The following is a 72,089-nucleotide window of genomic DNA, read 5'->3' as shown; positions in this document are numbered from 1 at the left end:
AACCAGTTTATGCCTTATTAATGCTTGAAGGGAAAAGTAATCAAGAGGAGAATGAACCAAGCCTATTAGTGTAACCTTTACTTGCTGAATTTGAGGATGTATTTCCAAATGAGCTTCCACTCGGTCTTCCTCCACTAAAGGGTATTGAGCACCAAATTGATCTGATTTTGGGAGCACCACTTCCAAACAAGCCTACTTATAGATGCAACCTTATAAAGACTAAAGAGCTATAAAGACAAATTGATGAATTAATTGAGAAGAGCTATGTGAGACCTAACATAAGTCCTTGCTTGGTACTGGCACAACTTGTTCCAAAGAAGGATGACACCTGTAGGATGTGTGTTGATAGTAGGGTCATAAATAACATCACCATCAAGTATAGGTGCCCTGTTCTTAGACTTGATGATATGTTTGATGAATTGCATGGTGCTTGTGTGTTCTCAAAGATTGATTTAAGGAATGGCTACCATTAAATTAGAATGAAACAAGAAGATGAGTGGAAGACAACCTTCAAGACCAAAGGAGGCCCATATGAATGGATGGTCGTGCCCTTTGGCCTCTCTAATACTCTAAGCACTTTCATGAGGCTTATAAATCAGGTACTCAAACCTTTTCTTGGCAAATTTATGGTTGTTTATTTTGACGATTTACTTGCATATAGTAGAAATCATGATGATCATGTTGTGCATTTAAGGAGTATTTTTGATGTCTTAAGAAAGAACAAGTTATATGCAAAAGGGGAGAAGTGTGAATTCTTTGTGGGCAATGTTGTGTTCTTTTGATATGTGGTATCTAAAAAAGGAGTGCAAGTGGAAAAATCCAAGGTTGAAGCTATCAAGTCTTAGCTTGAACCTAAGACCATCACCGAGGCAAGAAGCTTTCATGGGTTGGCATCTTTTTATAAGAGATTTGTACCTAATTTTAACACCATAATGGCTCCTATTACCCAAAGTATGAAGAAGAACAACTTTGGATGGTCTATGGTGACAACTAAGGCTTTTAAAGAGATCAAGAAGAGGTTACATGAAGCTCTCATACTTGTTTTACCTTATTTTGACAAGTTTTGTGAGGTAAAGTGTGATGCAAGTGAAGTTGATGCGTACATGGATCCTTCTCCATTTTTGAGCTCCATATCTTCCTCAAGTCACCATGCCACCCAAGAAGTTAAGATGAATGAATTTCCAGCAACATACAAGCCCAAGGATGCAATACCTCCTCAATTTTGGTCTAAATCCACTTTTGGGTATAGCCTCCTTAAGTGGACTTAAGACCCACTTATATTATTGCTTCAATTGGTCCAAAAATGTAACTTTTGAAGTAAGTTAGAATTGGGTTTTAGTTACATTGGAACTAAGTTAGAATTTAGTTGTTTTAGTTAGGAAACATAATTCCTAAAGTTAAGGAAAAAGCAAATCACTTTTGTCTTTAGTTAATTACTATGTATGGGCTTGGTTTAGAATGCATGACTTAGCTTAATTCAAGGGATTTTTGTATAAAAAAATTAATAGATTTTGTATTGGAAAGTCCATTTTACCACCACTTCTTCCCTATATAAAAGGTGGTCATACTTTGTAAAAGGGTTGGTTAGCATTTTGAATAAAAATTTAAAGAAAAGCTTTGTTGGCTTTTGTCTCATTTCCTTTATCCCCCCATTCTTGGTGGAAGACCCCAAGGTTGGTGGAACTTTCCTTTATGCCTTGGTTACATTTTATGTTTCCCTTGAAATCCAAAGTGTGAAGACTTGAATGTGTGTTGTATGCCTCGGATTATTGTTCACAATGTGTGTTTTTGCAATTTCCAGTTTTTGCCAGCAAAATTTGAAGTTAGTCTTGAATGCCTTTTTGATTGAGTTGTGATTGACATTATATACCGTTAGAAAGCTCTTTGAATGTTTTTTCTAACGATATATAATTTGCATGATTTGAAGTTCATTTGATTGGTTAAAATTGAGAGACAAATTGCTGCTGTGCCAAATGAATAGTAGTTCCAGAATTGAGTTTTGTGTGTTGTTGCATTGTTTTGATGGAAATGCACCACAAGTTCGCATTAGAGCCATCCTTACTCAAGCCAAGAGGCCAATTGCTTATTTTAGTGAGAAGTTAAATGAGTCCAAAAGGATGTACCCCACCTATAATAAAGTGTTCTATGCAATGTTTTGGGCTCTTGACCATTGGAGTCATTACTTAAGGCCTAAACAATTTGTGGTCCATTCCAACCATCAAGCATTGAAGTTCCTTAATGGCCAACATAGAATTAGCTTACGACATTCTAAATGGGTGGAATTTCTTCAATCCCTCTTTTTTGTTTCATCTTACGAGCAAGTATCTTCCAATGTGGTTGTCGATGCTCTCTCAAGGAGACATTACTTGCTTTCTATCTTTGATGTAAGAGTTCTTGGGTTTCAACTCATGAAAATAGTACTATCAAGATGATGAAGAGAGACTCATGGAAGAGATCTAACAGGTCATTTTGGAATTAAAAAGACATTAGACATGCTTAAAGAGCACTTTTATTGGCCTAAGATGGTGGGAGATGTCCAAGCTATCATTTCAAGATGTGGCATTTATTAAAGGTCTAAGTCACATTTCAAGTTAGGTCCTCAGATGCCTCTACCTATTCTAGATCAATCTTGGGAGGATTTGAGTATGGATTTTGTTGTTACTCTATCTAAGACTCAAAGGGGAAAAGATTCCATCATGGTGGTGGTGGATAAGTTCTGAAAGATGGCTCATTTTATTCCATGCACCAAGACCGAAGATGCAAGAAAAGTGGCTGAGTTATTCTTCAAGGACTTATTAAGACTCCATGGAATTCTAGTAATCATTATTTTAGATAGAGATACTAAGTTCTTGAGTCACTTTTTGGAGAATTTTATGAAGCAAATTGGGGACTAAACTAATGTTTAGCACTTCTCATCATCCCCAAATCGTGGCCAAACTGAGGTGACTAATAGAACTTTGGGAGCACTCTTGAGATCTTTGGTTAGCAAACATTTGAAGGATTGGGACTTGAAGCTTGCTCAAGCTGAATTCTCCTACAATAGACTCCAAGTGCTTCAACCAACCATTCTTCATTTGAGGTAGTGTATAACATCAATCTTTTAACTCCTTTAGATGTAACATCTTTGCCTCTTAATGTTCAAGTCCATAAGGAAGCTAGTGAGAAGGTAGCTGCCATGAAAAAGTTCCATAAAGCCATCAAGATGCAAATTGAAAAGGCCAATGAAGCCTACAGAAAGAAGATCAACAAGCAAGGAAGCCTTCGCTTTTCTAACCAGATGACTTGGTTTGGGTGCACATAAGGAAATAGAGGTTTCCAACCAAGAGAAAGAGTGAGCTAGCTCATAGGGCCAATGGTCTTTTTGAAGTGCTTGAGAAGATCAATGACAATTCTTACAAAGTGAACATTCGGTTACCTTTAATATGGGTAACCTTTCACCCTATTTGGAGGATGGACACATTGAAGATTTGAGGACAAATCCTTCTTAACCCAGGAAGGATGATGCTTATCCAGTTTTTTCTCTAAATTCGAGTCACAAGCAAGCCACAAGCCTAGCAAGCCAAGGATCCATGAAGGTTAGATTTCAAGCCTTAAACAAGCCTAGTCTCTCTTTTGGATATAGCCTCCTTGAATAGGTTCAAGACCTAAGTGAATAAGCTACTTCTGTGGCCCAAAGAAAGTAAAGCCTCTCCAAGAGTCCAAGCCATCCAAGAGTAACAAGGAAACCCATTGAGCCCAAAATAGTGCAATTTAGTTACTCTTGAACCAAGTAGGAATTAGTTGCCAATGTTATGGGACATAGTCCCTAGATTTAAGAGAAAAGGCAATCACTTTTATCTCCATGCAAATTAATAAGGCATGACTTAATTAGGGAGTAAATGACTTAGCTTAATTTGAGGAGTTTAGTTTATCTAAAGGAGATTCTTTTTTTGGTTAAAATTATGCAAGCATTATCGCCAAGCCCATTCTATATAAAGGCTAGGCATTCCAATATAAAAAAAAAAATTGGGAACTTTGACATTTTTAGTATAAAAGCTTGGAGTTTTTATTCTTTTCAATTCTTTTTTCCATTCTCTTATGTTGAGGGAGTGGTGGTGGAGTTCCAAGGTTCGTGGATTTATCCTTTATGTCTTGGTTATGTTTGTGTTCGAATTTGGTGCCATTTTAGTGTGTGTGTGTGTGTGTGTGAGAATTGTTTTCCTTGTCTTGGTAGAGAGTTACAAAAAAATTACAAAATTGCCACTGTTGTTTTCTTCCATTTTTGATTGTCTTGCCTTGATCAATATTTGTATAACACTTGATGATATGATAGTTTAATGTGTTATAAATACTTGTGTATGAAGCTTGGTTTCATTGGATTTGCATTTGGGGCATAGTTTGAAGAAATTGTAAAGTAGTGTAATTTGGACTCAATATTGTTTTTTCTAGCTCACCCTTTTTGGATCTCTTGCTCATGCATGGTGATATACATCAATTGTTGCCACCTTTCGGTGGGGCTCAACACTATGATAATCTCATCACCATTATATGTGCTTTTCTTCATTATAATATCAGAATTATAAACATTTCTAGAATGATTATCTAACGTGTGTATAGGATTCCCACAATCAGTCGTCCGATCCCCTCCTCATAATTTTACCATTCTAAAGGTATGTATTCGCATAATCATATAATAGGCAAACAAACATATGAACTAAATAACTATAAATCTTTTTATTAATTAATGACATAAATTACAATTACAAATGTCAAATCAATTGGCTTTAGGGCATCTACTCTAACATTGAGTTTCCTTATTTCCATCCAATACATGATTGAGCACCTTGGGTAATGTTTTTTTTTAAAAATCAAATCAAATCATTCCATAAGGCCCTTGCTTTTTGCACTTTACCTCCTCCTAAGTCAACTGAATCGAGAATTTGTTTTGTTACAAAGGCATTTAAATGGCATTGTCTTCTCCCCCATTAGGATGCAAATGCATCGATAATTTAATTTCCATTAACTCTATGGAGTTTACAGAATGCCATCAAGTCTGATGGTAAGCCTTGGGTGGTGATGGGGGACTTTAATGTGCTAAAGAGCTTGGATGAAAAAAAAAGGGTGGAGTGGATAAGGACAATGGTGATATGGAGTAGTTTAATCAATGTTGTAAAGATGCTTTCATTGAGGACATGAGATTTATGTGATCTTTGTTCACTTGGAGTAACAAGAAAGAAGGGAGGAGAGGATTGCTAGTAAGTTAAACCATGCTCTTGTGAATGAAGAATGGATGGACTCATTTCCTATCGCTATGGCTTTCTTTAAACCTAACGTGACTTCTGATCACAACCTTTGTGTGATTAATTAGGGTAATTTGCAGCCAAGGAGGAGACCTTTTTTAAGTTTTTCAATTTTTGGGCTCACCATAAGAAATTCATAGATTTAGTGAGAGAAGCTTGGAAGGAAGAAATTCAAGGTAGCCTCATATTTCAATTTGTTACCCAGCTCAAGAGGTTAAAAGACTTACTTCGATCTATAAACAAAAAGGAGTATTGGAACATCTCCAAAATAGTAAAGGAAGCAAGATGTTATCTTAAGAGCATTCAAGGAAGACTAAGTCATGACTCTATTGATGAGAACCTTATTAAGGAAGAAAAGAAATGGGATGGTAAACTTAGGGAATTAAGTTGGGCGAAGAAGTCTCTTGCTAAACAAAAGTCCCATGTTCTATGGCTTAATGAAGGTGATAAGAATATTGGTTTCTTCTTTAAAAATATGAAAGGAAGAAGGGCTAGAAATGCTACCAATGGAATCCATAAAAAAGATGGGGCCTTTACTAATGAGAAGGATGAGATTATTAAGGAGTTGGTTAACTATTTCAAGAACCTCCTTGATGGGCCGAGAAAAACCATAAATAAAAGGAGCTAAGGAAAACCATTGACTACAAGGTTCCCTTTGATCTTACAAACGACTTGGTTGAGGAAGTGAATGCCAAGGAGATTAAAGACATCCTTTTTGCAAATGAACAACAACAAAGCTCCCAGTCCAGACAGCTTTGGAGTCTACTTCTTTAAGGTAGCTTAGGAAGTCATTTGAGAGGATTTTATTAAAGCTATTTAGTACTTCTTCTCTATAGGGCATTTGCATAAGGAAGTCAATTGTATTACCCTTGCTATTGTTCCTAAATGTGCTAACCCTTTTTTTTGTAAGGATTTTACGCATATAGCTTGTTGCAATGTCATTTACAAAGACCCTTGCATTTTAGAGTGAGAAAATGCTCTCCCTTCTCTCTAAAATCTCACCCCTTTCCTTTTAACTATTTCCACCCATCGTCAATATCCCCCTTGGTTGGTGTCCCTTCTGGCACCAACCTTTAGTCCAGAGACCCCTTCGGTCACCAGCTCCTCTCTTCATGGTTGATCGTTCTTTGTTTTCACTCTTTCGATTATCCTTTCATATCTCTAGTTTTTTAGCTTTATTTTCTATTTTTGTGTTTTCTTTGCCTTAGTTCTTCTTTCTCTCCTCTCCTTTTCTGTTGTTTATCGTGTTTATCTTTGTACTTTGTTATTCTCTTTTTCCAGTTTGCATTTCTCTGGTGTCAATCTTGGTTTTCCAGGTTTTCTCTTGTTCCCTCCTTCTTTCTTGGCGGTTTGCATAAACTTCCTCTCAAATTTCAAATTTCTAGCTCTTTTCTTTATCTTTGTGTTCTTTCCTTTTTGGTGTATGTAGCAGTCCCCTTTTCTTTTTTCAAAGCTGGTTTTTTCAAATTTGGAGGTCATTGACTGCTGTGCTTTTCTTCCTGTCTGTTTTCTTTCCTTTTTTGGCTTTCCTCATAGGAGAAGTTATGTCAAACAAGGAAAGTTCTTTGTCAACTCATGTTACTTCTTGTATGAATCACCGTGATGACCTTACACTCTTGACTAGGAATGCTGTCGAAAATGCTTCTTTTATTTCCATAAAGGAGACTTGCAAAGAAGGAACTTCCCTTAATCACTCCTCCACCAAGTCTCCTGAACAGACTTTTTCGACGTCCTCTTACTTAGTTCCGGTGACTAAAGGAAAGCGCTCTTGGAATAATTTATTCAAGGAGAAACAAGTATCAAACCTAAAGCTTGAATACTTTCCTCCTTCGGAAAACCTTGCTGGAGGAAAATACTTCATTTCCCCTCCTCTTGAAGTTACGGATGAAGGTGCAAAGAGATGGGAGAAGTGTGCCATTGGTTTCTTCATGGGAAGAAGAATTCCTTTTCTTCTTGTCAAAAGGTATGCAATCCGTCATTGGTCCAACTACGGGCTTACTGATATTATATCTACTGGAATGGGAGTTTATCTTCTAAAATTCAAGCATGAAGAAGGTATGATGAAAGTCTTGGAAGAGGAGACATGGATGATTGGTGGGCAGCCCCTTTTTGTTAGGAGATGGGAAAGAATCTCTCAATGGTGGCAGAAAACATAAAGAAAATAGCAGTATGGGTAAAATTCTATGGAGTTCCATTGGAATATTGGAGCTTGAAGGGATTTAGCCATATTGCTAGTGTCCTAGGCCGGCCCCTCTATGTGGATTCTGTCACGAAGGAAGGAAGTAGATTGGAGTATGCACGTATTTGTGTGGAGATAAACGTCAACCATGATTTCTCGGAGAAATTGGAGCTTGTACTTCCATCAAAAGAAAAAGTTGAAATTCGGCTGGAGTATGCATGGAAACCTTTAAAATGCAACTTGTGTAATATGTTTGGTAATGGAAATGAAGAGTGTAAAAGGAGAATGGAAAGAGGAGAAGTTGAAAAAGGAAAATTTGGCTTGTACAAAGGTAGAAAGGTGAGTAGTAAAGAGGATACCTCAAGTGCAAATGTAGGGATGGCAACTTCTGAAACTCAAAATACGGCTGTGACTATCAATGGGAATGGTAGACTAAACTTAGTGATCCCTAGGAGGAAGCTAGAAGAGGGAAAGAAGAACTATGACAATAGTATGGGGATGATGAATAATAACAAATTTGCAGCCTTAGCCACCAATGGAAATATTGAAATTAACGCAGCTCAAAACGAAGGGGAGATTATCATGTTAGATGAAACATATGAGAAATTAGGCCCTTCTAATAGATTGGAATCAACGCTTGGTGCATCTTCCAGCACCGTGATATCTAAAGTGGTCGATCCTTCAATTGTGGAGCGGGTGGAGGAAATTCTTTCAAAAGATGAAACTTCGGATCAGGAGCTTTGTGAATCTCCAGCAATTAATCACTTTGGAGGCAAAATTAAGGTTGATGAGGTGGATTTCAAAAGGGAGAAGGGTGACACTCTTAGCAAATCACAACGGAGGAGATTGGTGAAGCAAAAGCGAAATGCTTCCCCCATCAATTCTCTCAAATGACTAATCTAGCATGTTGAAACATTAGGGGCCTAAATGCTTCTATTAAGCAAAAGGAGCTTAGTAGATTCATTTTGCAAAATAAGATTGATATTATGGCCATTCTTGAAACAAAAGTTTGAAGCACTAATGTCAATGGAGTATGCTCTAGCATTTGGGAAGGTTGGGAACATTGTAGTAATATGAGTGATGGTTCTATAGGCAGAATTTTGATTGGATGGAATAAAGCTACTATTAGACTCAATGTCATTGTGGATGATACCCAATATATACATTGTGATGTGAAGCTTGTAAAGGAGAATTCTAGCATTGGCTTGACAATAGTCTATGGCAGCAATAATCCTATGGAGAGGAAGGTTCTTTGGTGTAACCTCATAAATCAATCCCATATGATGCAAAATTCACCTTGGATCATAATGGGAGATTTCAATACTATCAAACACCCTCTAGAAAAGGTTGGTGGGGCAACTTGGGGAAACTACTACTGTGAAGACCTTAGAAATTGCATGAGGGATGCTAAATTGGATGACCTAAGGTTCATGGGTCATCTCCTAACTTGGAGTAATTGTCGTGAAGGAGAGAGAAGAATTGCATGTAAACTTGATAGGGCTCTTATTAATGATTCTTGGAAGGATTTATTCTTGAATGCCATGGCTCATTTCGTCAACCCCTCCATATCCGATCACTTTCCTTGTATGGTGAGAATTGGTACCATAGAAGATTGTAGAAAAGTTCCTTTTAAATTCTTCAATATGTGGACACACCATGAAAACTTTCTCAATATTGTTGCTGAAGTATGGAACCAAGAAGCACAAGGCAGCCCCATGTTCAATGTGACAAGCAAACTTAAAAAGCTGAAAGTTGAGTTAAAAAAGTTCAATAAGGAGTCTTTTGGCCACATTTCCGAAAGAGTGTTAGAAGCTAGAAGGCAACTTGAAAACATCCAAGAGCTACTCTGGATAAGCCCCTTGGATGAGGATCTTGCTCGAGAGGAAAAGATAAGTTTAGTAGCCTATAGATCCCTTTCATTAGCAGAGGAATCTTTGGCTAGACAAAAATCAAAAGTTCATTGGCTTAAGGAAGGTGATCAAAATACAAAATTCTTCTTCAAGAGCATCAAAGGTAGAAGAAATAAGAACTCTATCTATGGGATCCAAAGGGAGAATGGAACTTTTGTTTATAACATGGAGGAGATAAAGAAGGAATTTGTGGATCACTTCAAATCTGTCCTAAATGTAAAGGAGCATTCAAATGTGAACCTTGAGAAGCTCAAAAAGATAGTTAAATTTCGGCTTGGAAGTGAGGAAAAGGATATGCTCATAAGAGAAATTTCAGTGGAGGAAATCAAAGAAACCATTTTTGCCATGGATAATAATAAGGCCCCAGGTCCGGATGGATATGGTGCATGTTTCTTCAAGGTAGCATGGAACATAGTTGGTGATGATGTTATAAAGGCCATCAAGCACTTCTTCAAAACGGGCCACCTTTTAAAAGAGGTAAATTGTACTATACTTACACTTGTCCCTAAAGTTTCTAATCCTTCTCTTTGCAAGGATTTCAGGCCTATTGCTTGTTGCAATACTTTGTACAAATGCATCACTAAAATCATGGCAAATTGCCTCAAAGTCATTCTTCTGCAGTTCATAAACAAAGCTCAAGGTGCCTTTGTGGGAGGCCGTAGCATTGGTGAAAACATCCTATTATGCCAAGAGCTTATGCATAGCTACCAAAAGGACACTCATGAAAAGAAATGTGCCATTAAGATTGATATCATGAAAGCTTATGACACTTTAAATTGGGATTTCTTACTTGCTGTTCTTGATTCCATTGATATGCCACAAACATTCATAACTTGGATAAGGACGTGTATCACTAGTCCTATGTATTCGGTGGGCCTAAATGGTGAACTTGTTGGCTTCTTCAAAAGTACTAGAGGATTAAGGCAAGGGGATCCACTCTCTCCACACCTTTTTATCATTGCCATGGAGGTGCTCTCTTGTATGCTTGGTGATCTTAAGGAGAATGCTCAGTTTAGCCATCATTGGAAGTGTAAGAAAAATAATATCACTCACTTGTGTTTTGCGGATGACCTCATGATTTTTTGTAGGGCGGATGTGTATTCCATATCTCTAATAAAGGAGGCATTAGATTGCTTCCATTCATGGTCTAGACTTAGAACAAATCTGACCAAGAGCAATATCTATCTTTCCGGAGTCAATAATGCTGAAGCGGAACACCTTAAATCAATCCTTGGTATTGAGTTTGGCACTCTTCCTTTTAAATACCTTGGTATACCTATGATTTCCTCCAAACTAAAGGTTGATGATTGCAAACCCCTCATTGACAAGATTGTGGCTAGGATCTCCTCTTGGAAAAGTAAGTTCCTTTCTTATGCCGGAAGACTTATTCTCATCAAGGCTATTCTTTTTAGCATCCAAGTATATTGGTCTTCAACATTTATCCTTCCTGTAAAAGTACACAAGGAAATTGATGGCTACCTTAGAAATTTCCTTTAGAGTGGAGACATAACCTGTAGCAAGAAGGCAAAAGTTGCTTGGGATGAGATTTGTCTTCCAAAAGAGGAAGGAGGATTGGGCATTATGAAAAGCAAATCTTGAAACAAGGCCGCAATGATGAAGCATATATGGAAACTCCTTCAAAAAGCTGGAACCTCTTTATGGGCTGATTGGATCAATGATAATCACCTTAGAAACAAAAGCTTTTGGGAGGTTAAACCAAATGGCAATTGTTCTTGGGTTTGGAGGAAATTGCTTTTGCTTAGGAAAAGCATTAAAGGAAAAATCTAGAAAATTGTAGGAAATGGGCAGAATACTCACCTTTGGCATGACAATTGGCACCTTTAAGGACCCCTTATTGACAAATATGGTCCTAGGGTGGTTTATGACTCAAGGCTTCCGTTGCATTGCAAAGTCAAGGAGGTGATTAAGGAAGAAGCATGGAAATGGCCATTGACGAATTCTACAGCCCTTTTGGAAATAAAAAATACCTTTATTCCTCCCCTCTCACATGATGAAGATATCCTATGGTGGAAACCAAGCACCAATGGTCAATTCTCTATCAAATCGGCTTGGAATAACATAAGGGAATCCAAAACTAAAGTTCCGTGGTATAATATCATTTGGTTCAAAAGACATTTTCCTAGGCACTCATTCATTGCATGGATGGGTATCCAGGGTGGTATGAAAACTAAGGACAAGCTACATAACCTCGGCATCATTCCTAACAATGTGTGTGGACTTTGCAAGTTGGCTCCGGAAAACATGGATCATCTTTTCTTTCAATGCCCCTATTCTGCTGCCATTTGGAATTATGTTGCTAATCTTTGCCGTTTGGATAATCCCCCCCAATGATGGGGCACTATTGTTCCTTATTATGCAAAAAAATGGAAGGGTGATACTCTACTCCACATCATTTGTAAGCTTTGTTTTGGAGCCACTATATACCACATTTGGTGTGAACGAAACCATGTTCTCTTTGGTAGGAACAAATCTCCAAAAGAAAGGATCATTGCTGCCATCAAGGATTGTGTGAAGGCTAGAATTTCGTCCTTATCAAACATACCAAGCTCATGCATAAATGACTCCATTGCTTTGATATGGGACTTGCCAAGATCAATATTTCGTTAACTCTTTTTGAGTTTCGAATATTGTAAGTGTTGTGTCATTGTGCTTCTTGTATCTAGATTATAATTGTGAGATTCCTTGTATGTTTTGTAGTTTCAGGTTGTTGCTCCCTTTAGTCCTTATGTGTTTGTTTTCCTTTCTAGTGAATTTGTTTGTATTGTAGCTTTGGTGCCCTTAACACCATTTGTGATTTGGCATAACCTAGGGGCTTGTCCTAGGTATGCTTGTGTTAGGTTTAATCTAGGGGTTTGTCCTAGATAAACCAATTGTACATTTTTCTCTTTGGTATAAATTTATTACTTACCAAAAAAAACATGTCATCTACAAATGCATTGCCAATATTATGGCCAACCGCCTTAAGAGAATTCTGCCCTCTTTCATAAATCAAGCCCAAGTTGCATTTGTGAGAGGTAGAAGAATAAGAGATAAACCCCTCATTTATCAAGAGCTTTTCCATGGGTATAGCAAGGATAAGAGGAAGGAGAGAAGACGCACCATTAAAGTGGATTTGATGAAAGCCTATGATACGGTGAATCGAGAAGTGCTTATTAAAGTGCTCAAGATCATTGGCATTCATCCTACTTTCATAAGCTGGATAAAAGAGTGCATTACCATCCGTACATTCTCAATGAGTTAAAGAGCTTCTTTAAAAGCAAGAGAGGTCTTAGGCAAGGTGATCCCATCTCTCCCTACTTGTTTTTCAAGGCTATGGAAGTCTTATCAAGGATTCTTTGAAAGGTTGCCAAGTATAAAGACTTTAGTGTCCATTTGAAGTGTAAGTTGAGCAAAATTAATCAATTGTGCTTTGCAGATGATCTCTTTCTTTTTGTAAAGTGGAGGAGAAATCCATTTGTTTGCTTGTTAATGCCTTGGAAAAGTTTTATGGTTAGTTGAGGCTTAGGCACAATAACTCCAAGAGTAATGTTTATTTCTCTAGAATCTCTACTAAAGAAAAAAGGCACTATGGGCAGCTTCAAGGCATGGAAGAAGGCTCTCTACCTTTCAAATATATTAAGCTCTCTTATGGTGATTGCAAGCCCCTCCCTGAAAAGATATTAAGGAGAATAAGTTCTTAGAGAGGATGATTCCTCTCATATGCAGGTAGAATGGTTCTCATTAAGTTAGTCCTCTTTAGTGTTCAAACTTATTGGTCCTCCATATTTATCCTTCCCTCAAGAATTCATAAAGAGATTGATGGCAAGTTTAAAGACTTCTTTTGTGCAAGAGTTGGGTTAGATAGGAATAGAGCTAAAGTGGCTTAAGAGGATGTTTGTGTTCTAAGGGAGGAAGGGGGGTTTAGGAATCATGAGATGCAAGGATTGGAAAAATGTCACCATAGCCCTCCATGTTTGGGACATTGTTCAACCCATGAGCCCCTCAATTTGGGCCAATTGGGTGCGTAAAATCAAGTTGCAAAGGAAGATTTTTTAGGAGTTAAAAACCAATGAAATCACCTTTAGGCTTGGGGGAAATTTTGAAGATGAGGGAGGAGCTCCACAAAGACATCAAGACAAGAGTAGGCAATAGCTTGAATTGGTTTGATAATTGGCATAGAGATGGCTCTCTAATTGAGAGATATGGATATAGGGTTATATATGACTTAGGGCTTGGTTGGTATGCTAAAGTGAGCTCTATCATTGTTGATGGTAGGTGGAGTTGGCCTTGCTTTAATTCAATTCATCTTATGGAGATTAAATAAGGTATGGAGGGGTGTTCGAATGGTGATGAGGACATTGCTTTATGGGAGCTTAAGGCATCCAAAAGCTTCATGTGCTCAAGTGCATGGGAAAAGTTTCGAGTAAGGAGAGATAAAGTGCCTTGGTATAGCCTTGTTTGGTACAAGCATATTATCCTTATACAATCCATTATCACGTGAATGGCCATGAAGCAAAGAATTGTCACAATGGATAAGCTTGTTAGACGGGGCACCTACATTCTTTGCAATTAAGAGGATGAATGCCTTGACCACCTTCTCTTTGGATGCAAGTTTATGGTGCATATCCATCAAGGCAATGCAACAACACACAACTCAAATCTGGAAATTATTGTTCATATGGCACAGCAGCACTTTGTCTTTCAATTTAACTAATCAAATGACCTCCAAAACATACAAATTATAGATCATTAGAAAGGGCATTCAAAGAGCTTTCTAATGGTATATGATATCAATCACAACTCAATCAACAAGGTATTCAAAACTTGTTTCAAAGTTTGCTGGCAAAATCTGAAAATGGCAAAATCATACACTGTGAACAGTATCCGAAGCATACAACACACATTCACACTTTGGATTTTAAGGGTAACAAGAAAGTTAACCAAGGCATAAAGGAAATTTCCACCAACCTTGGGATCTTCCACCACCAATTCTTCCTCCAAGATGAATTGGATAAAGGAACAAGCAAAATAAAGAAAGCTACAAAGCTTTGCTTGAGAATTTCATTATCAAAGAAGTCTAACTTTTTACAAGTGAAAATCCACTTCATATACAAGAGCAAGTGACAGCAAAAATTGGGCATTAATTTGACATGGAAGCTTTGCCCTTCATTTAAGCTTAGCCATTCATTTAAACTAAGGCCATACCACATTAATGAAGAAACTAACAAAAGGGAACAACTTTTCTTTAAAAGGTGGAACTATGTCCACCAACTAAAGTTACTTGCTTCCTTTTTAGTTGTAATTCAACTAAATGGGCTTCATGGCATCTTGGGCTCCAATTTAAGTGATGGATGGCTGCCTCATCTACTTGGGCATCAAAATGGGGTTATAGTTGGCTTCTTGGACTCATTTAAGCTTCCATCTCATTAAAGCCTTGGATGCAAGTAATGAGAGTGCACCCAAAAGTAAAGTTGGGCCAAATTGGAGATGGCAAAGGTTCTTTGGACTTGCATGGAGCTTTTCCTTCATTCTCAATGGTGGCTAGAGCCAAATGAAGATTTGATAGAGACTTGGAAGCTAAAGTTGGAGAAGTGGCCGAAAATACATCATCTCCCTCGGGTTGGGAAGGACTTGCCCTCAAGTCCTCAAGGTGACCATAATCCATGTATGATGAAAGATCTCCAACGTTGAAGGTGGCCTAGACTCCTCCCATTTCATCCGAAAGATTCACCTTGTATGCATTGTCATTCACCCTCTCAAGCACTTCAAATGGTCCATCAGCCCTTGGAGCTAGCTTACTCCTCCTTTTGCTTGGAAATCTCTCTTTTCTCAAATGCACCCAAACCAAGTCACCCAGTTTGAAAATGGATGGCTTCCTATGCTTGTTGATCTTCCTCTTGTGAGCTTTATTAGCCTTCATGATTTGAAATTTGATGGTTTCATGGAGTTTCTTCATGGCAGCAGCTTTCTCCTTGGCATCCTTGTGAACTTGCACATCAAGAGGTAAAGAAGTTAGATCCAAAGGAGTTAAAGGATTAAGGCCATAGACTACCTCAAAAGGAGAGTGGTTGATTGTTGCACTTAGACTCCTATTGTAGGAAAATTCAGCTTAAGCAATCTTCAAGTCCCAATCCCTTAAGTGCTTGTTAACCAAAGTCCTCAAGATTTTTCCCAAAGTCCTATTAGTTATTCAGTTTGACCATTGGTTTGAGGGTGATGAGAGGTGCTAAACATGAGCTTGGTTCCCATTTTGCTCCATAATGTCCTACAAAAGTGGCTCAAGAACTTGGTGTCTCGATCCAAAACTATGGTTCTTGGAATTCAATGTAGCCTCACCACTTCCTTGAAGAACAATTCAGCCACCTTGCTAGCATCTTCAGTCTTGGAACAAGGGATGAAGTGGGCCATTTTAGAGAATCAATCTACTACCACCATTATAGCATCCTTTCCCCTTTGAGTTCTTGGAAGAGCCACAATAAAATCCATGCTAAGATCCTCCCATGGCTGCTCCAGAATAGGTAAAGGCACGTAAGGACCAGGTTTGAAATAAGACTTGGACCTTTGACATGTGCCATACCTTGCAATAATGGCTTGGACGTCTCTCACCATCTTAGGCCAATAGAAATGCTCTTTAAGCATGTCTAAGGTCTTATTTATGCCAAAATGACCTGCTAATCCACCACCATGTGTCTCCCTAATGAGAAGTTCCCTAAAAGAGCTCTTAGGGATGCATAATTTAGCTCCTTTGAAAAGAAAACCATCATGGATAGAATAGTCTTCATATGCCCCTCTAGAACACTTCTTCATGATCTCCCAAAGCTTATCATCTTCATTGTAATATTGCCTCATAAGCTGGAAACCTAGAACTCTTGCATGAAGAATGGATAACAAGTAATGCCTTCTTGAAAGAGCATCGGCAACTACATTGGAAGAACCTTGTTTATATGCTAAAACAAAGGAGAAAGACTGGAGGAATTCCACCCATTTAGCATGCCTTGAACTTATCTTATGTTGGCTACTAAGAAACTTCAAGGCTTGGTCATTGGAATGAAACACAAATTGTTTAGGCCTTAGGTAATGACTCCAATGATCAAGGGCTCTAACAATTGCATAGAATTCTTTGTCATAGGTGGAGTATCTTCTCTTGGACTCATTGAGCTTCTCACTGAAGTAAGCAATGTGCCTTTTGGCTTGAGTTAGGACTGCCCCAATGCCAACTCCACTTGCATCACATTCCATTTCAAATACCTTATCAAAATCAGGTAGAGCAAGTATGGGGGCTTCACATAACTTCTTTTTAACCTCTTCAAATTCTTTGGAGGCTGCCGTGGACCATTCAAACCCATTTTTCTTCATACATTCAGTGATAGGAGCCATGAGAGTGCTAAAATTAGGCACCAAACGCCTATAAAAAGAAGCAAGGCTGTGGAAGCTCCTAACTTCAGTGAGAGTCTTTTGGTTGGGGCCAAGTTTTAATGGCATCTACCTTGGATTGATCTACTTGAATGCCATCCTTAGAAACTACATATCCAAGGAACACAACTTGGTCTACAAAGAATTCACACTTCTCTTCTTTTGCATATAACTTATTTTTCCTCAACACATCAAAAACACTTCTCAAATGCAAGGCATGATCATCAAGAGTTTTGCTAGATATATTAATATGTCATCAAAATAAACAACAACAAATGCACCAATGTAAAGTTTGAGTACCTCATTCATAAGCCTCATGAAAGTGTTTGGAGCATTTGAAAGGCCAAAGGGCATAACCAACCATTCATATAAGCCTCCCTTAGTCTTGAAGGTTGTCTTCCATTCATCTCCTTCTTTCATCCTTATTTGATGGTAGCCACTCCTTAGATCAATTTTGGAGAAGACACAAGCACCATGTAACTCATCAAGCATGTCATCAAGTCTAGGGATGGGATAACTATACTTGATGGCTATATTGTTAATGGCTCTACTATCCACACATATCCTATATGAGCCATCTTTCTCAGGAACGAGTAGGTTTGGAACGGAACATGGACTCATGCTAGGCTTTACAAAGCCTTTTTCAATCAATTCTTCCACTTGCCTTTGCAACTCTTTAGTCTCAATGGGATTATATCTATAGGTTGGCCTATTAGGCAATGGTGCACCTGGAACCAAGTCAATTTGATGCTCAATGCCTCTTATAGGAGGGAGGCCGGATGGAAGCTCTAGTGGGAACACATCTTCAAATTCGGCCAAGAGAGATTGAACTAAGGGATGGGCTTCTTTCTTCTCATGTTTGAGCTCCCCTTCAAGTATAAGTAATGCAAAGACAGGTTGTAAACTCAAAAGAGCCTTTTCTACTTGCTGCCCATTCATATACATACTCTCCCTTCTAACTCCTTTCCCTTTGATAGCCTTATTAGCTTCTTGGGGGCTAAGAGGTAGCAAAATAATGGTCTTCCCCTTGAATTTGAAGGAATAAGTGTTCTTTTTACCATCATGAGTTACTTCTCTATCAAATTGCCAAAGTCTCCCTAGCAACAAATGACATGCATCCATGGGAACTACATCACACACAATCTCATCTTGGTAATGCTTGCCAATGGAGAAGGAAACAAGTACTTGTTTGGCTACTTGGAGGCTGGTCCCATTGCTCAACCATTGGAGTTTATATGGTTGAGGATGAGGTATGGTAGACAATCCAAGTTTCTCCACTAATGTAGATGAAGCCACATTTGCATAACTTCCACTATCTATAATCAAAGAACACACCTTGCCTCCAATGGTGCATCTTGATTGGAAAATTTGGAGCCTTTGTTCCTCATGTGGAAAGGACTTGGAATGCAATGCTCTTCTAATCACTAACATCTCTCCTTCATCAGCCCTTTTGCATGACCTCCTCTTCTTCTTCTTCGGCAGCTCCATCTTCATGGCCATAATCTACATTTTCTTCATCTTCTTGAAGAGATTCTTCAATAGCTTGAATCTCCATCAACGACAAAGTTCTTCTATTTGGGCATTCAGCTTGGAAGTGTCCATAACCTTGGCATTTGAAGCACTTTTTATTGGAGAGATTAAGTTTTCCCATAATTGGTTTGTTCTTACTAGGTTCTACCACCTTTTCTTTCCCTTTCTCCTTGTAAGTGTTTCGACAGCCTTATAATTGGATGGGGAACCCTTTTGAAAGGTGGTTCCCTTGTTGAAAGGAGGACTTTTGGAGAATGAAGTCCCCTTGGTAAATGGCTTGGCAACTGTAGACTTCATGGCCTTCTTTTGCTTGTCCACCTTAATAGCCAACTTACAAACATCTTCAAAGGTGCAATATGGTTGCAATTCTACCATATGAGCAATGTCTTGGTTTAAACCACCAATGAATCTTGCAATGGTTTGCTCTTTCACTTCCGACAGCTCACTTCTCATTAATAGCTTCTCAAACTCCCTTATGTAATGCTCTACTCCATCACTTCCTTACTTAAGGGTGTGTTGCTTGAGGTAAAGATCTTGTTTATGGTTTCCAGAAGGAATCTTCTCTTCATAAGCTTCTTTAGTTTCTCCCAAGATCTCACTCTCTCTTTACCATCCCTTTCCTTTTGCTTCTTAAGATTTTCCCACCACAAGGATGCATAATCCTTGAATTTCAAGATGGCAAGCTTACATTTCTTCTCATCTGAATAGCCTTTATATTCAAAAACTCTCTCTATAGCATGTAACCAATCAACAAAATCATCCGGACTCATGCTCCCTTCGAATTTCAGAATTTCAATCCTTAAACCCCTATCATCATCCTTTTCTCTCCTAGGTGGTCTCTCTTGCTCTTCCTCACTTGAATAATCATGAAGCATCAGTTCCTCCCTATGATGTCTAGGAGGGGGAGGGGAAGGTCTAATATGTCTTCTTGGTTGATGTAGTTGGGTTGGGTGAGGTGGAGGAGGGGGTATTTGGCTTTGTGTTGAAGTTTGGGGCTGTGATAAGGGTGCCCGACTTTGAGTGAGGGTCAAGTCTATCATCATTTGCATCATTTGATTCATTTGGTCCTTAATGGCCTTAAGTTCTCCTTTGACCTCTTCATTTAATGCCATGTGTGCAAATTCCCAAAGATTAGGAGGTGAGGAGGATGAGGATGAAGTTCTCTTATAGGACATTTTTGGTAATGGCTAGTAGGTAAAGGTTAATGGTTATAAGTGTTTAAGGGTTGGGGTGAGTATTGATAAGTGTTTAGGTTAAGGAAGGTTTGTGTTTAAGGCAAATTAAGGTTTTATGAACAGTAATTTGTAGTGAACACTCTCTCTAAAATTATGCTCTCCTTTCTCTCTAAAAAAACCTCATTCCCCTCTTCCTCTTCCTTGTAGTTCCTTTCCTTCATTCTTGGCTGGATTGGTATCCTTTAGGTACCATCCTTCGGTCCGGTGACCCTTGGTCATCGGCTTCTCTACCTTTATCTGGTTATTGCTTAAATCTCATTTTCTTTATCAATGGCATTTGTGTAAGAGTCTCAATCTTTTTTTATTGAAGGTGTTGTTTCTAGTGATTTACTCATTTAAGGCTTTCCCGGTTTCAAACTCTTTCCAATTCCGATTACCTTTTCTTCAGTTTTCGGTTCTCTCCTTATCTTCTCCATGGTGTTACCTTTGCTATGGTGTTGTTGAAGTTTCCTCTCCCTTGAAATTCAAATTTTGGTGTTGGTTCTAGTGATTTGCGCTCTTTCCTCTTTAGTGCTTGCTACATTATTCTTTTCCGTGGCAGTATCACCTTTCCTTTTTTTGGTTTTCTTCATCTGATGTGCCTTGGTATGCACTGCTTTTGCGAGCTGATAACATTGTTTTAGTAAGTCAAAGTTCATCTTTTGTTTCTTTCCTCTCTTTTACCTAAAACATCCTTATACCATTTTAGTATGTCTTCTTCTAGCATGGAAAAGGCTACTGAAGCTATACCAACTGTAGCTGGTTCTTCGATATTTGCTAGAGAAGGGGAAAAGAAGGCTCCATGGAACTCCCTTTTCTCCCCAAAGAAATCATGTGTTAAGTTGGAATATTTTGAACCTAAAGGTAGAGATGCTAAGAGGCGTGTGTGTGTTGCGCCTCCTCAAGAAATTGCGGAAGAGGGTGTAATAAAATGGAGAACATGTGCGGTAGGCTTTTTCTTTTTTTGGTAAGTAATAATTTTATACCAAGAGAAAAGGATTTACAATGGCTTATCTAGGACAAAGCCCCTAGATTGATTTAAAGAAAGCCTTTGATACGGTTCGGTGGGATTTCATTTTGGCAACTCTTGATGCTATAGGCATTCCCGAAAAATTTATAAGCTGGATTCAAGGCTGCATCACTTCTCCTTCATTCTCCTTGGGGACAAAGGTAGGCTTTTTCCTTGGCAAAAGACTGCCATTCTTGCCTATTAAGAGAACTCTAGAGAAAATATGGGCTTCTTATGGCCTTACTGAGGTTATGACTTCCGGCCAAGGAGTGTTTATTCTTAGATTCCAAGATATGGATGGAGTTGCTAGAGCGGTGGAAGAGGGACAATTAACCATTGGAGGACAACCTTTTCTTGTTAGGAAATGGACTACAAACCTCCCCATGCTGATTAATGATGTAAAGAAGGTGGCTATTTCGGTTAGAATGTATGGCATTCCTCTTGAGTATTGGACTCCAAAAGGCCTTAGCTACATGGCAAGTGCTATTGGAACTCCTCTTTATGCGGATTCTATCACTAAAGGAGGGTCAAGGCTGGATTTTGCAAGGATATGCATTGAGATCAAAGTGGATGCGGAATGCCCGGATTCCATTAGTTTAACTTTGTCTAATGGTGAAAGCATGGTAATCAATGTAGAGTATAGTTGGAAACCTCTAAAATGCAATGTTTGCCAATGCTTTGGACATTCCACAACCAACTGTGCTTTTGCTTCTAAGCTTGAAGGCAACTCTTCATCACGGAAAGTTCTGAAGGATGGGGCTGGAATGGTAGTGTCTAAGAAACATTATGGGAAAGATAACATGATGCAAGTGGCAAAAGGTTATGATAAGAAGGCCAAAGGCAAAGGTGTGGAGATACAAAATCCAGTGGTAAACACTCATAAGAGTAATAGATACTCGGTGTTAGCCCCTATTGAGTCTCATGAGCAAGACAAAAGGAGCATAGTGATGCATGAGGAGGGGAACTCGGAGAAATCCACTGAAGGTGTAAATTAGGAAGGAAAGGAAAAGGTGAGTACAGCTAGCACATCCAAGAATAGTCAAGTCACGGCAGTAAGTGGAATTGTTCCGGAGTGTGATGGAACCTCCATAATTGGTGTGGAGGATACGGAAAATGAAGCCTCTCTAACAATAGTCCCATTTGGTAGAAAGCTAAAGGTGGATGAGATGGATCTTAGGAAGAAGGATGTGGACATGAAGAGTATGAACTTGGGGAAGAAATTGGCTAAGCTTAAGAAAGCAAATTCCCCTCCCCCATTATCCAAATGACCAAGGTAGCATGCTGGAATATTATGGGCCTTAATGCTCCTATCAAGCAAAGGGAGGTAAGACACTTCATCAAGAATAATAACATTGATTTAATGGCTGTGTTGGAAACAAAAGTAGGGAATGATAATTTAATTAGAGTGAATGGTAATATTTGGAAGGAGTGGGAGTATGACAATAATAATGATATACTCCCCAATGGGAGAATTTGGGTAGGGTCGAATAAGGAAACCATTAGATTAGACATTACAGAGAAGAACCCTCAATTTATTCATGGGGAGGCTTGGTTAGTAAAGGAGAACACTCATATAGCTATAACTATAGTATATGGTTTTAACCAACCGTTGGAAAAGAGAAGCCTTTGGAGGGAAATAGCTAGGTACTCAAATCAGATGGGGAGGAAACCATGGCTAATTATGGGTGACTTCAATGCAATTAGAGGTTTGAATGAGAAACTTAAAGGGGTGTCATGGGGAGATACATATTGTGATGACTTAAATAATTGTTGTGGAGAGGCAAATCTAGATGATCTTCGGTATATGGGAAATCAACTCACTTGGAGTAATTATAGTGAAGGGCAAAGGAGGATAGCATGTAAGTTGGATAGAACTCTTGTGAACGAACATTAGAAAGATGTCTTTGCGGAATCTTTAGCTATTTTTCTCAACCTTTCTACCTCTGATCATTCCCTCCCCATGTATTGTGACTTGTGGGGGCTGTGAAGAGAGAAGGAAGGTCCCTTTTAAATTCTACAACATGTGGGCAAATCATAAAAGTTTCCTTAGTATTGTGAGGGAAGTTTGGAAAGGGGACATTGAAGGCAGTCTTATGTATAATCTCATCAACAAACTTAAGAGATTAAAGGGTGAGTTAAGGAGGCTAAATAGGGATGGTTTTTGGAGAATTTCAGAGAAGGTGGAAGAAGCAAAAGAAAGGCTGGAGGATGTTTAGAATAGGCTCCAAAGCAACCCTCATAATGAAGACTTAGCAAAGGAAGAAAAGGCTTGGTTGGAGAACTACTCAAGGCTTAGTGGAGCTGAAGAATCTTTGGCTCGCCAAAAAGCAAAGGTTTATTGGCTTCAAGAAGGGGATCAAAATACTAAATATTTCTTCAAATGCATCAAAGCACGAAGGATTGGGAATTCTATCAATGGTGTGTGCCTAGATAATGGGTCTTTTGTGAGTGATATGGGAGATGTTAAGAAGGAATTTGTAAACTATTTCAAGAAGGTCCTCAACTCCACAGATTCATGCAATTCTAATATTGAGGAAATTCAAAGGCTGTTAACTTTCCGAATGAAGTATCAAGAAAAAGAGAACATGATCAAGGATGTGGAGGAGGATGAAATCAAAACCATTATCTTTGCCATGGACAACAATAAAGCTTCGGGGTTGGATGGATATGGTGCTTTCTTCTTTAAAGTAGCTTGGGAGATTGTTGGGGGTGATGTGGTTAAATATTAAGCACTTCTTCTCCTCGGGTCATATCCTTTAAGAGGTAAATTGTACTATCCTTGCACTTGTCCCTAAGGTTGCTAATTCTTCAAGGTGTAAGGATTATAGGCATATATATAGCTTGTTGTAATACTATCTACAAATGCATCTCAAAGATCCTTGCAAATCGCCTTAAAGTCATCCTCCCAAACATCATTGATAAAGCCTAAGGAGCCTTTGTGGGTGGGCGGAATATTGGAGAGAACATAATGTTGTGTCAAGACCTCATGCATAACTACCATAAAGTGAGCAAAGATAAGAAGTGTGCAATGAAGATTGATCTCTTGAAGGCATATGACACGGTTCATTGGGATTTCATTCTTGCAATTCTTGAAGCAATTGGTATTCATGATAAATTCATAGGTTGGATTAAAAGGTGCATCACAACTCCTTCTTTCTCTTTGGGAATCAATGGTGAATTAGTGGGTTTTTCCAAGAGCTCTCATGGTCTTAGACAAGGGGACCCTTTATCCCCTTACCTTTTTGTCATGGCAATAGAGATCCTTTCCCGCATGCTTGGAGAGCTCAAGAACAATCCTTCCGTTGGCCATCATTGGAAATGTAAGAAAAAACAATATAACTCACTTATGCTTTGCCGATGACCTTATATTGTTTTGTAGGGTAGATTATGAGTCTATTGCTCTTATGAAAAGATCTTTAATCCTTTTTCATAAATGGTCCGGGCTCCAAATGAATTGTTCCAAAAGCAACATTTTCCTTTCCGGGATTCCCTAAGAGGAGAAGATCAAGCTCTCGGTTTCTCTCAATTTGGAGGCAGGAGAATTGCCTTTCAAGTATCTAGGGGTACCAATAACTTTTTCAAAACTCAAAAGTAGTGATTGCAAGCTGCTCATTCATAAGATTGTTGGGGGTATTACCTCTTGGTGTAGCAAATTCTTATCTTATGCGGGTAGACTCTTACTCATTAAAACTGTCCTCTTTAGCATTCAAGTGTATTGGTCATCTATCTTTATTCTCCCTTCAAGTGTCCATAAGGAGATAGATGGAATTTTAAGGAATTTCCTTTGGAGTGGTGCTTCCATGGATGGTAAAAAGGCCAAAGTTGCTTGGGATGAGGTGTGTGTTCCTAAAGTGGAGGATGGCTTAGGTATTATGAGATGCAAATCTTGGAATAAAGTTGCCATCATAAAGAATATGTTGAAGATTCTCCTTGACAAGAGGAATTCACTTTGGGTGGAATGGGTTAAGACCAACAAGCTAAGAGGTAAATGCTTTTGGGAAATCAAACCTAATAGTGAGAGTTCTTGGGTTTGGAGGAAGATCCTAGGCCTAAGAGAACTAATGAAGACCAAGTTCAAGAAGATCATTGGCAATGGGGAAAACACTTTTCTTTGGCTTGACAATTGGCACCCCCATGGACCGTTATTAGATAAGTATGGATCCTGGGTTATCTATGATTCGAGCATCCCTAAGAATGCACAAGTAAAGGAAGTAATTGATGAGCATAGGTGGAAATGGCCAGCGACAAATTCATGTCACCTTATGGAGATAAAGGAAGCTCTCCCTTGCTGCCCAATGGGTGGTGAGGACTCCTTAATATGGTCCCCTAAATCTAATGGCACCTTTTCTATCAAATCGGCTTGGGAGGTAATACGAAGTAGGAGAGAAAAGGTTACTTGGCACAACCTTGTGTGGTTCAAAAGGCACTTTCTAAGACACTCCTTCATTGTGTGGTTGGGTATTAGAGGCAAGCTTAGTACAAGGGATAAATTAGTTAGAATCGGCCTTATCTCCCACAATTTATGCCCTTCGTGTAATGAGGAACCGGAATGCATGGATCATCTCTTCTTTAGGTGTGCTTTTAGCTTCCAAATCTAGAATGAAATGCTTAATCTTTGCCATCAACAACTCAATTCCATTCTATGGTCCTCTTTGATTATGGAATTGGCTAACAAATGGAAGGAGAATAATTTCAATAATATTTTGAGTAAGTTATGCTTTGGTGCAACCGTCTACCACATTTGGAAGGTTAGGAATGACATTTGCTTTGGAAGAGGTGGATTACCTAAGGACAGAGTTACAATGCTTATCAAAGATTGTGTTAGAGTAAAGGTAACTTGCCTGAAGAAAGTTAACAAGTCTAGTGAAAATGTGTCAATTGCAAACAATTGGGGTATACCTCATGCAATATTTGAGTAATCTTATGTTGATGTTCAGTCTTGTGATTGTATTCCATGTAGTGTGATTGTTTTTGTGTTGTTGCCTTGGTGCTCTATGTACCAATGGTTGAATATTTTTGTGTTCTTGTTTCGGCATAACCTAGGGGTTTGTCCTAGGTATGCTTGTGTTTAGCTTTTCTAGGGGCTTGTCCTAGATAAGCCTCTTGTAAATCCTTTTCTCTTTGGTATAAAAATATTACTTACCAAAAAAAAAAAATTTGCAGTGGACAGTAAATTCAGGGAGGTGAACAGTAGCTCCGGGAGGTAGAAATCCGTCAACAAATCACACAAACAACCTAGGCTCTGATACCAATTGGTGCATATCCATCAAGGCAATGCAACAACACACAACTCAAATCTGGAAATTATTGTTCATATGGCACAACAACACTTTGTCTTTCAATTTAACCAATCAAATGACCTCCAAAACATACAAATTATAGATCATTGGAAAGGGTATTCAAAGAGCTTTTCTAATGGTATACGATAGCAATCACAACTCAATCAACAAGGCATTTAAAACTTGTTTCAAAGTTTGCTAGAAAAATCTGAAAATGGCAAAATCATACACTATGAATAGTATCCGAAGCATACAACACACATTCACACTTTGGATTTCAAGGGTAACAAGAAAGTTAACCAAGGCATAAAGGAAATTTCCACCAACCTTGGGATCTTCCACCACCAATTCTTCCTCCCAGATGAATTGGATAAAGGAAAAAGCAAAATAAAGAAAGCTACAAAGCTTTGCTTGAGAATTTCATTGTCAAAGAAGTCTAACTTTTTACAAGTGAAAATCCACTTCATATACAAGAGCAAGTGGCAGCAAAAATTGGGCATTAATTTGACATGGAAGCTTTGCCCTTCATTTAAGCTTAGCCATTCATTTAAACTAAGGCCATATCATATTAATGAAGAAACTAACAAAAGGGAACAACTTTTCCTTAAAAGGTGGAACTATGTCCACCAACTAAAGTTACTTTCTTCCTTTTTAGTTACAATTCAACTAAATGGGTTTCATGGCATCTTGGGCTTCAATTTAAGTGATGGATGGTTGTCTCATCTACTTGGGCTTCAAAGAGGGGTTGTAGTTGGCTTCTTGGACTTATTTAAGCTTCTATCTCATTAAGGCCTTGGATGCAAGTAATGAGAGTGCACCCAAAAGTAAAGTCGGGCCAAATCGGAGATGGCAAAGGTTCTTTGGACTTGCATGGAGCTTTTCCCTCATTCTCAATGGTGGCTAGAGCCAAATGAAGATTTGATAGAGACTTGGAAGCTAAAGTTGGAGAAGTGGCTGAAAATACATCATCCCCCTCGGGTTGGGAAGGACTTGCCCTCAAGTCTTCAAGGTGACCATCCTCCATGTATGATGAAAGATCTCCAACGTTGAAGGTGGCCGAGACTCCTCCCATTTCATCCGAAAGATTCACCTTGTATGCATTGTCATTCACCCTCTCAAGCACTTCAAATGGTCCATCAGCCCTTGGAGCTAGCTTACTCCTCCTTTTGCTTGGAAATCTCTCTTTTCTCAAATGCACCCAAACCAAGTCACCCGGTTTGAAAATGGATGGCTTCCTATGCTTGTTGATCTTCCTCTTGTGAGCTTCATTGGCCTTCATGATTTGAAATTTGATGGTTTCATAGAGCTTCTTCATGGTAGCAGCTTTCTCCTTGGCATCCTTGTGAACTTGCACATCAAGAGGTAAGGAAGTTAGATCCAAAGGAGTTAAGGGATTAAGGCCATAGGCTACCTCAAAAGGAGAGTGGTCGATTGTTGCGCTTGGACTCCTATTGTAGGACAATTCAGCTTGAGCAATATTCAAGTCCCAATCCCTTAAGTGCTTGTTAACCAAAGTCTTCAAGATTGTTCCCAAAGTCCTATTAGTTACTTCAGTTTGACCATTGGTTTGAGGGTGATGAGAGGTGCTAAACATGAGCTTGGTTCCCATTTTGCTCTATAATGTCCTCCAAAAGTGGCTCAAGAACTTGGTGTCTCGATCCAAAACTATGGTTCTTGGAATTCCATGTAGCCTCACCACTTCCCTGAAGAACAATTCAGCCATCTTGCTAGCATCTTCAGTCTTGGAACAAGGGATGAAGTGGGCTATTTTAGAGAATCTATCTACTATCACCATTATAGCATCCTTTCCCCTTTAAGTTCTTGGAAGAGCCACAATAAAATCCATGCTAAGATCCTCCCATGGATGCTCCGGAATAGGTAAAGGCACGTAAGGACTAGGTTTGAAATGAAACTTGGACCTTTGACATGTGCCATACCTTGCAATAATGGCTTAGACGTCTCTTACCATCTTAGGCCAATAGAAATGCTCTTTAAGCATGTCTAAGGTCTTATTTATGCCAAAATGACCTGCTAATCCACCACCATGTGTCTTCCTAATGAGAAGTTCCCTAAAAGAGCTCTTAGGGATGCATAATTTAGCTCTTTTGAAAAGAAAACCATCATGGATAGAATAGTCTTCATATGCCCCTCTCGAACACTTCTTCATGATCTCCCAAAGCTTATCATCTTCATTGTAATATTGCCTCATAAGCTGGAAACCTAGAACTCTTGCATCAAGAATGGATAACAAGTAATGCCTTCTTGAAAGAGCATCAGCAACTACATTGGAAGAACCTTGTTTATATGCTGAAACAAAGGAGAAAGACTAGAGGAATTCCACCCATTTAGCATGCCTTGAACTTATCTTATGTTGGCTACTAAGAAACTTCAAGGCTTGGTGATCGGAATGAAGCACAAATTGTTTAGGCCTTAAGTAATGACTCTAATGATCAAGGGCTCTAACAATTGCATAGAATTCTTTGTCATAGGTGGAGTATCTTCTCTTGGACTCATTGACCTTCTCACTAAAGTAAGCAATGGGCCTTTTGGCTTGAGTTAGGATTGCCCCAATGCCAACTCCACTTGCATCACATTCCACTTCAAATACCTTATCAAAATCAGGTAGAGCAAGTATGGAGGCTTCACATAACTTCTTTATAACCTCTTCAAATGTTTTGGAGGCTGTCGTGGACCATTCAAACCCATTTTTCTTCATACATTCAGTGATGAGAGCCATGAGAGTGCTAAAATTAGGCACAAAACGCCTATAAAAAGAAGCAACGCCGTGGAAGCTCCTAACTTTAGTGAGAGTCTTTGGTTGGGGCCAAGTTTTAATGGCATCTACCTTGGATTGATCTACTTGAATGCCATCCTTAGAAACTACATATCCAAGGAACACAACTTGGTCTACAAAGAATTCACACTTCTCTTCTTTTGCACATAACTTATTTTTCCTCAATACATCAAAAACACTTCTCAAATGCAAGGCATGATCATCAAGAGTTTTGCTATATATTAATATGTCATCAAATTAAACAACAACAAATGCACCAATGTAAAGTTTGAGTACCTCATTCATAAGCCTCATGAAAGTGCTTGGAGCATTTGAAAGGCCAAAGGGCATAACCAACCATTCATATAAGCCTCCCTTAGTCTTGAAGGTTGTCTTCCATTCATCTCCTTCTTTCATCCTTATTTGATGGTAGCTACTCTTTAAATCAATTTTGGAGAAGACACAAGCACCATGTAACTCATCAAGCATGTCATCAAGTCTAGGGATGGGATAACTATACTTGATGGTTATATTGTTAATGGCTCTACTATCCACACACATCCTATTGAGCCATCTTTCTTAGGAACGAGTAGGGCTGGAACGGAACATGGACTCATGCTAGGCTTTACAAAGCCTTTTTCAATCAATTCTTCCACTTGCCTTTGCAACTCTTTAGTCCCCATAGGATTGCATCTATAGGCTGGCCTATTAGGCAATGGTGCACCCGGAACCAAGTCAATTTGATGTTCAATGCCTCTTATAAGAGGGAGGCCGGATGAAAGCTCTAGTGGGAACACATCTTCAAATTCGGCCAAGAGAGATTGAACTAAGGGATGGGCTTCTTTCTTCTCATGTTTGAGCTCTCCTTCAAGTATAAGTAATGCAAAGACAGGTTGCAAACTTAAAAGAGCCTTTTCTACTTGTTGCCCATTCATATACATACTCTCCCTTCTAACTCCTTTCCCTTTGATAGCCTTATTAGCTTCTTGGGGCCTAAGTGATGTATATGCGGCTCCATTGTCATTTTTGGGTTCCAAGTTATCCTTAAGTCTCCATGCAACCTTTGAAGCCAAGAAGAATGAAGTTCCAACAAATCTCAAGCCAAAGGAAGCATTGCACCTTAAATTTTGGCCCAAAACCACTTTTGGATATAGTCTTATTACATCCACCCAAGGTCCAAATGAATAGCTTGCTCCAATTGATCCAAAAGTGCAACTTTTGAAGTCCATCAATTGTCCAAACGTCCAAGCATCATTTTGAGAAGCCCAAGTGAAGTTACAACCATCCATCACTCCATTTTGAAGCCCAAAGGGGTGCTCAAAGCCCAATTGGGAGAGTTGGATGAAATTGGATGAAAGGAGAGCTTTGGTGGAGACAAGAGCCCACTTTTTATGGAATAATAGTAATATTTTGTCCTATTGCATTTATTTAAAGTATGGCATGGCTTATTTTGTGTGGTTTAGAGTGAATTAAGGGCTAGAGTGAACTGTTTTATTAAAAGTCTATATACACATATATCTTGCCACCACTTACTCCCATATAAAGTGGCTATGCTTTGTAAAATGCAGTGTTGTCTCTCTTTCTTATTTCTTTTATCCAATCATTTTTGGTGAAAGATTGGTGGTGGAAGGCCCCAAGGTTGGTGGAACTTTCCTTTATGCCTTGGTTACACTTTACGTTTCCTTAGAAATCTAAATTAGAGTGTGTATGTGTGTTAATTTTGATTATGGCAGAGTTGCAACATAATTACCATTTCTGCCACTGCATTCTACTTATAATTTGATTGCCTTACTCCACTCCAATTGTGTACGTCCATAGCTTGAAAGAAATTTCTTTGTGTTGTGATTATGATGAAATGAATTCGGTTGAATTTGGAGTTGATTTGATTGGTTAAACTGCAAGAACAAAAAAACTGCTCATACCACATGAACAGTGAAAACAGTTTTTGATTTTTGGTTTCTTGTTGCATGTTTGGTTGAATATGCACCACTAAGAGGTAGCAAAGTAATAGTCTTCCCCTTGAATTTGAAGGAATAAGTGTTCTTTTTACCATCACGAGTTACTTCTCTATCAAATTGCCAAGGTCTCCCTAGCAACAAATAGCATGCATCCATGGAAACTACATCACACACAATCTCATCTGGGTAATGTTTGCCAATGGAGAAGGAAACAAGTACTTGTTTGGCTACTTGGAGGCTGGTCCCATTGCTCAACCATTGGAGCTTATATGGCTGAGGATGAGGTATGGTAGACAATCCAAGTTTCTCCACTAATGTAGATGAAGCCACATTTGCACAACTTCCACTATCTATAATCAAAGAACACACCTTGCCTCCAATGGTGCATCTTGATTGGAAAATTTGGAGCCTTTGTTCCTCATGTGGAAAGGACTTGGAATGCAATGCTCTTCTAATCACTAACATCTCTCCTTCATCAGCCCTTTGCATGACCTCCTCTTCTTCTTCTTCGGCAGCTCCATCTTCATGGCCATAATCTACATTTTCTTCATCTTCTTGAAGAGATTCTTCAATAGCTTGAATCTCCATCAACGACAAAGTTCTTCTATTTAGGCATTCGGCTTGGAAGTGTCCATAGCCTTGGCATTTGAAGCATTTTTTATTGGAGAGATCAAGTTTTCCCATAATTGGTTTGTTCTTGCTAGGTTCTACCACTTTTTCTTTCCCTTTCTCCTTGGAAGTGATTTCGGCAGCCTTATAGTTGGATGGGGAACCCTTTTGAAAGGTGGTTCCCTTGTTGAAAGGAGGACTTTTGGAGAATAAGGTCCCCTTGGTAAATGGCTTGGCAACCGTAGACTTCATGGCCTTCTTTTGCTTCTCCACCTTAATAGCCAACTTACAAACATCTTCAAAGGTGCAATATGGTTGCAATTCTACCATATGAGTAATGTCTTGGTTTAAACCACCAATGAATCTTGCAATGGTTTGCTCTTTCACTTCTGGCAGCTCACTTCTCATTAACAGCTTCTCAAACTCCCTTATGTAATGCTTTTTTTTTTTTTGGTAAGTAATTAATGATTTTTATACCAAAGACAAAATGTACATATTGGTTTATCTAGGACAATGTCCCTAGATTAAACCTAACACAAGCATACCTAGGACATGCCCCTAGGTTATGCCAACAATCATGCATGTAACACAAGAGTACAAACAAGAAGCAAATAGGCTCAAGCTAAGTACAACCAAAAACTCAAAGCTACGGATAAGGAAAGCAAACAACCAAAACTACAAGCCATACGAAATCACATAAGCATAAAACTAGCTATAAGAAAACAAGACATTACAATTCCAATATCCGGAAATCAGCAAGTTAACAAAATATGGATCTCGGCAAGTCCCATATCAATGCAATGGAGTCATTTACGGAAGATCTTTGAATGTTTGATAAGGACAATGTTCTAGCTTTCACACAATCCTTGATGGCGGCAATGATCCTTTCTTGCGGAGATTTGTTCCTACCAAAGTATACATTGTTGCGTTCAACCCATATGTAGTATAAAGTGGCACCAAAGCAAAGCTTACAAATGATGTGTAGAAGTTTATCTCCCTTCCATTTGTCGGCATAGTAGAGAACAAGAGTGCCCCAAGGAAGGAGGGGAATATCAAACCAGCAAAGATTAGCAAAATGACTCCAAATGGCGGCAGAATAAGGGCATTTGAAAAAGAGATGATCCATGCTTTCCGGATCCCCATTGCAAAGACCACACATATTGCTTGGAATGATGCCGAGGTCATAAAGCTTATCTTTGGTCTTCATACCACCCTTGATCCCCATCCATGCGATGAATGAGTGCCTTGGGAAATGTCTTTTGAACCAAATGATACTATACCATGGCACTTTGGCTTTGGATCCTCTAATGCTATTCCAAGCCGATTTGATGGAGAATAAACCATTGGAGCTTGGTTTCCACCAAAGGATATCATCACCATGAGAAGGAGGAGGAATGATGGTATTTTTTAGTTCCAAAAGAGCTGTGGAATTTGTCAAAGGCCACTTCCATGCTTCTTCTTCAATCACCTCCTTTACTTTACAATACAACGGAAGTCTTGAATCATAAACCACTCTATGGCCATATTTGTCTATGAGAGGGCCTAGAGGGTGCCAATTGTCATACCAAAGGTGAGTATTCTGCCCATTACCTACAATTCTTTTGATTTTTCCCTTGATGCTTTCCCTTAGAGAAAGCAATTTCCTCCAAACCCAAGAACAATTGCTACTTGAATTAATCCCCCAAAAGCTTTTATTTCTCAAGTGATTGTCATAGATCCAATCGGCCCATAAGGATAAGTCTTCCAGCATAAGAAAGGAACTTGCTTTTCCAAGAAGAGATCCTTGCCACAATCTTATCAATAAGGGGTTTGCAATCATCAATCCTTAGTTTTGAAGAGATCATAGGGACACCAAGGTATTTAAAAGGGAGAGAGCCAAAATCAATGCCAAGGATTGATTTTAGGTGTTCCGCTTCAGCATTATTGACTCCCGAAAGGTAAATATTGCTCTTGGACAGATTTGATTTTAGCCCAGACCAAGAGTGGAAGCAATCTAATACCTCTTTTATAAGGGATATGGAATAGACATCCGCCCTACAAAAAATCATGAGATCATCCGCAAAACATAAGTGGGTGATATTATTCTTTTTGCACTTCCAATGATGGCTAAACTGAGCATTCTCCTTTAGGTCACTAAGCATGCAAGAGAGCACCTCCATAGCAATGACAAAAAGGTGAGGAAAGAGCGGATCCCCTTGCCTTAGCCCCCTAGTACTTTTGAAGAAGCCCACAAGTTCACCATTTAAGCCCACTGAAAACTTAGGACTAGTGATGCAACTCCTTATCCAAGTTATGAAAGTTTGCGGTATGTCAATGGTATTAAGAGCAGCAAATAAGAAATCCCAATTCAAAGAGTCATAAGCTTTCATAATATCAATCTTTATGGCACATTTCTTTTCAAGAGTGTCCTTATGGTATCCTTGCATAAGCTCTTGGCATAGAAGGATGTTTTCACCAATGCTACGGCCTCCCACAAAGGCTCCTTGAGCTTTGTTTATGAACTGCGGAAGAAGGACCTTGAGGCGGTTTGCCATGATTTTAGTGATGCATTTGTACATTGTATTGCAGCAAGCAATAGGTCTGAAATCCTTGCAAAAAGTAGGGTTAGCAACTTTAGGAACAAGAGCAAGAATAGTGCAATTTACCTCTTTTAAAAGGTGGCCTATTTTGAAGAAGTGTTTGATGGCCCTTATAATATCATCACCAATGATGTTCCATGCCGACTTGAAAAAACATGCACCATATCCATCCGGACCCGCAGCCTTGTTATTATCCATGGCAAAGATGGTTTCTTTGATTTCCTCCGCTGAAACTTCTTTGATAAGCATTCCTTTTTCCTCATCACCAAGCCGGAATTTGACTACCTTTTTGAGCTGCTCAAGGTTCACATTTGAATGCTCCTTTACATTTAGGAAAGATTTGAAGTGATCTACAAATTCCGCCTTCACCTCCTCCATGCCATAAACAAAGGTGCCATTCTCCCTTTGGATCCCATAGATAGAGTTTCTATTTCTTCTGCCTTTAATGCTTTTGAAGAAATATTTAGTGTTTTGATCACCTTCCTTAAGCCAATGGACTCTTGATTTTTGTCTAGCCAAAGATTCCTCAGCTAAAGAGATGGATCTATAGCATTCTAGACTTATTTTTTCCTCCCTAGCAAGATCCTCATCCAAGGGGTTTCTCCGGAGAAGCTCTTGGACATTTTCAAGTTGCTTTCTAGCTTCTAAAACTCTTTCGGATATGTGACCAAAATGCTCCTTATTGAACTTCCTTAATTCAATTTTCAGTTTTTTAAGTTTGCTTGTCACATTGAACATGGGGCTGCCTTGTGCTTCTTGGTTCCAAACTTCAGCAACAACATTGAGAAAGTTTTCATGGTGAGTCCACATATTGTAGAATTTGAATGGAACTTTCCTACTATCCTCAATGGCACCAATTCTCACCAAACATGGAGAATGATCGAAAATGGAGGGGTTGAAGAATTGAGCCATGGCATTAGGGAATATATCTTTCCAAGAATCATTGATAAGAGCCCTATCAAGTTTGCATGCAATCCTTCTCCCTCCTTCACTACAATTGCTCCAAGTTAGGAGATGACCCATGTACCTTAGATCATCCAATTCAGCATCTCTCATACAATTACTAAGGTCCTCACAGTAGGAATTTCCCCAAGCAGCCCCCCCAATCTTTTCTAGTGGGTGTTTGATGGTGTTGAAATCTCCCATTATGATCCAAGGTGAATTTTGCATCATATGGGCTAGATTTATGAGATTACGCCAAAGAACCTTCCTCTCCATAGGATTATTGCTGCCATAGACTATTGTCAAGCCAATGCTAGAGTTCTCCTTTACAAGCTTTACATCACAATGCATATATTGGCTATCTTCCGCAATAACATTAAGTCTAATAGTAGCTTTATTCCAACCAATCAAAATTCTGCCTATAGAACCATTATTCACATTACTACAATGCTCCCAACCTTCCCAAATGCTAGAACACACTCTATTGATATTTGTACTTCGAACTTTTGTTTCAAGGATGGACATAACATCAATCTTATTTTGCAAAATAAATCTACTAACCTCCTTTTGCTTAATAGGAGCATTAAGGCCCCTAATATTCCAGCAGGCTATATTGGTCATTTGATGGAATTGATGGGGGAAGCACTTCGCTTTTGCTTCATTAATCTCCTCCGTTGAGTTTTGCTAAGAGTATCACCTTTCTCCCTTATGAAATCCACCTCATCAACCATAATTTTGCCTCCAAAGTGACTAATTGCTGGAGATTCACAATGTTCCAGGTCTGAATTACCCTCTTTAGAGAGAATTCCCCCCACCTTTTCCACCTTTGAAGGTTCGGCCACAATTGGTGTCATAGTGCTAGAAGAGGCACCACTAACAGATTCCACTCTATTTGAAGGGCCTAACTCCTCATATGTTTTATCTACCAATGTATTCTCCCCTTCGGTTTGAGTTTCATTAGTCACAATGTTTTCATTGCTTGCTAAGGCAGCAAACTTGTTTTTATTCATAATCCCCATACTATTGACAAGAGTTTCCTTCCCCTCCTTCACATTACTAGGGAACATTAAGTTTAGTCGCCCATTCCCCTTGCTGTTCCTAGCCGTATGCTGAATTTCAGAAGTAACCATCCCCACTTTTGTATCCGAAGCCTCCTCCATGTTATTCACCTTTTTTCCTTTATGTGAAACATGTTTTCCTCTTCCAGCTTCTCCTCTTTCACTTCTCCTTTTACACTCTTCATTTCCATGGCCAAATATATTACACAAGCTGCATTTGACAGGTTTCCATGCATACTCCAGCCGAATTTCAACTCTTTCTTTTGATGGAAGCACAAGCTCCAACTTCTCCGGGAAATCATGGTTTACATTGATCTCCACACAAATACGGGCATACTCCAATCTACTACCTTCCTCCGTGACAGAATCGACATAGAGGGGTCGGCCTAGGACACTTGCAATATGGCTAAAACCCTTTAAGCTCCAATATTCCAGGGGAACACCATAAAATTTTATCCATACCGCAATCTTTTTTATGTTTTCCGCCACCATTGAGAGGTTCTTTTCCCATCTTCTTACAAAAAGGGGCTGCCCACCTATCATCCATGATTCCTCTTCCAGAACTTTCAACATACCTTCCTCATCCTTGAATTTCAGGAGATAAACTCCCATTCCAGTAGATATAAAGTCAATAAGCCCAAAGTTGGACCAATGACGGAAAGCATACCTTTTCACAAGGAGGAACGGCATTCTTCTTCCAATGAAAAAACCAATAGCACACCTCTCCTATCTCTTTGCACCATCATCCGCAACTTCAGGGGGAGGAGAAATGGAGTATTTCCCTCCATCCATGCTATCCGAGGGAGGAAAGTATTCAAGCTTAAGGTTGGAATTTTGTTTCGCCTTGAATAGAACATTCCAAGGGCGTTTACCATCATTCACCGGAGCTGGGGAGGTGGATGCCGGAATAGACGGTTCAGAAGGCTTGGAGGGGGAGAGCATAGGAGCAGAACCTTTAACGCAAGACTCTTTTAAGGAGGGAAAAGAGGAATTTTCAGAAGCATTACTAGACATGTGAGAAAGGCTCTCATGGTGGTTCAAGCAAGAGGAAACGTGAGAGGGTAAGGAGCTTTCCTTTTTAGACATAACTTTGACAGCCAATGGGAGACAAGAAGAAAGCACAACAGTCTAAATTCACCAAAAATGGCAAAGACCACTCTGAAACAAGAAAGAAGGACTGCTGTAAACACCAAAAAGGAAAGAAACACCACAGAGGAAAGAGAAAGCTGAAATTTTGAATTTGAACACTGAAAATGAGTAAACCGCCAAGAGGATGAACAAAGAAATTTCCGGAGGACCAAGATAAACAACCAGAAGATGCAAATAGAATAGAAATGATAAGAACAAGCTGGACCGAAACTGAAAACTAAATGCAAGGACACAAAACAGAAGAGACTACAAACTAGATTAGGAAAACAAAAACCGAGAGGGTGGAAGCAAGGAGAGGACTGCCATGAAAGGAGGAAAACCGGTGACCAAGGGGTCTCCGGGCTGGAGGTTGTGCCGGAAGGGACACCAACCAGTGGAGGAAGAAGGTGGCAGATTGAAAGTTAACAAAAGGTGGTAGAGATCCTAGAGAGAAGGGAGAGCATTTTCTCTCTCTTTCTTATGTAATGCTTTACTCCATCACTTCCTTACTTAAGGTTGTGTAGCTTGAGGTAAAGATCTTGTTTATGGTTGTCCGGAAGGAATCTTCTCTTCATAAGCTTCTTTAGTTTCTCCCAAGATCTCACTCTCTCTTTACCATCCCTTTCCCTTTGCTTCTTAAGACTTTCCCACCACATGGATGCATAATCCTTGAATTTCAAGATGGCAAGCTTACATTTCTTCTCATCTGAATAGCCCTTATATTCAAAAACTCTCTCTATAGCATGTAACCAATCAACAAGATCATCTGGACTCATGCTCCCTTCGAATTTCGGAATTTCAATCCTTAAACCCCTATCATCATCCTTTTCTCTCCTAAGTGGTCTCTCTTGCTCTTCCTCACTTGAATAATCATGAAGCATCAATTCCTCCTTATGATGTCTAGGAGGAGGAGGGAAAGGTCTAATATGTCTTCTTGGTTGATGTAGTTGGGTTGGGTGAGGTGGAGGAGGGGGTATTTGGCTTTGTGTTGAAGTTTGGGGCTGTGATAAGGGTGCCCGACTTTGAGTGAGGGTCAAGTCTCTCATCATTTGCATCATTTGATTCATTTGGTCCTTAATGGCCTTAAGTTCTCCTTTAACCTTTCTTTTAATGCTATGTGGGCAAATTCCCAAGGATTAGGAGGTGAGGAGGATGAGGATGAAGTTCTCTTATGGGACATTTTTGGTAATAGCTAGTAGGTAAAGGTTAATGGTTATAAGTGTTTAAGGGTTGGGGTGAGTATTGGTAAGTGTTTAGGTTAAGGAAGGTTTATGTTTAAGGCAAATTAAGGTTCTGTGAATAGTAATTTTTAGTAAATAGTAGTTCCAGGAGGTGAACAGTAGCTCCGGGAGGTAGAAATCAGTCAACAAATCACACAAACAACCTAGGCTATGATACCAACTGGTGCATATCCATCAAGGCAATGCAACAACACACAACTCAAATCTGGAAATTATTGTTCATATGGCACAACAGCACTTTGTCTTTCAATTTAACCAATCAAATGACCTCCAAAACATACAAATTATAGATCATTGGAAAGGGCATTCAAAGAGCTTTCTAATGGTATATGATAGCAATCACAACTCAATCAACAAGGCATTCAAAACATGTTTCAAAGTTTTCTGGCAAAATCTGAAAATGGCAAAATCATACACTGTGAACAGTATCGAAGCATACAACACACATTCACACTTTGGATTTCAAGGATAACAAGAAAGTTAACCAAGGCATAAAGGAAATTTCCACCAACCTTGGGATCTTCCACCACCAATTCTTTCTCCAAGATGAATTGGATAAAGGAACAAGCAAAATAAAGAAAGCTACAAAGCTTTGCTTGAGAATTTCATTATCAAAGAAGTCTAACTTTTTACAAGTGAAAATCCACTTCATATACAAGAGCAAGTGGCGGAAAAAATTGGGTATTAATTTGACATGAAAGCTTTGCCCTTCATTTAAGCTTAGCCATTCATTTAAACTAAGGCCATATCACATTAATGAAGAAACTAACAAAAGGGAACGACTTTTCCTTAAAAGGTGGAACTATGTCCACCAACTAAAGTTACTTGCTTCCTTTTTAGTCGCAATTCAACTAAATGGGCTTCATGGCATCTTGGGCTCCAATTTAAGTGATGGATGGCTGCCTCATCTACTTGGGCTTCAAAGTGGGGTTGTAGTTGGCTTCTTGGACTCATTTAAGCTTCCATCTCATTAAGGCCTTGGATGCAAGTAATGAGAGTGCACCCAAAAGTGAAGTTGGGCCAAATTGGAGATGGAAAAGGTTCTTTGGACTTGCATGGAGCTTTTCCCTCATTCTCAATGGTGGCTAGAGCCAAATGAAGATTTGATAGAGACTTGGAAGCTAAAGTTGGAGAATTGGCCAAAAATACATCAGTTGAGCTTCACAGTGTGAAACAATATTCTCCTTGGGTATGACTACTTTTACTCAAATCAACCTTGGGAAGACTATGGAAGCCATCTCCTCGGCTTGGAAGGACAACTCTTTGAAGAATTCCATTTGCATAATCAGGTTGACTTACACCATTTGCCACATTTAGATAGAGAGAAACAACTGAGTGTCCTCTAAAAAAGCTAGCACCTTGGAACAACTTGTGGATAAAGTTAGAAAAGATGTTAGAGACAAAGCTTTAGACCTAAAGGAGATTGGAAGATCGGACGAGAACTATAGAATTGGCACTACTTGGCTTCTCCCAACTTTTATTTTTAGGAATTAATCTTGGGTCCTTTTTATGTGTTGTTAGTCTTTGGTTGGCTAGTTGGGTCGACCTTGTAGTGTTGTTTTGGTTTGATGTTGTATTTGTGTTTCTCTTTTGTTATTAATGTACCCATAATAACCAAAAAAAAAAAAAAAACTAAGATCAGAATCAACACAAATACAACACACAAAAAGATGTCAAGAAAGTGGCTATTTGGGTCAGAATGTATGGCATTTCCCTTGAGTTTTGGACTCCGAAAGGCCTCAATTACATAGCAAGTGCTATTGGAAATCCTCTTTATGTGGATTCTATCACTGAAGAAGTGACAAGATTGGATTATGTAAGAATTTGTGTTGAGATCAAGGTGGATGCGGAGTGCCCCGATTCTATTTGCTTATCTTTGCCGAATGGAGAATGCATGGTAATCAATGTAGAATATAGTTTGAAACCTCTTAAATGCAATGGATGTCAATGTTTTCGACACTCCACAACCAATTGCACCTTAGCAACTAAGCTAGGAGGCAACTCAACATCACGAAAAATATTGGAGGATGGGGCTGGAGCTGTGTTACCTAAGAAATTAAATGGGAAAGACAAAATGATGCAAGATGCTAAAGGCTATGACAAGAAGACCAAAGGTAAATTGGTGGAGATGCAAAAACCTTTGGTAAAGAATATGATAACTCATAAGAGTAACAGATTCTCTGCCTTTGCTATTAAAGAGTCTCATGAGCAAGATAAAGCGAGTATAATGCTGAATGAGGAGGAGCACCATGAGAGCACCACTAATGTTGCAAAAACGAAAGGAAAGAAGAATGTGAGTGCAGTTAGCACATTGAAGGAGATTTGTCATTCCACAGCAGCAAGTGAAAATGTTCGAGAGAATGATGAAACTTCCATAAATACCATAAAAAATATAAGTGTTGTGGAGGATATGGATCAAGAAGCCTCTCTAGCAATGGTCCCTTTTGGTGGAAAACTTAAAGTGGATGAGATGGATTTCATGAAAGAGGATGCTGACTTGAAGAGTTGGAATTTGGGGGAGAAATTGGCAAAACAGAAGAAAGCAAATTCCCCTCTCCCCTTAACCAAATGACCAAATTTGCATGTTGGAATATTAGAGGCCTTAATGCTCCTATCAAGCAAAAGGAGGTTAGACATTTCATTTTTCATAATAATATTGATTTCATGGCTATGCTAGAGACTAAAGTAGGGAATAATAATTTAGTTAGAGTGAATCGTAATATTTGGAAGGATTGGGAGTACGACAACAATAATGTTGTATGCCCCAATAGGAGAATTTGGGTAGGGTGGAATAAGGAAGCTATCAGAATAGACATTAAAGAGAAGACCTCCCAATTCATTCATGGTGAGGCTTGGTTAGTGAAGGAGAATACTCATATGGCTATATCCATAGTGTATGGATTCAATCAACCGTTGGATAGGAAAAGTCTTTGGAAGGAATTGTTAAGCACTTAGATCAGATGGGTAGAAAGCCTTGGCTAATCATAGGTGATTTCAATGCGATCAGAGGTCCGAATGAAAAAATTGGAGGGGCTTCGTGGGGAGATACATATTGTGATGATTTAAACAATTGTTGTAGAGAGGCTAGTTTAGATGACCTTCGGTATATGGTGAACCATCTCACGTGGAGCAATTGTAGTAAAGGGCAAATGAGGATAGCTTGTAAATTGGATAAAGCACTCGCCAATGAATATTGGAGAGATGCCTTTGCGGATTCTTTGGCCATCTTTCTCAACCCTTCTATTTCAGATCACTCTCCATGTATTGTGAGCTGTGGGGGTATTGAAGAGAGGAGGAAGGTCCCTTTTAAATTCTACAACATGTGGGCGAAATATGAAAGCTTCCTTAGTATTGTTAGAGAGGCTTGGAAAGAGGATTTTGGTGGCAGCCCTATGTTTAATCTTGTTAACAAACTCAAGAGATTAAAAGGAGAATTAAGGAAGCTAAATAGGGATGGCTTTTGGAAAATTTCAGATAAGGTGTTATAAGCTAAAGATATGGTGGAGGATATTCAGAATAGACTCCTTAATGAACCTTTTGATGAAGACTTAGCTAGGGAAGAAAAGGTTTGGCTGGAGAATTATAGTAGGCTTAGTTGTGCAAAAGAATCTTTGGCTTGCCAAAAAGCAAAGGTCCAATGGCTCAAAGAAGGGGATCAAAACACCAAATACTTCTTCAAATGCATTAAAGCTCGTAGGAATAGAAATTCTATTAATGGTGTGTGCCTTGAAGATGGAACGTTTGTAAGTGCCATGGGAGATGTAAAGAAGGAATTTGTTAGCTACTTCAAGAAGGTACTCAACTCTTTGGATTTATGTAATCCTAATATTGAGGAGATTAAAAGGTTGGATTCAAGATAGGGAGACCATGATTAAGGATGTGGAGGAGGATGAAATCAAATCCATAATCTTTGCCATGGACAACAATAAAGCTCCCAGTCCGAATGGTTATCGTGCATATTTTTTTAAGGTAGCTTGGGAGGTTGTAGGGAGTGATGTGGTTAAAGCAATTAAATACTTCTTCTCCTCAGGTTATCTCCTTAGAGAGGTAAATTGTACTATCCTTGCTCTTGTTCCTAAGGTTGCTAACCCTTATCTTTGCAAGGACTATAGGCCTATAGCATACTGCAATACAATTTACAAATGCATTTCCAAAATTCTTGCCAACCGCCTCAAAGACATCCTCCCTAACTTCATTGATAAAGCCCAAGGAGCTTTTATGGGTGGATGGAACATTAGTGAAAACATTATGTTGTGTCAAGACCTTATGCAAAACTATCACAAAGTTAGCAAAGATAAGAAGTGTGCTATGAAGATAGATCTTACGAAGGCCTATGACATGGTACATTGTGAGTTTATTCTTGCAATCCTTGATACTATTGGCATTCTGGACAAATTCATTGGTTGGATTAAAAGTTGTATCACGACCCCTTCTTTCTCCTTGGGGATTAATGGTGAAATAGTAGGTTTCTTCAAGAGCTCTCATGGTCTAAGACAAGGGGACCCTATTTCCCCTTATCTTTTTGTCATTGCGATGGAGATTCTTTCCCGATTGCTTAGGGAACTCAAGAATAACCCCTCCTTTGGCCATCATTGGAAATGTAAGAAGAACAATATAACTTACTTATGTTTTGCCGATGATCTTATCTTGTTTTGTTGGGCGGACAGTGAATCTATTTCCCTCATGAAAAACTCTCTTATCCTCTTCCATAAATGGTCCAGCCTTCAAATGAATTGTACTAAAAGCAACATCTTCATTTCTGGAGTATCCTAAGAGGAGAAGCTTAATCTCTCAGCAACTATCAATATAGAGGTGGGAGAATTACCATTGAAATATTTAGGTGTACCAATCACTTCCTCAAAACTCAAAAGTAGTGATTGCAAGCCGTTCATTCATAAGATTATTGGGAGAATTACCTCATGGCGTAGCAAGTTCTTATCCTATGCGGGTAGACTTATTCTTATAAAGGTAATCCTTTTTAGCATTCAAGTGTATTGGTCCTCTATCTTTATTCTCCCATCAGGTGTCCACAAGGAGATTGATAGAATTCTAAGGGCATTTCTTTGGAGTGGTGCTTCTATGGATGTAAAAAAGCCAAAGTTGCTTGGGATGAGGTATGTGTTCCTAAAGTGGAGGGTGGCTTAGGTATTATGAGGAGTAAATCATTGAATAAAGCTGCCATTATTAAGAACATGTGGAAGATCCTCCTTGACAAGAGTAATTCGCTTTGGGTGGAATGGGTTAAAGTCAACAAGCTAAGAGGTAAATGTTTTTGGGAAATAAAACCTAATGGCAAGAGTTCTTGGGTTTGGAGAAAGATTTTAGGTCTAAGGGAACTAATGAAGACTAAGTTCAAGAAGATCATCGGCAATGGAGAAAACACTTTTTTTTGGCATGACAATTGGCACCCCTATGGACCGTTGCTGGATAAATATGGATCCCGAGTTTCTATGATTCGAGTATTCATAAGCATGCACTAGTAAAGGAAGTAATTGATGGTCATAGGTAGAAATGGCCGATGGCCACTTCGTGTCACCTCTTGGAGATAAAGGAATCACTACCTTACTACCCAATGGGGGGAGAGGACTCCCTAATTTGGACACCTAACTCCAATGACATCTTTTCTATCAAATCGACTTGGGAGGTGATTCGAATTAGGAGAGAAAAGGTTTCTTGGCACAACCTTGTTTGGTTCAAAAGACATTTTCTAAGACATTCTTTCATTGTGTGGCTGGGTATAAGAGGCAAACTTATGACAAAGGATAAGTTAGTAAGAATCGGCATTGTCTCTCACAATGTGTGCCCTTCGTGCAATGAGGAACTGGAAAGCATGGATCACCTTTTCTTCAGCTGCACTTTTAGCTCCCAAATCTGGAATAGGGTTCTTAATCTTTGTCATCCATATCTCAATCCTCAACCTTGGGTCTCTTTGATTGAGGACTTGGCTAGAAATTGGAACGAAGACAACTTCAAGAACATTGTGTGTAAGTTATGTTTTGGTGCAACCGTCTACTACATTTGGAAGGTTAGGAACGACATTTGCTTTGGATGAGGTGGACTATCCAAGGAGAGAGTAACCATGCTTATAAAAGAATGTGTTAGAGAACGGGTGACTTGCTTGAATAAAGTAAACAAGTCTAGTGAAAATGAGTCCATCGCCAACAATTGGGGTATCCCTCATTAAATCTTTGTGTAGGCATTTTATGGTGTGTTCGGTCCCCTTAAGTTTGTATTCCTATTAGTTGGTTGATAAATAGTTGCTCCTTTTAAAGGATGTGATGTTGTTTTGATTCTTTATGTGCCATTGTTTGGGTATTTCTATTGGTTACTTGGTGTTTTTGGCATAACCTAGTGGCTTATCCTAGGTATGCTTGTCTTAGGCTTAATCTAAGGGCTTTGTCCTAGATAAGCCTTTTGTACATTCTTTCTCTTTGGTATAAAATTATTAATTACCAAAAAAAAAGAATCAGAATCCACAACCTTGGTAATGTAAGGTAACGAGTTTAGGATGATCGAGAGGATATTAACAACTTAGATTATGCTTCTAAAGGTAGAATTTGGGTTGGATGGAACAATAGGTTGTTAGAGGGTCAGTGAAAGAGATAAATTCCCAATGCATGCACTACGAAGTTTGGTTGATTAAAGAGAACACTCAAGTTTACCTTACGATTGCATATGGTTTTAACCAACCTTTGGAGAGGAAAAGCCATTTGGGGGGGGGCATTACTAGACTTGCTAATGCTAATTCTACCTATGATTCTCCTTGGCTTATTATGGGGGAATTCAATACGATTAGAAACCAACATGAGAAGCTTGGGGGAGCTCAATGGGGTAACACTTATCGTGAAGATCTTAATGAGTGTTGTAAAGAGGTGGAGTTGGATGACCTTAGATTTATGGGTAGTCTTTATACTTGGAGTAATTATAGTAAGGGCCCTAGAAAAATTGTTTGCAAGCTTGATAGGACCTTTAGTAATGATAAATTGAGAGAAATATTCATGCACTCTTCGGTCACCTTTTTAAACCCCTCTATTTTAGACTATTCTCCGTGCATCATGAATTGTGGAATCATTAATAATAGGAGGAAAACTCGCTTTAAGTTCTTCAACATGTGGACCCAACATGACAAGTTTCTTACCATTATGAAGGACTCTAAGAAGGATGACTATGAAGACAACCCTATGTGTAATCTTATATACAAGCTCAAAAGACTTAAGAGAGAGTTTAACAAACTCAACCAAAAGGAGTTTGGCCATATATCAAAGAGGGTCCTTGAAGCTAGATCTTGCCTGAAGACAGTAAAAAAAGACTCCAACTTTAGCCCCTGAATGATGATCTTGTGCTAGAAGAGAGAGTTAAAGTTGATAATCTCCAAAGGTTAAGTTGGGCAGAGGAGTCCTTAGTTAAGCAAAAAGCCAAAGTCCACTGGCTTGGGAAGGAGATTAGAATACTAAGTACTTTTTCAAGTGCATCAAGGGTTGACAAAACATTAACTCCATTCAAGGTGTTATGCTTGAGGATGGTTACTATTCCTATGAGATGGATAAGGTCAAGGAAGGTTTCAAGTGCATCAAGGGTTGCCAAAACATTTTAAGGGTATTCTTAATAGCAACTCAAGTTGCATTATGGAGGTTGAACAGTTAAGGAAACTTCTAGAGAATGCCTTAGCCCTTGCCAAAGACGTAAAGGATGAGGAGATAAAGAATTATATATTTTCTATGGACAACAGCAAGGACCCAGGTGTGGATGGGTATAGTGCTTCTTTTGACAAAGTAGCATGGGATGTAATAAAGAATGATGTCATCAAAGCCATTATGCATTTCTTCTCCATGGGACATCTCCTTAGAGAGGTAAACTGTACCATCCTAGCCTAGTTCCTAAGGTTTCTAACCTTTTTTTTTTGGGAAGGATTATTAGTCGATAGATTGTTGCAACTTGATCTACAAATGTATTACCAAAATCATTGCCAATAGGATAAAGAGGTTGCTATCGGGTTTCATAAATAAAGCTCAAAGTGTTTTTGTTAGTGGGAGAAGTATTGGAGAAAATAGCTTGAATATTGAGGTTGCTTTATTTTAACTGTATTTAGGGTTGTTTTTTGTTTCTTCTTGGTTGTTTTGCCTTTAGCCCAGGGTCTATCTGTCGCTAGGGCTTTCTCACCTTAACCAGGGGGTTTGTCTCGTGGTAAGGTTCCTTTTGGTCTTTAATAAAATTTAATTGCCAAAAAAAAATTATTAGAGGAAATATTCTTTTTTGCTAAGAGCTCATGCACAACTATCACAAGGAGACAAAGGATAAGACATACACGATCAAAACTGATCTTATGAAAGAGTATAACTCCTTGAGTTAGGATTTCATTTAGGTGGTCTTTACCATAATTGGCATTCCTTCCTACTGCATTGAGTGGATATTGAATTGTATCACCAATTTGTCTTTCTCGATGAGCATGAATAGATAATTAATTGGTTTATTCAAGAGTTCTAAAAGGCTTAGGCAAAGGGATCCTCTCTCCCTCTACCTATTTTGTCATGGCTATAGAGGTGCTCTCTTGTATGCTTAGAGTGTTGGAAAACAATCCAAGCTTTAGCCACCATTGGAAATGTAAATAATAGTAGTAATAAAAAGATCACTCACCTTTGTTTTGCTAATGATCTTATGTTGTTTTGTAAGGCAGATATCTTCTATCTTTCTCATGAAGGAAGTGCTTAATCGGTTCCAAAAATGATCTAACCTCAAGGCCAACCTTTCCAAGAGTAATCTCTACCTCTCAGGTGTCACTAATGAAGAAAAGAAACAGCTAGTGGATTGCATCAATATTGAGTCCCCTCAAATATTTTGGGGTTCTAATAACTTCCAAGAAGTTTAAGATAATCGATTGCAAGCCTTTTATTGATAAAATTTTGAGTAGGATTTCCTCATAGAGATGTAAATTTCTCTCTTATACAAGTCAACTCATCTTGAAGATCCACCCCATTACTCCAGAAAATGCTCTCCCTTCTCTCTAAAATCTCCCCCACTTCTTTTTGAACCCCTTAAATTTCGTCAACCTTTCCCCTTGGTTGTTGGCCCTTCCGGCTACAACTTCCAGTCCGGAGACCCCACTGGTCGCTGGTGCCTCCTCTCATGGTGCCCTCCTCTTAGTTTACTTTCTTTTGGTCTTCTTCTTATTTCCATTCAGCTAGTTTCTTCTAGTTTGTGTGTTACCTTTCTTGTTTTCTCTACATTTAATTTTTGTTTTTGTTCCTCTTTTACATTATTCCATACTTTCGAATGTCCATCTTTGTTTTACTTAAGCTGATTGCCGTGTATCTGTGTTCTTTGTTTATTTCCAGCTTATAGCTTCCTCCTTCCTCCTTGTTTTGTTCTTGGAGCGCTCATTCAAATTTCAAATTGGCTATACCTTGTGTCATTAATGCAGCTTTCCTCTTTGGTGTAAGCTGTAGTGTTTGCTTTTCGTGGCCAGTAAACTATTTCCTGATTTAGTGTGCGTTGGCTATTGTGTTCTCCTCTTTGCTGTTTTTTCTTGATTAATGCATTGTATTATTATTCCCATGCAACGTCTTTCTCTCTTGGTTGCCACACCCTTGCAGCAAAATAGTATGGTTTCTCCTGCTATGGGGAAGGCGTCTAATTCTCCCCCTTGCTTGGTGGAGCATGCGGAAGTGGCTGGAGAGGAGGTGAAGAGGGCTCCTTGGAACTCTCTCTTCACCCCTAAAAAGTCTAATGTAAAGTTGGAGTTTTTTGAACCTAAAGGGAAAAACTCTAAAAGGCGAATTTGTGTGGCACCTCCTCAAGAAGTTGCTGAGCAAGGTGCAATAAAGTGGAACACTTGTGCTGTAGGTTTTTTCCTTGGCAAAAGGCCACCATTCTTGATGGTCAAGAGAGCTCTGGAGAGGACGTGGACTGCATATGGCCTTATTGATGTCATGACTTCGGGCCAAGGTGTGATTATACTAAAGTTTCAAGATAAAGAGGGAGCTTCAAGAGCCGTGGAAGAGGGACAACTTACCATACAAGGACAACCGTTTCTCATCTGAAAATGGACTACAAACCTCCCTATGGTGATTAATGATGTTAAGAAGGTGGCAATATGGGCTAAATTGTATGGCATTCCCCTTGAGTTTTGGGTTCCAAAAAGACTTAGCTACATTGCAAGTGCAATTGGGAATCCACTTTATATGGATTCCATTACTGAAGAAGGGACAAGATTGGAGTATGCTAGAGTTTGTGTTGAGATAAAGGTGGATTCGGAATGCCCCGAGGCTATTAGCTTAGCTTTGCCAAATGGAGAATCCATGGTAATCAATGTGGAATATGCTTGGAAACCAATAAAATGCAATGGATGCCAATGTTTTGGACACTCCATAGCAAGCTGCTCTTTAGCATTTAAACAAGGTAATGACACAATTTCTCGTAATTCTTTGAAGGAGGTGGATGGATTTGTGTTGCCTACGAGATATCATGGGAAGATAAAATGGCCCAAGTAACAAAAGGCTATGACAAGAAAACCAAAGACAAAGTGGGGGAGTTGCAAAAACCTATGGTGAAGAATGTGTTAATGCATAAGAGCAATAGATTTTCTGCCTTGGCTATTAAGGAGTCTCAAGAGCTGGAAAAAGATAAAATAAAGCCGAATCAGGTAGTAATGCATGGGAACATCGCAGGTGATGCAAATATGGAAGAAAAGAGGTCTGAAAGTGAAACAAGCACATCGAAAGACCTGTGTCCTCCCTTGGCAGTAGGTGTAAGTGCACGGGAGAGTGAAGTATCTCCCATAAACACAAGTTTGAATTTGAGTGATATGGAGAACATGGATCAAGAAGCCTTTCCGGCAATGGTCCGATTTGGTGGAAAACTTAAGGTGGATGAGATGGACTTTAGGAAGGAGGATGCTGATTTGCAGACTAGGAAATTGGGGAAGAAATCGGCAAAACAAAGAAAAGCAAATTCCCCTCCCCATTCTTCCAAATGACCAAATTTGCATGCTGGAATATTAGGGGCCTTAATGCTCCTATCAAGCAAAGGGAGGTTAGACACTTTATTCTTTAGAATAATATTGATTTCATGGCTGTTTTAGAAACTAAAGTAGGGTCTCATAATCTATCAAGAGTGACAAGTAATATTTTGAGAGATAGGGAGTATGAAAATAATAATGGAGCATGCTCTAATGGGAGAATATGGGTAGGATGGAATAAGGAAGCTATCAGAATAGACATTAAAGAAAATGCTCCCCAATTCATTCATTGTGAAGCATGGTTAGAGAAGGAGAAAACCCATGTGGCTTTATCTATAGTGTATGGGTTTAACCAACCTTTGGAGAGGAAAACTCTTTGGAGGGAAATGATTAAACACTCAAATCAGATGGGAAGTAAACCTTGGCTAATTATGGGTGATTTCAATGCCATTAGAGGTCCTAATGAAAAAATATGAGGGGCTGTGTGGGGAGATTCTTATTGTGATGATCTAAACAATTGTTGTAGAGAGGCAAATTTAGATGACTTGAGGTATATGGGGAACCATCTCACGTGGAGTAATTCTAGTGAAGGGCAAAGGAGAATAGCATGTAAATTGGATAGAGCTTTTGTCAATGAATATTGGAGTGATGTTTTTGCGGACTCTTTTGCTAGTTTTCTCAATCCTTCCATTTCAGATCATTCTCCTTGTGTGGTGACTTGTGGGGGTAGTGAAGAGAGGAGAAAGATCCCATTCAAATTCTACAACATGTGGGCGAATCATGAAAGCTTCCTCAATGTTGTAAGGGAGGCTTGGAAAGAGGATTTTGAGGCAGCCCTATGTTCAATCTTGTCAACAAACTCAAGGGATTAAAAGGTGCTTTAAGGAAGTTAAATAAGAATGGCTTTTGGAATACTTTTGAAAAGGTGGTGGAAGCAAAAAATAACCTGGAAAATGCTCAAAATAGGCTCCAAATCTACCCTCTTGATGAAGAGTTAGCTAAGGAAGAAAAAACATGGCTGGAAACCTATAGAAGGCTTAGTGAAGCTGAAGAATCCTTGGCTCGCCAAAAAGCAAAGGTCCATTGGCTACAAGAAAGAGATCAAAATACCAAGTACTTCTTCAAATGTATTAAGGCAAGAAGGAGTAGGAATTCTATTAAAGGAGTGTGCCTTGATGATGGGACTTTTGTGAGTGATATGGGAGAAGTTAAAAAGGAGTTTGTAAGCTATTTCAAGAAGGTTCTCAACTCCACGGATTCTTGCAAATCAAGCATTGAGGAAATTCAAAAACTGGTCACATTCCGAATGGTGCATCAAGATAAAGAGATGATGATCAAGGAAGTGGAGGAGGAGGAAATCAAATCCACCATATTTGCAATGGACAATAATAAAGCTCCGGGGCCGGATGGATATGGTGCTTTCTTCTTTAAGGTAGCTTGGGAGATTGTGGGGAGTGATGTGATCAAAGCAATCAAGCATTTCTTCTCCTCGGGTCATCTCCTTAAAGAGGTAAATTGTACTATCCTTGCTCTTGTTCCTAAGGTGGCTAACTCTTCTATGTGCAAGGACTATAGGCCTATAGCTTGTTGCAACACTATCTATAAATGTATCTCCAAGATCCTTGCAAACCGTCTAAAAGTTATCCTCCCTAACTTCATTGATAAAGCTCAAGGAGCCTTTGAGGGTGGACGGAATATTGGAGAAAACATCATGTTGTGCCAAGACCTTATGCATAACTTTCACAAAGTAAGCAAACATAAGAAATGTGCTATGAAGATTGATCTCTTGAAGGCATATGACATGGTTCATTGGGATTTCATTCTTGCAATTCTTGGAGCAATTGGTATTCCGGAGGAATTTATAGGCTGGATTGAGAGTTGCATTATAACTCATTCTTTCTCTTTGGGGATTAATAGTGAATTAGTTGGTTTTTTCAAGAGTTCTCATGGTTTAAGGCAAAGGGATCCTATCTGCCCTTACCTCTTTGTAATGGCAATGGAGATACTTTGCCGTATGCTCGGGGAACTCAAGAACCATCCTTCTTTTGGCCACTATTGGAAATGCAAGGAAAATAATATAACACATCTTTGTTTTGCCGATGATCTTATTTTGTTTTGTAGGGTGGATTATCCTTCGATCTCCCTCATGGAAAAAACTCTAATAGTTTTCCATAAATGGTCCGGGCTCAAAATGAATTGCAATAAAAGCAATATTTTCCTTTCCGGGATTTCCCAAGAAGAGAAGAATCAACTCTCGGCTATAATCAATATGAAGGTGGGAGAGTTGCCTTTCAAGTACTTAGGTGTGCCAATAACTTCATCAAAGCTTAAGAATTGTGATTGCAAGCTGCTGGTTCAAAAGATTGTTGGGCGAATTACCTCATGGCGTAGCAAATTCTTATCTTATGCGGGAAGGCTCATTCTTATCAAGGCAGTCCTTTTTAGCATTCAAGTGTATTGGTCATCTATGTTTATTCTCCCATCAAGTGTCCATAAGGAGATAGATGGAATCTTAAGGAACTTCCTTTGGAGTGGTGCTTCTATGGATGGTAAGAAGGCCAAGGTAGCTTGGGATGAGGTATGTGTTCCTAAAATGGAGGGTGGCTTAGGTATTATGAGGAGCAAAACTTGGAACAAAGCTACTGTAATAAAGAATATGTGGAAGATTCTCATGGACAAGAGGCATTCTCTTTGGATGGAATGGGTTAAAACCAACAAGCTAAGATGCAAATATTTTTAGGAAATAAATCCTAATGGTAAGAGTTCATGGGTTTGGAGGAAGATCCTAGGCCTAAGGGAACTAATGAAGACCAAGTTTAAGAAGATCATCGGCAATGGGGAAAATACTTTTCTTTGGCATGACAATTGGCACCCCCATAGACCGTTGTTGGATAAGTATGGACCTAGGATTATCTATGATTCGGGTATCCCTAAGAATGCACTTGTAAAGGAAGTTATTGAGGAGCAAAGGTGGAAATGGCCGGTGGCAAACTCATGTCACCTTTTGGAAATAAAGGATGCTCTCCCATGCTGCCCCATGGGTGGAGAGGACTCATTAATTTGGTCCCCCAAATCTAGCGGCTTTTTTTCCATCAAATCGACTTAGGAGGTAATTCGAGTTAGAAGGGAGAAGGTTACTTGGCACAAGCTTGTATGGTTTAAAAGGCACTTTCTAAGACACTCCTTCATTGTTTGGTTAGGTATTAGAGACAAACTTATGACAAGGGATAAATTAGTGAGATTTGGTATTATCTCTCACAATTCTTGCCCTTTGTGCAATGAGGAGCCGGAATGCATGGATCATCTCTTCTTTAGGTGTGCATTTAGTTCCCAAATCTGGAATGAAGTGCTTAACCTATGTAATCAACACCTTAATCTCATGTCGTGGAACAATTTGATTGAGGAATTGGCTAGCAAATGGAAGGAGGACAACTTCAAGAATATTTTGAGTAAGGTGTGTTTTGGTGCAACCGTCTACCACATTTGGAAGGCTAGGAATGATATTTGTTTTGGAAGAGGTGGAGTTCCAAAGGAGAGAGTCACAATTCTTATAAAAGATTGTGTTAGAGTAAGGATAAGTTGTTTGAAGAAAGTGAATAAATCTAGTGAGAATGTGTCAATTGCAAACAAGTGGGGTATCCCTCATTCAATATTTGAGTAGGCTTAGTATGGTGTTTCCCTTTAAAGTGATTGTTTTGAGATGTATACTTGGATCTCTTTGATCCATTGTTTGTTTTTTAGAGATTTCTTGTTTGTTTCGGCATATCCTAGGAGCTTGTCCTAGGTATGCTTGTGTAAAGCTTAATCTAGGGGCTTTGTCCTAGATAAGCTCTTGTATATCCTTTCTTTGGCATAAATTTATTATTACTTACTAAAAAAAAAAGTCAACTCATCTTTATCAAGTCCATTCTCTTCAGCATATAAGTGTATTGGTTTTCTTTATTCATCCTTCAGGTGTGCATCCATAGGGAGATTCATAGGTTACTCCGAGTTTTCCTTTAAAGTGGGGTTGATTTGGACTTTAGGAAGGCTAAGTTAGCTTGAGAGGAGGTTTGCATTCCTAGGAGTGAAAGTGAGTTGAACATTATGAGAAGCAAAACTTGGAATAAGACAGTTATAATTAAGCACATTTGGAGAATTCTCCATAGGGATAGTAGCTCTTATGGGTTTAGTGGATCAACCTCCATAGATCAAGCCAAATGGTGAGTGCTCTTGGATTTGAAGGAAGCTTTTGAAACTTAAAGAGACTGTGAAACCTTTCATAAAGAGGATAGTGGGTAATGGCAATAACACCTTCATTTGGCATGACAATTGGCATCCTCTTAGACCCTTATATGATAGATTTGACAATAGAGTGATCTATGATTTGGGAGTTCCCTAAAAGTGCTATAGTCGAGCATATTATTCACCATGGTCATTGGAAGTTGGCCTCTAATTTGGTGTACCACATGGAGATCAAGAACACTTCCATTCCTAATCTTTTAGATGGTGAAAATTCATCTTGGTGCTCTCGAATACTTATGGAGACTTCTCTATTCAATCAACTTGGAAGATCAAGAGGGAAAAGAGGGACAAAGTTTCTTGGTATAACTTAATTTGGTTCAAAAGACACTTCCTTAGGCACTCTTTCATCACTTGGCTTGCCATCAAGGGGAAGTTCATGACTATAGTTAAATTTCATAGGCTTAGCATAACTCCTCACCATAATTGCACCTTGTGTAATCAAAAGAAGGAAGATATGGACCACCTCTTCTTTAAATGTGACTTTATTATCTTAATTTGGAAAGAGCTCCTTAGGCTTTGCTTACAGGTTCATGTAGTTCAATCGTGGAATGTGTTTATTGAAGACAAAGCTAGATTGTGGAAGAAGGATAACATGAAGAGCATTCTAAGCAAGATGTCCTTTGAAGTCGTGGTTTACCACATTTGGATGGTTAGAAATAACATTTGCTTTGGGAAAGGTAAAATGACTGAAGTGGGTACCCTTGCTACTATCAAAACTTTTGTTAGAGAAAAAGCAACTCTCTTGAAGAACGTGGAGGCTTTTGGTGAAAACCTCTCTATTCCCAAAATTGGGATCTCTTAGACAACATATTTGTTTGAAGGTGTAACTTTTGAGGGCTCAAGTTCCTTTGTTTTTTGCTTGTTATGTTTGATGCTTTTCGGTTGACTTTGTGTTAATTAGTTTGGCTTTTGTTGTTCCTTCTTTAGTTGCCTTGCACAACTCGGGGGGCTATCCCATGGTGTGCCTTTTTTGTAACTCCTTTTGGTTAATAGAATTTATTTAATAACCAAAAAAAAATTATGGAACAAGGCAACCATGATCAAGCACATAAGGAAAATCCTCTAAAAATGGTAACACTTTTTAGGCTGATTAGATTAAAAACTACATAATGAAGAATAAAAGCTTTTGGGAAATTCGACCAAATGGAGATAGTTCTTGGGTTTGGAGGAAGTTTTTGAAGATAAGGGAAGAAGTGATGTATTTTCGACCACTTCTCCAACTCTAGCTTCCAAGTCTCCATTTGGCTCAAGCTACCATTGAGAATGAAGAATTAGCTCCATGCAAGCCCAAAGATTCATTGCTTTTTCCACCTTGGCCCACCTTTGCTTATGGGTGCAATGCTATTACTTGGATCCAAAATTTTTTTTTTGGTAAGTAATAGTAATTTTATACCAAAGAAAGATGTACAAATGCCTATCTAGGACAAAACCCCTAGAATAAGCTTAAACACAAGCATACCTTGGACAAGCCCCTAGGTTATGCCGAGACAACAAACGCTCACACCATTCAACCTATGGAACAAATAAACCAAAGATACATCACAAACACAAAGCAACACAACTCACAAGCATACCAAAGACAAGTCCCTTGGTTATGCCGAGGCACCTACCTACCAACCAATTGCTACAAAACACAAAGCAAGACCTTACAACTCAAAACCAAAACATACTACAAGCCAACTCCACCCCATCTATTCAAAGATTGTATGAGGAATATCCCAATTGTTTGCAAGAATCATATTTTCTCTAGACTTGGTAACCTTTCTCAAGCATGAAGCTCTAACTCTAACACCTTCTTGAATAAGCATACGGACTCTCTCCCTTGGTAATCCGGCTCTTCCAAAGCAAGTATCATTCCTAGACTTCCAAATGTAGTACACGGCTGCCCCAAAGCAAAGCTTACTCACAATATTCTTGAAGCTATTTTCCTTCCATTTGTTTGCTAATTCCGGGATCATTGAAGTCCATGAGCTATACATGATTTGTTGATGGCAAAGATTGAGCATTCCATTCCAGATTTGGGAGCTGAAAACACACCTAAAAAATAGATGGTCCATGCTTTCCGGATCCACCTTACATAATGGGCATACATTGTGGGAAATAAGGCCAATTCTTGCTAACCTATCTCTTGTCATTAGTTTACCTCTAATACCCAACCATACAATGAATGAATGTCTTAGGAAATGCCTTTTAAACCATACAATATTGTGCCAACTTACCTTGTCCTTCCTACTCCTCATAATCTCCCATGCCGATTTGATTGTGAACTTGCCATTAGAATTAGGAACCCATGTTAGAGCATCCTCCCCTCCCATTGGGCAGCAAGGGAGAGCTCCCTTTATCTCCATGAGGTGGCAAGAATTCGCTGCTGGCCATTTCCACCCATGCTCATCAATGACTTCTTTTACTAAAGCATGCTTAGGAATTCCGGAATCATAGATAATCCGGTTCCCAAATTTGTCCATTAATGGTCCTAATGGGTGCCAATTATCAAGCCAAAGAAAGGTGTTTTCCCCATTGCCAATGACTTTCTTGAACTTGGTTTTCATTTGTTCCCTAAGTTTTAAAATTTTCCTCCAAACCCATGAGCTCTCATTATTGGGTTTGATCTCCCAAAAACTTTTTCCTCTAAGCTTGTTTGCCTTAATCCATTCCACCCATAGTGAGTTCCCCTTATCAAGGAGGATCTTCCACATATTCTTTGTTATGGCAGCCTTGTTCCACACTTTGCACCTCATAATGCCGAGACCTCCCTCCTCTTTAGGCACACAAACCTCTTCCCAAGCAACTTTTGCTTTTCTTCCATCCATGGCAGCACCATTCCAAAGAAAATCCCTCAATATTCCATCTATTTCCTTGTGTACATTTGAAGGAAGAATAAATATAGAAGACCAATACACTTGAATGCTAAATAGGACAGCCTTGATAAGTAACAATCTCCCCGCATAAGATAAGGACTTATTCCGCCACGAATAAATTCTCCCCACAATCTTATCAATGAGCATCTTGCAATCACTTCTTTTAAGCTTTGAAGAAGTTATTGGAACTCCTAGATACTTGAAAGGCAATTCTCCTACCTCCACATTGATAGAGTCCGCAAGCTTGATCTTCTCCTCTTGGGGTAATCCGGAGATGTATATATTGCTTTTGTTGCAATTCATTTGGAGACCGGACCATTCATGAAAAAGCTTTAGGGAACTTTTCATGAGAGTAAGCGATTCAACATCTGCCCTACAAAACAAAATAAGGTCATCGGCAAAGCACAAATGAGTTATGTTGTTTTCCTTACATTTCCAATGATGGCCAAAAGAAGGAATGTTCTTGAGTTCTCCAAGCATCCGTGAGAGGATCTCCATTGCCATGACAAAGAGGTAAGGGGATAAAGGGTCCCCTTGCCTAAGCCCATGAGAACTCTTGAAAAATCCCACCAATTCACCATTTATTCCCAAAGAAAAAGAGGGGGTTGAGATGCAGCTCCTAATCCATCCAATGAATTTTCCATGAAAACCAATTGCTTCAAGAATAGCAAGGATGAAGTCCCAATGAACCGTATCATATGCCTTCAATAAGTCAATCTTCATGGCACACTTCTTGTCTTTGCTCACTCTATGGTAATTATGCATTAGGTCTTGACACAACATAATATTCTCTCCAATGCACCTTCCTCCCACAAATGCTCCTTGGGCTTTATCAATGAAACTCGGAAGTATGGCTTTGAGACGATTTGCAAGGATCTTTGAAATGCACTTATAGATTATATTGCAGCAAGCTATCGGCCTATACTCCATACACCTTGAAGCGTTAGCAACCTTAGGGACAAGAGCTAAGATAGTGCAATTTACCTCCTTGAGAAGATGGCCTGAAGAGAAAAAGTGCTGGACTGCCTTGATCACATCATTCCCCACAATCTCCCAAGTGGTTTTAAAGAAGAAGGCTCCATACCCATCCGGACCCGGAGCTTTGTTGTTGTCCATGGCAAAGATAATGGATTTGATTTCCTCTTCCCCCACTTCCTTGATCATGTTTTCTTTCTCTTGAATCTCTATTTGAAAATTAAGCAGCCTTTGAATTTCCTCTACATTGGAATTGCATGAAACCGTGGAGTTAAGGACCTTTTTGAAATAGCTCACAAACTCCTCTTTAACATCCTCCATATTACTAACAAAGGTTCCATCATCTAGGCACACCCCATTGATAGAGTTCCTACTCCTACGGGCTTTGATACATTTGAAGAAAAACTTGGAATAATGATCTCCTTCTTGAAGCCAATGAACTTTAGCTTTTTGGCGAGCTAAAGATTCTTCAGCTTCACTTAGATTTTTGTAGTTCTCCAAACAAACCTTTTCTTCCTTAGCTAAATCTTCATTTAGTGGGCTGCTTTGAATTCTATTTTGAACATCCTCCAGCCTTCCTTTTGCTTCTTCCACCTTCTCTGAAATTCTCCAAAACCCCTCCTTATTTAGCCTCCTAAGAACCTTTTTTAATCTCTTGAGCTTGCTGATGAGCTTATACATAGGGCTGCCTTCTACATCCTCTTGCCAAGACTCCCTCACAATATTAAGGAAATTATCATGTGTTGCCCACATGTTATAGAACTTGAAAGGGACCCTCCTCCTCCTTACACCACCTCCACACGTCACAATGCATGGGGAATGGTCAGAGATGGAATGGTTAAGAAACATGGCAAAGGATTCCTCAAAAACATCTTTCCATTGTTCATTTACAAGGGCTCTATCCAACTTGCATGCTATCCTCCTATGTCCCTCACTACAATTACTCCAAGTGAGTTGGTTTCCCATGTACCGAAGATCTTCTAGATTTGCTTCCTCACAACACTTATTTAGGTCATCACTATAAGTATCTCCCCATGACACTCCTCCAATTTTCTCACTTGGACCCCTAATTGCATTAAAGTCCCCCATTATTAGCCACGGTTTGTTCCCCATCCCATTGGAGAGCCTATCAATTTCCTTCCATAATCTTCTCCTTTCCATAGGTTGATTATACCCATAGACTATAGTTAAGGCTATAAGAGAGTTCTCCTCTACTAACCAAGCCTCCCCATGTATGAATTGCGGATTTTTCTCAATGACATTAAAACTGATAGTATCCTTATTCCATCCTACCCAAATTCTCCCATTAGGGTGACTATCATTGTTATTAGCATTCTCCCACTCTCTCCAAATATTACCATTCACTATACTTAATCTATCATTCCCCACTTTAGTTTCCAACACAGCCATTATTTCAATGTTATTATGCTTGATAAAGTGCCTTACCTCCCTTTGTTTGATAGGAGCATTGAGGCCCCTAATGTTCCAGCAAGCTATCTTTGTCATTTGGATGATAGTGGAGGGGAATTAGCTTTCTTGAGCTTTGCCAATTTTTTCCCCAAGTTCTTAGTCTTCTCATCCATTTCCTTCTTCCTAAAATCCATCTCATCCACCTTTAGTTTTCCTCCGAATGGGACTATTGTTGGAGAGCCCTCAATTACCAAGTCCTCTCCCCCATTTGTACTAGCTCCTTCTACCTCCATATCTATCCCTTTTGCTGTTGTAACTTGACTACTCTTGGAAGTGCTAGCTTCATACAACTTTTCTTTTCCTGCCGAAATGACTTCTTCATTGGTTTTCTCCGGATTGACCTCTTCTTCCATCATTGTGCTCCTTTTGATTTGCTCATTGGACTCATGGTTGGCTAATGCTGAATATCTATTGTTCTTATTTGTGTTTCCCCCCAAATTATGAAACTCCACGCCTTTACCTTTGGCCTTTTTGTCATTGCCGTTTGCCACCTTTAGTTTACTGTCTTTCCCATTTAGCTTCTTTGTTGTTATCATTCCATCCCCAACCTTGAGGTTTTTCCATGAAGATGTGCTACCTTCATGTTTCGGAGCAAAATGACAATTGGCAGTGGAGTGTCCAAAGCATTGACACCCATTGCATTTTAGTGGTTTCCAACTATACTCTACATTGATCACCAAGTTTTCACCATTTGGAAGAGTTAAGTTGATAGTCTCCGGGCATTCCGCATCCACTTTGATCTCAATACATATCCGTGCAAACTCTAATCTTGTCCCTCCTTCCGTAACAGCATCCATATAAAGAGGATTCCCAATGGCACTTGCTATGTAGCTAAGTCCTTTTGGAGACCAAAACTCAAGTGGAATGCCATACAATCTCACCCATATAGCCACCTTTTTGACATCATTGATCATCATGGGAAGGTTTGTGGTCCATTTCCGAACTATAAACGGCTGTCCACCAATTGTAATCTGTCCTACTTCCACCGCTCTAGAGACTCCATCCATGTCTTGAAATTTTAGTATAAAAACTCCTTGGCCAGAGGTCATAACCTCACTTAGTCCATATGATGCCCATATCTTCTCAAGTGCTCTTTTAACAGTCAAGAATGGAGGTCTTTTGCCAAGGAAGAAACCCACCGCACAGGTTCTCCATTTTGCAGCACCCTCTTCCGCAATTTCTAGTGGAGGGGCAACACACACATGCCCTTTTGCATCTCTTCCTTTAGGCTCATAATATTCCAGCTTAGTACAAGACTCCTTTGGGGCGAAGAGGGAGCTCCAAGGAGCCTTATTATCTTTAACACCAACGGAAACCAAAGGAGTTTCAGTAGACTTTTCTTGACCAGAAGACTCCATACTAAAAAAGGTAATTGGCGAATGAGGGAAGAGGGAGGGAGGAAAAGAAAGAAAGATGATGAGAGCCTAGCTAAAATTATGCAAGAACCAGCCTGCACAGAGTCCAAAATTCTCATGATCTAATAGGTCTTAAAGATCCAAGAAGTCCTCTTTGAAGCCCAAGTGAAGTTACAACCATCCATCACTCCATTTTGAAGCCCAAAAAGGTGCTCAAAGCCCAATTGGGAGAGTTGGACGAAATTGGATGAAATGAGAGCTTTGGTGGAGACAAGAGCCCACTTTTTATGGAATAATAGTAACATTTTGTCCTATTACATTTATTTAAAGTATGACATGACTTATTTTGTGTGGCTTAGAGTGAATTAAGGGCTAGAGTGAACTATTTTATTAAAAGTCTATGTACACATATATCTTGCCGCTACTTACTCCCATATAAAGTGGTTATGCTTTGTAAAATGCATTTTTTTCCTTCGGAGTGAAAACTTGAAGAAGCTTTGTTGGCTCTCTTTCTTATTTCTTTTATCCAATCATTCTTGGTGGAAGATTTGTGGTGGAAGGCCCCAAGGTTGGTGGAACTTTCCTTTATGCCTTGGTTACATTTTATGTTTCCTTAGAAATCCAAATTAGAGTGTGTATGTGTGTTAATTTTGATTATGGCAGAGAGTTGCAATATAATTACCATTTTGCCACTGCATTCTACTTGTAATTTGATTGCCTTACTCTGCACCAATTGTGTACGTCCATAGCTTGAAAGAAAGTTCTTTGTGTTGTTATTATGATGAAATGAATTCGGTTGGTTTTGGAGTTGATTTGGTTGGTTAAACTACAAGAACAAAAAAACTGCTCATACCACATGAACAGTGAAAATAGTTTTTGATTTTTGGTTTCTTGTTGCATGTTTGGTTGAATATGCACCATTTGGTATCAAAGCTTAGGTTGTTTGTGTGATTTTTTGGCTAATTTCTACCTCCCGAAGCTACTATTCACCATCGAAATTTACTGTTCACTACAAATTACTGTTTACAGAACCTTAATTTTCCTTAAACATAAACCTTCCTTAACCTAAACACTTACCAATACTTACCTCAACCCTTAAATACTTATAACCATTAACCTTTACCTACTAGTCATTATCAAAAATGTCCTATAAAAGAACTTCATCCTCATCCTCATCCTCCTCACCTCCTCATCCTTGGGAATTTGCCCACATGACATTAAAAGAAGAGGTCAAAGGAGAACTTAAGGCCATTAAGGACCAAATGAATCAAATGATGCAAACTTGACCCTCATTCAAAGTCGAGCACCCTTATCATAGCCCTAAACTTCAACACAAAGCCAAATACCCCCTCCTCCACCTCACCCAACCCAACTATGAGTCATTCGTTAAGAAAGGAAAACTCCATATCATGGCTACAAAAAGTTCTCCATAAATTCAGCTTGAGAGGAACTTTGACAAAGAAGACAATGAAGAGTAAAAGGTCCATGGTATGCTTTAATTTGGTTTAAAAGGCACTTTTTTTTTTTGGTAATTAACATATATTAACCAAAAGTGAAGCTACAAAAAGAGGCACACCACGAGACAAGCCCTGGGTGTGTAAGATAAATCAAAGGCAAATTTATGACAAAGGACAATCCTGTAAGGATCGACCTTATCTACCAAAATACTTGTAGCTTATGCAAGATGGCACCGGAAAGCATGGACCATCTTTTCTTTCAATGAGAATTCAGTTATCAAATCTGAAAACCTATTATGAACCTTTGTTTAAGTGTGCATACTCCCCAACCTTGGGTTTCCATATAGAAGACAAAGCTAAAAGTTGAAAAAGCGATAGCTTGAAGAATACCATTTGCAAACTTAGCTTTGGAGCTTCGATTTACTTCATTTGGAAGGAGAGAAATAACATATGGTTTGGAAGAGGTAGATCTTCAAAGAAAAGAATCATTGACTCCATCAAGGATTGTGCTCGTGTTAGAGCCTCCATGTTATCAAGAATTCAGAAAACCTATGAAAATGAAACTCTTGCAATTTTTTTTTTTTGGTAAATAATATAGTATTAGACCAAAAAGAGCCTTACCATGGGACAAGACCCCAGGTTAAGGAAAAAAGCCTTGCCTCGAACAAGTCTTGGGCTAAGGCATCGAGAGATCCAACAACATGCACTACAACAACTTAACTAGGTCACCACACATAGAAAAACTCACAAGCATTATATTAGATACAAATATCTCATTTGTCAAAGGTTACAATAGTACATCACATTCAATGTCCAAGCAACTTTGAAGAGCTAATGGAAGATAGATCTTGGCAAGTCCCATATTGAAGCAATGGTGTCATTTATGAGTGAGCTCGAGATGTTTGAGAAGGGAGAGATTCTAGCCCTCACACAATCCCTTATAGTAGCAATAATCCTTTCTTACGGGGATTTACTTCTACCAAAGAAAACATTGTTTCGTTCACACCAAATGTGGTATATAGTGGCCCCAAAACAAAGTTTGCAAATCATGTGGAGTAAAGAATCCCCCTTCCATTTGTTGGCACAATAAAGTACAAGAGAGCCCCATTGTTGGTAGGGATTATCCAAGAGGCATAGACCTGCAATATAATTCCAAATAGAGGCTGAGTAGGAGTATTGAAAGAATAGGTGTTCCATGTTTTTTGGAGCCAAATTGCAAAGACCATACACATTATTTGAAATGATGCCAAGGTTATGTAATTTATCCTTTGTTTTCATACCATCCTTAATACCCAACCATGCAATGAATGAGTGTCTAGGGTAGTGTCTTTTGAACCAAATGATATTATGCCAAGGAACTTTTGCTTTAGTCTCCCTTATACTATTCCAAGCCATCTCGATAGAGAATTGACCATTGGCACTTAGTTTCCACCAAAGGATATCTTCACTAGTTAAAGGGGCTGGAATTATGGTATTTTTTATTTCTATAAGAGCTGTAGAATTCGTCAATGGTCATTTCCATACACCTTCTTCAATCACCTCCTTAACCTTGGAATGCAACGAGAGACTAGAGTCATATACCACCCTAGGACCATATTTATCAATAAGGGGTCCTAAAGGATGCCAATTGTCATGCCAAAGATGAGTATTCTGCCTATTTCCCATAATTTTCTAGATTTTATCTTTAATGCTTTTTCTAAGCAAAAGCAATTTCCTCCAAACCCAAGAACAGTTGCCATTTGGCTTGACCTCCAAAACCTTTTGTTTCTAAGCCGATTATCATTGATCCAATCAGCTCATAAAGAGGTACCACTTCTTTGAAGGAGTTTCCAAATATGCTTCATCATAGCAGCCTTGTTCCAAGATTTACTTTTCATAATGCCCAAACCCCCTTCCTCTTTTGGAAGACAAATCTCATCCCAAGCAACCTTTGCTTTGTTGCTAGAGGTCATGTCTCCATTCCAAAGGAAGTTTCTAAGATAGCCATCAATTACCTTGTGCACTTTTGCGGGGAGAATAAAGGTTGAAGACCAATATACTTGAATGCTAAATAGGATAGCCTTGATGAGAACAAGTCTTCCAGCATAAGAAAGGAGCTTACTTTTCCAAGATGAAATTCAGCCATAATCTTGTCAATGAGGGGTTTGCAATCATCAACTTTTAGTTTAGAGGATATCATAGGTACACCAAGGTACTTAAAAGGAAGTGCACCAAACTCAATGTCTAGGGTTGATTTTAGGAGCTCCACTTCAGAATTATTGACCCTCGAAAGATAAAGATTAATTTTGGTCAGATTTGTTCTAAGTTCAGACCATATATGGAAACAATCTAATGTGTCCTTCATAACAAATATGGAATCCACATCCGCCTTACAAAATAACATGAGGTCATCGACAAAACATAAGTGTGTAACATTATTTTTCTTACACTTCCAAAGGTGACTGAAACAAGCATTCTCCTTTAGTTCACTAAGCATGCGAGAAAGCACTTCCATGACAATGACAAAAAGGTGTGGGGAAAGTGGATCCCCTTGCCTTAGCCCTCTAGTACTTTTGAAAAAGCCAACAAGTTCACCATTTAGGCCCACCGAGAACGAAGGACTAGTGATGCAAGTCTTGCAATTAGCTAATGTATGTTGGATTCTTTCTCTCTAAAATTTTTCTTTAACTACTCTCTGAATTAATTTTCTCATTATTTTGTTCTGACCACCCTTCTAGTCATTGAAACTCATCTTCCACATGAAATCTCTTTTTTTTTTTTTCTTATTTTCTATGTCTTTTAGCAAAATTCTCTTTTTGGTCTTTTAAGATATATATGTCTTATTACAGTTCTTATTTCTAATTGTGGTTGTTTGATTTTTTCTCAGTTAGTGGCCCTTAAGGCACCAATCATCTAGCTAGTTTACCTAATGGAGTCTAACAACAAATTTAAGGTTGTGTTGTTTCATCTTTCCATTTCCATCTTTATTTTTCTATATTCCTACTATGTCTATCTTTGTTGTTGTTCTTCCAATGTCTTGTTTGGTGTCCCAATTCATGTGTTTTCTTCTTCTTTTGTGGTTGCATATCCTGTCTGGCACCATAAATCACTGTGTTTCTTCTTTTGGGTCCATTATTTCAAATTTTCAAATTGTGTTTATAACGTCACCCTTTTGATCCTTCTTGTAATGTCTCTTTACACTTAACTCTTTCCTTTCTGAATGTGTTTGGTTTATTACTCTGTTTTAATTTTTGCGTTACTTTTTTGAATTGAGGAGATTGTGTTGAATTGAATGGATCAAATCATGGCTGGCTCTGAAAACTTGCTGACCAAACATGCAGTTGCATGCATGCAAAACATTCTACCTAATCATAAGGGTTAACATGCAAAGAAGGCATTTCTATTAGCATTAATGTTTCATACTTGGAATTGAATAGGATCCCTTCGTTTACTATTTCTAGCAAGTTATATAAGGAAATCATTGCGACAACATCCTCATTGAAATTTCCTTACTGCTATCTTGAAAATTATGGTAGAAACATTGGAGACAGTGTTCTCCTTTGCCAAGAATTATTGCACAATTATCATAAATGAGGGAAGGAGAAAAAGTGTGTCATCAAGGTTAATCTCATGAAGGCATATGACTCACTTGATTAGAATTTCCTTATTACTATCTTGAAAATTGTGGGGGTTTTACCCAAGTTTGTAAAATGGATTAAAGAGTGCATCTCAATGCCCTCCTTCTCAGTTTGCATCAATAGGGAGCTTGCGGTCTCTTTTAGGACTTCAAAAGGATTAAAACAAGGGGACCTAATTATTTCCCTATCTCTTCATCAATGCAATAGAGGTTCTTTCTTGCTTACTTGCTAAACTCTAAGAAACAGAAACTTTGGGCACCATTAGAGATGTCAAGTGAACAACATCACTCATTTATCCTTTGCGGATGACCTTATTTTATTTTGAAGGGCAAACAAACAGTAAGTGAAGTGAGTTAAAGCTACTCTTGATTCATTCCATTCATGGTTGGGTTTGCAAGCTAATCCATCCAAGAGTGGCATGGTCTTCTCTGGGATTAGTGTAAAAGAGAAAAGGTAGCTAGTTAACATCCTTAGCTATGAAGAAGGGGATATTCCTTTTAAATACCTTGGGGTGTCATTATCTTCAAAAAAGGTTAGTGTCAATGAATGCAAGCCTCTTCTTTCTGCACAAAGACATCCGTCAACCGTCTCAAAGACATCCTCCCTAACTTCATTGATAAAGCCCAAGGTGCATTTGTGGGTGGACGGAACATTGGTGAAAATATTATGCTTTGTCAAGACGTTATGCACAACTATCACAAAATTAGCAAAGATAAGAAGTGTGCTATGGAGATAGACCTTATGAAGGCCTATGACTTGGTGCATTAGGAGTTTATTATTGCAATCCTTGAAACCATTGGCATTCTGGACAAATTCGTTGGCTGGATAAAAAGTTGTATCACGTCCCCTTCTTTCTTCTCGGGTATCAATGGTAAATTAGTAGGTTTTTTCAAGAGCTTTCATGGTTTAAGACAAAGGGACCCAATTTACCCTTATCTCTTTGTCATCGTGATGAGGTTCTTTCCCGATTGCTTGGGGAACTCAAGAACAAACCTTCTTTTGGCCATCATTGGAAATGTAAGAAGAACAATATAACTCACTTATGTTTTGTCGATGATCTTATCTTGTTTTGTAAGGTGGACAGTGATTCTATTTCCCTCATGAAAGACTCTCTTATCGTTTTCCATAAATGGTCTGGGCTTCAAATGAACCTTGCTAAAAGCAACAACTTCCTTTCCGGAGTATCCCAAGGGGAGAAGTTTAATCTCTCGGCAACTATCAATATGGAGGTGGGTGAATTTCCATTCAAATATTTGGGCATACCAATCACTTCTTCAAAACTCAAAGGTAGTGATTGCAAGCCGTTTATTCACAAGATTGTTGGGAGAATAACCACATGGCATAGCAAGTTCCTATCCTATGCGGGTAGACTTATCCTTATAAAGGTCATCCTTTTTAGCATCCAAGTGCATTGGCCTTCCATCTTTATTCTCCCATCAGATGTCCATAAAGAGATTGATGGAATTCCAAGGAGGTTTCTTTGGGGTGGTGCTTCTATGGATGGTAAAAAAGCCAAAGTTGTTTGGGATGAGGTTTGTGTTCCAAAAGTGGAGGGTGGCTTAGGTATTATGAGTAAATCATGGAATAAACCTGCTATTATTAAGAACATGTGGAAGATCCTCCTTGACAAGAATAATTCACTTTGGGTGGAATGGGTTAAAGCCAACAAGCTAAAAGGTAAAATGTTTTTGGGAAATAAAACCTAATGGTGAGAGTTCTTGGGTTTGGAGGAAGATTTTAGGCCTAAGGGAGCTAATGAAGCCTAAGTTCAAGAAGATCATAGGCAATGGAGAAAACACTTTTCTTTGGCATGATAATTGGCACCCTTGTGGACCGTTGCTTGACAAATATGGACCCCAAGTTATCTATGATTTGGGTATCCCTAAGCACACGTTAGTTAAGGAAGTAGTCAATGGTCATAGGTGGAGATGGCCGGTGGCCACCTCGTGTCACCTCTTGGAGAATTTGGGAATCGCTACCTTGCTGGCCAACGGGAGGAGAAGACTCTCTAATTTGGACCCCTAACTCCAATGGCATCTTTTTTATCAAATTGGCTAGGGACATGATTCGCCTTAGGAGAGAAAGGGTTTCTTGGCACAACCTTTTTTGGTTCAAAAGACATTTTCTAACTCATTCTTTCATTGGGTGGCTAGTTATTAGAGGCAAACTTATGACAAAGGACAAATTAGTAAGAATTGCCCCTGTCTCTCACAATGTGTGCCCTTTATGCAATGAGGAACTGGAAAGCATGGATCATCTTTTCTTCAACTACACTTTTAGCTCTCAAATCTAGAATAGGGTACTTTGATCCAAACCCGAATCCAATTGAAGTTCCATGCTCGGTCCATAGTCCATCCAAGACTCCATCAAGTGCAATCCAATCAAGACCAATAGAAGAATACCAAGTCCAATCTCATCACTTGACAAATTCGGCCCTACATGAAGTGTGGAGCCCAAAACCTTGTTTTGAAGAGAGGCAAGCACAAACCCAAGCTATGTTCAAGCCCATTTCGTCCCTTCCTTCATTTTGGGGTCCCAAGCCCTCATTTGGTCACTCTTTTATCACTTGGGTCCATTAAAAGTCCAACAAGCCCAATAAAGTGTTTAATTAGCTCTAAGTATTTTATCGTCTAATTATGCACTTTACTTGTTGTTTGTGCTAAACTATATTTAATTCAGTTTATTAGTTGCCTTGGGTGAAGCTAAGCAAGTAAAAAAAGCTCAAAGAAAGAGACAAGAGTTGACATATCACATGGCTCTAGGAATTACTTCTTTTGGCAAGGCAATTCATGACAATTTGGCCTTCCTTTGCCTTACATTCTTCTTTGGGATTAACATGAAGATTAGCGCCAAATGTCTTTGAAATGAGCTTGAAATGTAATGTAGCTTCATTTAGGTTTCATTTAAATGTAGTTTGAAGCCTATTTAAAGGCTCCTTGGTTGATGTACGTTTTTTACTTAGTTTTGAATATTAAAGAAAATCTTCCTTGCAAGTGTTTTCCAATTCCTCTTTATCTAACTCTTGACCAAGGGGTTGGTGGTGATTCAAGGCTGGTGGGTTTCCCTTTAGGCCTTGGTTTATTGGTTAAATTGTTGTTTGCTTGTTCTTACTCTCATCTCTTATCATTTTCTCCCTTAGCCGAAATTTCTCTTGAAATCTACTTGGCTGAAACTTATTTTTTTTATTTGAGTTATGGAAGTTTAGAGTTGTGTTTGGAATTGAACTTGCTTGATCATCCCAACATAACTCACCTTCTATTTGAACTTGAACAAAAACCATATCATTTAGTATCAGAGCACCAGGTTGGAGCAAGGTGAGTTTTCTTTTATTCCCGGATGCAAAGGCCGATGGTTGTTGTTGAACTCTTTGTGTGAGTAAAGCTCTTCTCCTATATTTCTTGCCTTTACAAACTTCCAGCACTCAAAACAAAACCTTACACTTAGTTTACACCTTAAACACTACTCCAAAATCCAAACTTCTCCTATATTTCTTGCCTTTATAAACTTTTAGCACTCAAAACAAAACCTCACACTTAGTTTACACCTTAAACACTACTCCAAAATCCAAACTCTAAGCGTACCCAAGCACCAGCTTCATCCAAACACTGCATACTAAACACCAACACTCCTTGCACCATTCTGTCATGTCTAGAGATAGTGGCTCATCCTCACCACCTCACCCATGGGTATTTGGGCACCAAAAACATGAAAGGGAGATCCAAGAGCTTAAAGATCAAATGACCCAATTAACGCAAATCCTTAGCAACCTTACTATCACTCAAAACCAACACCCACACCAAAACCGAACTACCACACCTCCAGCCATCCCACAACCCCCCCCCCCCCCCCCCACGAAGATACGTAAGACAACCCCCTCCACCTGTACACCATGGAAAAGAGTTGATAATTGATAGTGACTCTAGTGAAGGGGAGCGATTTAGAGCTCGTAAAAGAAACTTGGATGATGACCAAGGACTTAAAATAGACATACCAGAGTTTGAAGGTAGCCTTAGCCTGGATGACTTCATGGATTGGTTACATGCTATTGAGAGGGTATTCGATTATAAAGGGTATTCTGAAGAGAAAAAGTTCAAGGTAGCTATTTTAAAGTTTAAGGATTATACCCCTCTTTGGTGGGAAAATTTGAGAAAACAAAGAGATCGGGAGGGTAAGAGTAGAGTAAGGGCATGGGAGAAATTAAAGAAACTACTCAAAAAGAGATTTTTGCCGGAGAACCACAAGCAAGATCTCTACCTCAAACTTCATACACTCAAACAAGGAGACAATAGTGTAGAAGTATACATTAGGGAGTTTGAGAAACTCATAATGAGAAGTGAACTTCTCGAACTTAAGGAGCAAACTATTGCTAAGTTCCTTGGGGGCCTAAGACAAGATATAGCCAACATGGTTGATCTCCAGCCATATTGCTCATTTGAGGATGTATGTAAATTAGCCATCAAGGTGGAACGACAAGGAAAGAACATGAAAACCCCATCCACCAAGCCATTCAACAAGGGAACCTCTTTCACCAAAGGTTCTCTTTCTTTCCCCAAACTCGTGCCCACTTACAAGGATAAGGGCAAGGAAAAGGTGAATGAACTACCTAGAGACAAACCAATGCCGGGAAAGAATGCACAAATGGAGAAGAAATGTTTCAAGTGCCATGGCTATGGTCACTTCCAAGCAAATTACCCCAATAGGAGGGTTATGACTCTCAAGGAGATTCAAGCCATTGAAGAAGCTATCCAAGACCAAGAAGAAGAGGAACAAGATGAAGTCCTTTGCCATGGAGATGATGAGGCCGAAGAGGAAAAGATCATTCAAGATGCTAATGAGGGGAACTTGCTGGTCATTAGGAGAGCTCTACATGCCAAGAACTTGCCCTATGAAGACCAAAGACTCAACATTTTCCAAACAAGGTGTACCATTAGTGGGAGAGCATGTTCTTTGATAATTGATAGTGGGAGTTGTGCTAATGTTGCCTCAACTACATTAGTCGACAAACTCAAGTTATCTTCCACACCACATTCTCAACCTTACAAGCTGCAATGGTTGAGCAATGGGACCAACCTTCAAGTCACTAGGCAAGTGCTTATTTCCTTTTTAATTGGCAACCATTATATTGATGAGGTGTTTTATGATGTTATTCCTATGGATGCATGTCATTTACTTTTGGGGAGGCCATGGCAATATGATAGAAGTGTTAGACATGATGGTAGGAAGAATACCTATTCTTTTAAATTTCAGAACAAACTCATTGCCTTGACACCTTTTAACCCTAGCCAACTAGCTTCTATACCACTTGAACATGAGAAGAAGAAAGATAACTTGCTTTTGAATAGAAATAGAATTGAGAGAGCCTTGGCCATTCAAAAACTAGTGCTAGCCTTATTGATGTCTTCCTTAGTGATCTTCCACCTGGTTTGCCACCACTTAAGGGTATTGAACACCACATTGACCTTATTTCAGGGGCACCACTTCCTAATAGAGCTATCTATAGGTGTAACCCAATGGAGACCAAAGAACTAAAAAGGCAAGTGGAGGAACTAATTGCTAGAGGATTTGTAAGGGAGAGTATGAGCCCATGTTCTGTTCCAACATTATTAGTACCAAAAAAAGATGGGACATATAGAATGTGTGTTGATAGTAGGGCAATCAACATCACCATCAAATATAGGTACCCCATCGCAAGATTAGATGACATGCTTGATGAACTCTATGGTGCCACAACCTTTTCAAAGATTGATCTTTGAAATGGTTATCACCAAATTCAGATGAGGGAAGGAGATGAATGGAAGACAACATTTAAAACCAAGAGTGGACTTTATGAATGGATGGTCATGCCTTTTGGACTCTCCAATGCACCAAGCACCTTTATGAGGCTAATGAATGAGGTACTCAAACCCTTTCTTGGTAAATTTGTGGTTGTTCATTTTGATGACATCCTTGTGTATAGCAAAAATCATGAAGATCATTTGGAGCACTTGAGGGCAGGTTTTGAAGTGTTGAGAAAACAAAAGCTCTTTGCTAAGCTTGAGAAGTGTGAGTTCTTCAAAGAGAGTGTGGTGTTCCTTGGCTATGTAATATCAAGTGAGGGAGTCATGGTGGACCAAACTAAGGTAGAAGCCATCAAGACCTGACCGCAACCAAAGACAATCACTGAAGCTAGGAGCTTCCACGGCCTTGCCTCCTTTATAGGCGTTTTGTTCCAAACTTCAACTCAATTATGGCACCCATCACCAAGTGCATGAAGAAAGAGAGTTTTGAGTGGACAAAGGCAGCTGATGATGCATTTGAAAAGATTAAGCAAAGGCTTTGTGAAGCACCCATTTTGGCCTTACTGAATTTTGATCAATTGTTTGAGGTTGAATGTGATGCAAGTGGGGTTGGGATAGGTGCTGTATTGACTCAATCAAAGAAACCAATTGCCTATTTCAGTGAAAAGCTTAATGAAACAAAGAGGAGGTATTCCACCTATGATAAGGAATTCTATGCTATTGTGAGGGCCCTTGACCATTGGATCCATTATTTGAGGCCTAAGCAATTTGTGTTGCACTCAGACCATCAAGCCTCGAAGTTTCTAAATGGGCAGCACAAAATCAGTCCAAGACATGCTAAATGGGTAGAATTTCTTCAATCTTTTTCATTTGTTTCTTCTTACAAACAAGGGGTTACTAATGTGGTTGTTGATGCTTTGTCAAGAAGACATTTGTTACTTTCCATCCTTGATGCTAGGGTACTTGGATTCCAATTAATGAAGGAACCTATGATAGAGATGAAGAAATGTCCAGCATTATCAATAAATGCACAAGAGGGACTCATGGTGACTATGTTTTACAAGATGGGTTCTTTTTCAAGGGGAGTAAGTTATGTATTCCACAAGGCAACTTTAGGGAGCTCTTAATTAGGGAAGCTCATAGTGGCGGCTTGGCTGGGCACTTCGACATCCACTAGACGTTGGAGGTAATCAAAGATCACTTTTATTGGCCACAGATGTTAGGAGATGGTCAAGCCATCG

The 72,089-nt window shown here is 39.1% G+C and overlaps 3 protein-coding genes across 3 annotated transcripts; 1 reads left to right on the top strand and 2 right to left on the bottom strand.

Annotated features, from left to right (window-relative positions):
* Positions 1–35,291: 35,291 nt before the first annotated feature.
* On the bottom strand, positions 35,292–36,422 carry LOC123224024. The gene has a single exon (XM_044647504.1). It carries the CDS (start codon positions 36,420–36,422, stop codon positions 35,292–35,294), a length of 1,131 nt encoding a protein of 376 aa, XP_044503439.1.
* Positions 36,423–41,061: 4,639 nt separating this feature from the next.
* LOC123224023 lies at positions 41,062–41,589 on the top strand. Its single transcript, XM_044647503.1, has one exon. The coding sequence runs from the start codon at positions 41,062–41,064 to the stop codon at positions 41,587–41,589; it is 528 nt and encodes a 175-aa protein (XP_044503438.1).
* Positions 41,590–54,782: 13,193 nt separating this feature from the next.
* LOC123224022 lies at positions 54,783–58,582 on the bottom strand. Its single transcript, XM_044647501.1, has 6 exons — positions 57,680–58,582; positions 56,736–57,223; positions 56,417–56,570; positions 55,982–56,194; positions 55,559–55,756; positions 54,783–54,851 (listed from the first exon to the last, which is right to left on the bottom strand). The coding sequence occupies exons 1-6, from the start codon at positions 58,580–58,582 to the stop codon at positions 54,783–54,785; spliced, it is 2,025 nt and encodes a 674-aa protein (XP_044503436.1).
* Between the last annotated feature and the right edge of the window lie 13,507 nt (positions 58,583–72,089).

The sequence above is a fragment of the Mangifera indica genome, chromosome 8 (assembly GCF_011075055.1).
Source record: "Mangifera indica cultivar Alphonso chromosome 8, CATAS_Mindica_2.1, whole genome shotgun sequence".
Lineage (NCBI taxonomy): Eukaryota > Viridiplantae > Streptophyta > Magnoliopsida > Sapindales > Anacardiaceae > Mangifera > Mangifera indica.
This window is presented reverse-complemented; position numbering and strand designations above follow the sequence as displayed.

Bases quoted from the DNA above. Each gene is read 5' to 3' on its own strand.
- LOC123224023 (XM_044647503.1), top strand. From the start codon at position 41,062: ATGGGTAGAAAGCCTTGGCTAATCATAGGTGATTTCAATGCGATCAGA.
- LOC123224022 (XM_044647501.1), bottom strand. From the start codon at position 58,582: ATGGCTGTGTTGGAAACTAAAGTGGGGAATGATAGATTAAGTATAGTG. The intron at 56,571-56,735 runs GCAAGGGGACCC...TTTGTTTTGTAG, and splicing joins AAGAGTTCTCATGGGCTTAG to GGCAGATGTTGAATCGCTTA. The intron at 54,852-55,558 runs GTAAGTTGGCAC...TTTGTTCCATAG, and splicing joins TGAGGAGTAGGAAGGACAAG to GTTGAATGGTGTGAGCGTTT.
- LOC123224024 (XM_044647504.1), bottom strand. From the start codon at position 36,422: ATGCCGTTCCTCCTTGTGAAAAGGTATGCTTTCCGTCATTGGTCCAAC.